The sequence below is a fragment of the Nycticebus coucang genome, chromosome 16, assembly GCF_027406575.1.
Source record: "Nycticebus coucang isolate mNycCou1 chromosome 16, mNycCou1.pri, whole genome shotgun sequence".
Taxonomy (NCBI): domain Eukaryota; kingdom Metazoa; phylum Chordata; class Mammalia; order Primates; family Lorisidae; genus Nycticebus; species Nycticebus coucang.
In genome coordinates, this window is record NC_069795.1 from 57,609,978 (window position 1) to 57,664,190 (window position 54,213).

The 54,213-nt window shown below is 35.9% G+C and overlaps 1 protein-coding gene across 1 annotated transcript; it reads left to right on the forward strand.

Annotated features, from left to right (window-relative positions):
* Positions 1 to 6,451: 6,451 nt before the first annotated feature.
* LOC128568068 (T-cell receptor-associated transmembrane adapter 1) lies at positions 6,452 to 41,256 on the forward strand. The gene is made up of 6 exons (XM_053565746.1): positions 6,452 to 6,618; positions 15,051 to 15,161; positions 24,382 to 24,418; positions 31,257 to 31,318; positions 34,817 to 34,905; positions 40,442 to 41,256. The coding sequence occupies exons 1-6, from the start codon at positions 6,612 to 6,614 to the stop codon at positions 40,694 to 40,696; spliced, it is 561 nt and encodes a 186-aa protein (XP_053421721.1). The 5' UTR covers positions 6,452 to 6,611; the 3' UTR covers positions 40,697 to 41,256.
* Positions 41,257 to 54,213: the final 12,957 nt, after the last annotated feature.

A 54,213-nucleotide genomic window follows, 5' to 3' on the forward strand; every position in this document is an offset into this window, starting at 1 on the left:
AGTGGTGAGAAGTGTGGATCCAGTTTCAATCTTCTACATGTTGCTAACCAGTTTTCCCTATTGATCAGGGAATCTTTTCCCCAGTGTATGTTTTTGTTTGCTTTGCTAAAGATCAGATGGAGTAAGAGGCTGGTTTTATCTCTAGGTTCTCTTTTCTGTCCCATAAGTCTATGTCTTTATTTTTATCCCAATATCATGCTATTTTGATCACTGTAGACTTGTAATATACTCTGAAGTCCAGTGAAGTGATACCAAATGTTCATCTTCTCTAATCATCAGAGAAATGTGAATCAAAACCAACTGAGATATCAGTAAGAATGTCTTATATCATAAAGTAAAAAACAAACAAACAAAAAAACAGATGCTGGCATGGATGCAGAGAGAAAGGAACATTTATACACTGTTAGTGGGACTGCAGACTGGTGCAGTCTCTATGGAAGCCAGTATGGAGATTCCTCAAAGACCTAAAAGTATACCTACCATTCCATTCTGCAATCCATTTCTAGGTGTTTACCCAAAAGGGGTGGGGGGGAGGCTTCTACCATAAAGACACATTGCTCTCATATGTTTAGAGCAGCACAATTCATAATCACAAAGCTGTAGAAACAACCCAAGTGCCCTTCAATACAGGAATGGATCAATAAACTATGATATATGTACACCATGAAATATTATTCAGCCATAAAAAGATGGAGATTATGTAACTTTTGCAGCACCTGGATGGAATTGGAGACCATTCTTCTAAGTGAAGTATCACAAGAATGGATAAATAAACACCACATATATCCACTATTAAACTGGAACTAGCAGATTAACAGCTACATGCTCACATGAGAGAAAAACTCAATGAAATTCAAGCAGAGGGTGTTGGGGATAGGGGAAGAGGTTGGGTAAATTCCCATGCAGTGGATACATTGCAAGGGCATATGGCATACTACCTGAGTAAGGGACACACATGCAAATCAGACTTTAACCTTATAAATACAAACTATGGAATCTGTTTGTACCCCACATTAATCTGAAATTAAAAACAAATTGTAGGGAGACATTTTGAGATGAGGTTAATATCTCTTTTTTCATCAATCATTCACCTACTAGGTTAACATCTACTGACAGTATTTTTCTGAATCATAATTTGATAGTTAAGAATAGTAAATTTTTAAATTCCATCCTTTTTTCTACATTTTTTAGTTGGTATTCTATTCTAAGAATAGTTTTCCCTTTCCATGTATTCAATTGTTTGCATATTATTCAAAATGAACTTACATATTCTTTGTTTTTATTTTAGTGTTTTTAAATGAGATTGATTGAGATATACTTTAGTTATAGTGAAAATTTACCATTTAAAAATTTTCCACAAAATGTTTTCTTGTCAATCTCTAGTCTCAAAACCTGCTGATCTCATTTTTGTTCCAATTTTAATTTCAATTTCTATTTTTTGTTACTAGTATAAAAAATAAAACTGATATTTTTGTATACTAATCACGTATTCTGACACACTGCTATACTTGGTTCTAGAAGATTTTTTTTTCGTACATTCCACAGAATCATGTCATCTACAAACTAGTTTTACTTTTTTATTTATAATACATAGGAATTTAATATTTTTTATCTTATTATTTGAATTAGAGCCTCCAGTACAATGTTGCATTAAAGTAGTGAGAATAGATATTCTTTCCTTGTTCCTATTTTAGGCAGAAAACTTTCAATATTTAATAAATAAGAATGATGTGAGTTTTAGATTTATTGTAAGTACTCAATTATGTTGAGGAAGTCTCTATTTCTAGTTCCCTCAGCATTTAATTTATTATTATTATTTTTTTTGAGATGGCATCTCACTCTATCATCCTGGGTAGAGTGCCCTGACATCACACCTCACAGCAACCTCAAATTCCTGAGCTCAAGTGATCTTCCTGCTTTAGCCTCCTGAGTAGCTGGAAATATAGGTGCCTCTCATAACGCCTGGCTAGCTTTTCTATTTTTAGTAGAGATGGGGTCTTGCTCTTGCTCAGACTGGCCTTGAAATCCTGAGCTCAAGCAATCCACCCTCCTTGGCTTCCCAGAATGCTTGCTGGGATTACAGGCATGAGCCACTGTGCCTAGCCAACATATAATTGCTTAAAAATCAGATATTGGGATTTTCCCAAATATAGTAAAACTGCCATACTTGACAATCTTCCAACCATTGACCACCTCCTTAAGTTGACCTAATTTTCAGACTGAACATGTACCACTTGTGCATACCATTATAGTAGGCCTAGTTTCTTATGTTGACCACCTTCTTCTATTAACAAGATTGTTACAGTCCTTTGGGTGGTCTTAAGAGGTTTTGCTGTAGTTTTTCTACTTCTATTGAGATGATCACATATTTTTCATTTGTTTGATTTTAGTCTGTTAATCTGGTGATTTACACTGATTGATTTTCTAGTGTTGAACCACCTTTGCATTTCTCGGTTGTGATATATTATCCTTTTAATATATTCCTGAATTAAACTTGACAACATTTTGTTAAGAATTTTTTCATTTTTATGAAGAATAATTTGTCTATAGATTTCTTTTCTTAAGCTGCCTTTTCTTATTTTGTTATCAGGGTAATGCTGACAACATCAACATTTAGTATCTGCTGAACATTTCACATCTACCAGATGCTGTGCTAGGAAATTTTCATATATTTTCAAAATTTTATTGTGACATTATTTCAGAAGTTATGAAACAATTACAAGAATAATACAAAACATTATGATATACCTTTTATTTAGATTTGTTAAGTATTAACCATCTACCACATTGGCCTTATTATTTTCTTGTTCTCTTTTTGAGTCTTTTAACTTTTAAGATTTATATCTTTCTGAAACTCTGGTAAATTTTGATAGTTAAAAATGGTAGATAGTTAAAAATGGTAATATGGTGGACGTATAGCTTCCATTATTATATCCACCTTTTTATAATTTTTATATAATCTATGGATAAATTTTATTTTGAGTTTCAGTTTTACTATGCAGAACTAAGTTCATATTATTTAGGACATCTTAGGTATTATTTTAGGACCAATAAAGTTACCTGATAAATCCAGTTGAAAATATCAAAAATATGTTACTCTTAGTTGTTCTTCTGTGCTCTGGAGTATGAGTCTATTTATGAAATTATGAAGTCCATATTTGGTAGGAACTTACCTAAAATTAAGTTCACTCTATATCTCTTACTCATGTGTTTATCAATACAGGCCCATTCTCTGTTCTTCATCACTCCTCTTCAAGCCATGGGAGCCTGACTTCCATGAAATGCATCATCAGGGCATATTGAGTTTGGCCAGTGAGGAAAATGCACAAGATGTTTTCCCCACAGCTCCTTTCCTGCCTGATCCTGGCAGTGGCTGTGATTTTTAATTTTTTTTTCTGAGAGCCCTAGCTCCTGTTAGGCAGCCTTCTCTTTCACTATATATCTCATGGGGTTCCAGTCACCAGTACATGTCTAATACTGTCAAGCCTGGAGGTGGTCATTGATTACCCCTGTTGTTAGCCACAGGATGTTTCCCTTTTCCTCGTGCTTCCTCTTAGCTTTGCCTGCATCTTTGTGTATCGTCCCTTCATTCAACTTATTCAACTCTCAGCATCTATTTCCAGCCAGGACCCTGACTGGTGCTTCATTGTACATTATTGTTGCTGCTTCCACTCAACATTACTGCTCTCTAGGGTCTCCAACTAAAATTTGCCTTCTCCGAGCAATCGTCTAGCATAAAATCTTTTATTTTGATCATAGCTAATATGCTGCTTGTCTTATTTGGCAGAGGATTCACTGAGCTAGACTCACTGTGTATTCTGAGGATGATAATTGCCTTGGTTGTCCTAGGGCATTTTAATATTAAGGGTTCATTCCTTTTTAATCTTAAGAAAACCATCTCTAATGATAACAATTCATGTTCAAGTGACAAAGTTGATATTATCATGGTGTTTCTCAAGTAAGCCAGGCCCTGAATATGGGAGGAGGCCAGTTTAACAGGAAGAAAAAGTTGCTTGATCCAGTGTTTCTTACAATGCATAAACCATAACAGAAGTTCTGCCAAATGCTTTATAAATAAAGAGATGTTACTAGTGTATAATAATATTTTTAAAATACTAAATAATATATCCTCCTCTTGAAAAGAGAAATTGTGTATTAGCTAACTAAAGTTGTAAGAAGTTCTATAGGAAATAAACTGGTTCTATTTTGTTTGAAGCAGTTGTGTTGCAACTAAGAATAAAATTTCTCAGAATGCTTTGGCTTTGCTGATAGTATTGCCTCTAAGACATCACATAGAAACCAGCATAATCATATAAATTGCTGTCTTCCAGAAAACTTGGATAATGAAGTCTCTCACAAGTAGGAAAATAGACTATATCTGCTATCAGAGGTTTTTCTCTACTAGTTCTAAAGTTTTTGTTATCTACTCTTTAATTTTTGTGTTCAATTTTTTCAAGAATTCTGGATCTGTAAGGCATAATTAATGTAATAAAAAAGATCAAAGAATCTTATGCCAAATCTATGCATTGTTCTATTGCTTTTATCTCACTTTTTTCCCTTTCATCTGAATAATTATGCTTTCTGGAGGAGCTTATAGTCTAAACTCAATCAGAATCATTAGTATAGCCTAATCAGATACATTTGTAACCTCATAATTAATTTTGAATAATTTTACATTTTAAAACAGCATAATTGATAGCACAGGTGGTCTTTCCCTTCTTTTTACTCATAAAAATTTGTTTGCTTACTTTGTACTGGCTTTAATATGACTAATGAGTCATTCACTAAAGAAAAATTACACAGCATTGAGGTCTGTTTCTATAAAATGGAGGTATTCTTAATAGCCTTTAAAATAAGGTTGCATCTTGTATTCTGATTATAAAAGTAGTGAATGTTATTGTAAACAGTTTATGCAATAGATAAATACATTTGTAAGTATATTGTAATATCTACTAAACAGTTTGGAACCCCTTGGATTCTACACACATACACACACACACAGCTTTATATACCTGTACACACAAACAGAGATTTAGGTAAATACATTGTAGTGATAAAAATTAATTGTAAAAATTATAGATGATTATAAACAAAGTCTGAAAAACTGGGCCTCTTTCTGCACTCCGTGACCTGTTTTCCTGAAACTCTTGAGTGGCAGCTGCCATTTTGACATGTTTTTCATTTTCTTTTGACAAGAAAAACCTCCATTTTGCTGTCCTTAAAATTCTTATTTCTTGACAGGTGCCTATCAGAACCTCCCCCAAAATTTCCTGCAACATTTGTAACTGCTTCCAGCTTGTCAGAGCATTTCTGCTTAGTCCAGCTATCTCTTAAACTTCATTTTGATAACTCATCTCATTAAAAAGCACTACGGAGGCCTCATGCCTATTTATTATTTGGACATGGCTCATGAAGTCATCATTCAAATCTCTGCACTCACTAATGTATTTCATAACAAACATATATCCGTGGTTTTTTCTTATACTCTGGCCATGTCTTTGTGTGCTCAGCCATCTATATTTAATGAAAAGCTGTCTTATTTTTTTTTTTCTGGCAAATTTTAAACATCTATGGAGCTATCTCATGCATAGACACAGACATTCTATATGACCCTGGACAATCTTTTTATATCTCTTGGTTATATAGATTTAAGGAATGAGGAAAATTGTAATACAGAACACTTTCAAAAATATTACAGCAATGAGGAGTCAGGAAGTTGTTCAAATTTGTTAGCCTAGGTTTTCACTCATGCATTTAGGATGTACACTGCCCCCTTAAACCATCAGGTAATCACTCCGCTGTGCTCCAGGAAAATCTGCTTGTTAAAATGTATATTCCAGTGCTTCACCCTAAATATTTCGATAAAGTAGGGCTCAGGATTTTAAACTAATGCATTTTAAACTATTGCCACATAGCATACTTATGTATACCAGCTTTTAAGAACTTCTGATACTGAGGCTCTTGGGTGGCAGTTGAAACTGGAACTAAAAATTGCCAGGTGACACTTTATAGGGCAGAGGGACTTATTCTGGCTGGGTGAGTGTTGGCAGGAAATAAGGTAGGCATCTAGTCTCCCAGGGGGATGGAATTAATTCCCTGACCGCCAACATGTCTCCAAACACAACAGTTGACTACGCAGAGGTGTTGCTGTTCACTCACTAGTTTTGTATGTTTTATTTTGTTTCCATTTTAATGCACTTACAAGGAGATTCCTGTGTTTGCTCCAGAAATAGGAAAGATCCCTCCTAGTTTAATTCATACTTTCGTTTGTTTATTTTTAAATTAGACTCAGATATTGGTAACAATTCAATTACCAGAAAATGGAGGTTTGTGGGAGTTTTTCTTCCCACTTTACACACCAATTTACATCTACTGCATTCAGATCAAAACTTCAGAAGCCACATTTCCTGTTTGTAACTGAACAAAGTACACACAAAAGGTTTTAAGAAACAGAAGAGAAAAAAAAGTGAGGCACTGATAAAGACAAGTTTTGCTGCCATGCTGCTTCTAACCCAACAGAGTGACATCAATTAGAAGAAAAAAATTGTGAAAGCATTTTTAATCCATAGATTTGCCTTACGGTTACATATGGACTTTCCTGGAAAAAAAGCATGTCAGGTGAGTGGCATTTTTAATTCATTTGTTGCGTCTGTATGCCAAACAATTCACTTAATAATTCCTAAGTCCTAACAAAAAAATCTTTTAATATTTGCAAAGTAATTAGCACAATTTTTTAAAATGTGAGTTAGGCTTTAGTATAACTAGAACATGTTTTGAAATACACCGATGAGTGTAAGTTGATAATTTTTTTTTTGAAAGAACAAAGAAACAGTAATTTCTAATATAAAGTTAGTTGTAACTGTTCAATAAATGTTTGTTGATAATGATGCCATTTGAAGTTCTTATTATTTTTAAAGAAGCTTTTGTTGATCATATTTAGTTGTCTTTAGGTATTAAGGAGGATAGGTTTAATTCTAATTCTACATTCTAATTCTTCAGAGATTAGGCACTATACTATCTGGCAATCAATCCAATTGTCAACTTTCAGAGAGATGACAGTTTGAAAAGGCCAGTGAAAAGTCAATTGCTTGTGCAATGGATCGTGAAGGATGACTCCTTCTTAGGAGATTCACTGTTGTGAATCCATGTGGATGGTTCATTTCTCCTGTGTTCTTTTGTGTACTTTTTATTCCTTAAATAGACATCTTTTTGTGGTAAGAGAAAACATGCATGTTATGTAAAGTGGGAGAACGGTGAAATACATATTTAAAAATCTTAAATATTTTCTATCACCATATAAACCTAAAATGCTGTGTTGTATTTCCTTTCAACTTTCATTTCTATACATCATACATAGTTTGATTTTGACAACTGAAAGAATCATATACATCAAATCATATATACAGCCTTTTTCGCTAACATCACTATAATTTCCTTTGCTATAACTTCTGCTTAATCATTGCAAGTGAATGCACAAAAGTGACATCTATTAATAGTTTAGTCATTTATAGACATTCTGTATCCAGTTTTTTAATATATATATATATATATATAAAGGGCAGAAAGATGAACAACTCTACAGCTTTTTCTATATTGAGGGTTATTTTCTTAGGAAAGATTTCTAGAATTGGAATTACTGAATAATGAACATTTTGTCTCATTAGTGCCAAATTGCTTTTCCAAGAGCGATGCCAATTCACTCTCATCCTAGCAGTGCTTCTCCTTAACAAGCTGGTCTCATTTAAAAAACCTTTACTAATTTCATAAGCATAATATGCTAACCCATTGTTTAACATGCATTACTTTGATTACAATGAAATTGAACATTCTTGCATGAGGGTTTAAACTGTTTATAATTCTATCATTTGTGAATTGTCTGATTACATCTTTTGCTTAATTATTTTGCTTATAATGTTTTAAATATCAATTTATATGGGCCATTTATGGAATGACAATATTATATGCAGTATTATAATTTCTGTGAATTTACTTCCAGTCTTTTGTTTGATGAATCTTAAAATCAATTGATTCCATAAATCACCCAGAGCAGAAACTGACATATGATTGTCATACCTCGTTTTATCTGCGTAAGTTAGCCAAAAACAAAAACAGTTGGTCTGGTTTGCTGGTGCCTTGCAAGAAATGGACATGGCAGTAGTATGTACAATTGTCTTGAGCTGATGATGATGAGGAACCTCAGGAAGGGTGAGGGAGCTGGAGGCAGTGAATCTAACGTTCAACTGTTTTCAAAACTAATTAATTCTAAATTTTGAAAGTATTTGATAAAATATCCTCCATAGAATTTTGTAGTTCATATTTTCCTTTGAGGTGTAACACAGGTGGTCTTCCACGGCCAATTGAGACCTTTTACAGTTTCACAAAAGGGAAATAAAGTATTTGCCCTTAAAGTCTCATAGCCATTAAAAGTTGAAAGGAAGCAAAACAAACTTAATATGAAAGAAGATAATTAGATAATAGTATTTTTTTATATTTAGATAAAATTAAAAAGAAAATACATTTAAATATATAAAAAAGCAAAATTATTTCCAGTATAAATAATTTTAAATTACTTACCCATGCAAAGTAAAACAATGTACAAAAACACAAACCCAAATATTTTCTTTTTTTTTTTTTCCCTACTTAAATGCCTGTAGTCACTCTCTCATAAGTAACTCTGCTGGGATCTTAATTCCTGCCATGTTTTTACGTTTATGTAAAATCAATAATAGCTGAATCAGCTAGTGAAAGCAGTTCCTTGAGGCTATCAATGTAGTTTTAACAATAATTCTCTATTTCTTTACACATTGTTTTGTTTTGTTTTGTTTTATAAAGGATTCTCATTGTCTTTCTCTGCTTTTGTCTTCTCTTGTTCCTCAGTCATCTTTTTTGAGAACAATGAAAGCTAGTTTTTACATATTAGGTAAGACTAACTTATGAATCATGTTTAAAACTCAGGTCAAAAATTAATGTTAACAGTAGGTGAAAGGCAACGTTTCTCCATTTAATTTGGGTAATATTTGGCAGTTATTTGGGCAATAACTTTAAAATAGTCAGTCCAAGAAAGATTGTCCCTTAAAGATCACAGCTTTGAAAAATAAATGCCCACAAATTGTTAAGTCATTAATATATGTCATTATTGAGCACTTTTCTAGGCATTTTTAATTTCATTTGGTTTTCCCAGGATTCCTGAATTAATAGGAAGAAAGAGAAAAAATGAATAGGCATACTATGTTAAAAGAAACATAGTGGTTTATTTTGTTGGGTAGAAGATTGCACACAATCATGCCAGGTTCAAAGTATCATACTAAGGTGCTTCTCTAAGAAGAAACAATAAGTACATACATAAAATGGGGCAGCTAAATACAAACAAAAAGAAGTTCATCTACAGAAGGAATTTTGATAGCACTTTAATCCCAGTAGGACTTCCTGAATCCAATCCAATCTCAATTGAAGTTTAATTATAAAAGCAACAATGTGTCCAGCATTGGAGAGATCATGACATCCTCTCTTAACATCTCCCCGCACCTCAGTCCCGTATGTGTACTTGATACAATTAAGTTGGGTACGTGCTCAGAGGAATCGTGATGTATAGGAGGAGGGTGGCCTTGATGTCCCACAAATGAAGTTCTGAGCTTTCACTTACAACTGGGCTAGTGTGGTTCAGTGATTTGCACAGAACCAACCCCCAACTAGTGAGTGACTACTCCCCCTTTGTCCACATGGTTTGAAACACACATTCCAAGGCCACTATTGCCATTTTCTCTCTCCCAGTTATAGCCCACTCCCCAAACACACACCATTTACTTCCCCCTAAACATCTGTTCATAATAGACACTCATTTAAGATCGGCATACTTCATGTTTTGCATTTCTTAAAGTATGTTATTTACTTGAAAGTGTGGAATGGAGAGCCTTCTCCCATGCTAATATCTATAATTCTAACACCTTTTATTGATGGGGAGGATGGGCCTGGATACTGATGGTGCCCCATCCAAAAAGTCACCAAGGATATGCTTTTTTTTTCCTCATCCTTGAGTTGAAAAAAAAAAACTCACTTTATGAGCAGATCCATGGAAATCATAATATCACTACTTTTCTTTGAAACTTCTGGGTGCCTAAAATAAATATACGTGTTTATGGAATGAAAAGAGATGTTCACTGCTCTGGCAGAGTATACAAGCCAAGGGAAGCCATTAAGAGAAGCTATCTGCTGTGCGCTGTATACACTTACACTCAGTTAAAAAAAGCCCGAAGTGGAAACAATTATGGCATATTTATTACTTTTTCTATTAATTATTTAAATAAAGGATTCTATGTAAATCAACCCTGCTAGTAGAAAGACATTGTATTTGCTTAGCCAGTTTCTGTCCAGAGCACATGAAATTGTGAATTCCAAATACAGTGCCTGCCAATAACTCTTGGCTTTAAGGGAGTTAGAGGTCTTATAATTAAACCCACCACTTTCAGCCCTGGGCAGTTGGAAGCTAGATAGAAACTTAAATCATGATTTTCCTAGCTTTCATCGCCTCACTAATAATTGCTCAAGGCCTTTGGCTTTTTAATAGTGTAAATAGCTAAATCCAAATTACATAGGAATTCTTTATAAATTGATAAAAGCTATATAAATGAAAGTAATTATAGTTAATGAATAATGATGCTAAAGGTTGCAAGAATTTTTAAGCACTCTGCATATCTGGTATTAAAAGAGGCACTGTCTTTGCTAAGTAGATACAGGAATATGGAGATATTTATACTGCACATTTAGATTTACTGTGTAATGGGAGGTGTAAAGTGTGTGTGTGAACATTTATAGAGATCTGTTATTAAAGTCAAAAATTTCCATCATTAGCTGCGTAATACCTACTGTTTTTATATGTGTAATTTCTTTTTCTTTCCCTCCTTCTCTCTCTCTCTCTCTTTTTAAAGAGGCAAGGTCTTGCAATATCACCCAGGAAGGCTTCACACTGCTGGGCTCAAGGGTGCCTCCTACTTCAGTCTCCTGAATAGCTGGAACCACAAGCATGGGCCACTATGCTCAGCTCTCTTTTGGTTTTCAGTATGGGGGTATTTATTGTTGGCAATCAAAAATTACAAAAGATATCAAGAATGTTGTGAAATGTAAATCTTCTAAATAAAAATCTTCCTACTTAAAATGCAGATCACATTACAAAAGGAAAAAAAAAATCTTAAAAAACAGAAGTGTTAGGAATCATAGACTCCTAAAATCAGGGGAAAACTGGAGACCCTGTGAATCTAACCCACTCATATGCCTAAACCATCCCCCTACATTTTAAAATGTAGCTTGTGTTTTAAAAGGCCTCCAGTTGGTTATGTGAGAGGTATTTACTGTTAGAGTCAATGATAAAACACAGCCCTAAGGGAATGTACAGTGTGGCCCAAGTGTTGCGGAGGTTATTTCATGAAATTTATTAGGGCTTTCCCTAAAGCCTTTTGGGTAACATGTAGGCTTGTGATGCTGATTTGGTTGTTTCTTTGTAGCAGATAACAAATTATCTTACAGCAATTAATGGACTAATATAATTATTTCAATTCTCCCTTCATCTAAAAAATGAAATCTCTATTTGAAATATAATTTTATCCAAATGATTTATAGCTAAATTCAGTGTAATTCTTAAATTAAGATAAGGACTTTCTGCTTACTTCTTTGCAGTCCGATAGTGTATCTTGTGCAATGTTTTAAGTATTTGTTGAGTTTCTAATAACCGCTAGATGCTGAAATGGAAAGAAAAAAACACTAAGAGAAAAAGAGGTTGATTTTATTAGTTTTTCCAAGGATTACTTATTATTTTTTAGGTATTTATTTGCCCCTCTCCCAGATAGAAGGATATTAGAAATACATATAAGAATATAAAAGATAATGAAAGAAGTCAAAGTAAAGGAAATAAGGGGAAATAAGGGGATTATCATATAATCCTAGAAATTTATTTAAAGTAGGTTATGTATCAAAGATAGATGATCAATTACATCATTGACATCAAATAATATAGTAAATAATATTTTATAGTCCACAGTATCCCTATAATTAGCAAATTCAATGATAAGCTTTATATGTTTAGGTTTTTTTCTTGAAACATGTTTTATTCTGCCCTGATAAAGGCAGAAAATGTGAAACATGGAATAGAATAAAAAGGGTGAGAGAGAATTTTAGATTTTATTTTCTGAATATTACCTGAAGTTCAACTCTGTTACCTTTTAGGGCAGAGTATATGCTTTCATGATCAGTGACATAGAAGTCTTGACATTCTCTTAAGAAATTTTGGAAACATAACCGGGACATTTCCCAGAATAGAAAGTCATCAAAGCCCATTCTACTTGCATTCAGGGTAGATCCAAGGAGTTTCACACTTGGATCACATTGGCAGGATCACATCCTTTTAGTGCATGAAGATTGAACGATCAAGGCCCCCGAGTCTACTCAATAATTATAGCTTGGACTAATTCAAAAGCATAGTTATAAGTCCAGTTTGGCCAAAGGTAAATTATTAATGCGTTCATTCATGCTTGATTTTAAGCAATGTGACTTTCTGGTCAACTCTATAATAAATTAGATGCACAATGTGTTCTTAGGGAAGTTATACTATAATATGCTATGCTGTGTAATCGTCACTATTCTCTACATAGCCATGTGCCACATAATGATGGTTTGATCAATGACAGACCACATTTATGATGGTGGCTCCATAAGATTATAATGGAACTGAACAATTCCTTTGCCTATTGACTTTGTAGCTCGTGTAATGCCATAGCACAAAAATTACTAAAGTGCCTGTGATGATGCTGGTGTAAACAAATCTACTGACCTGCCAGTTGTATAAAAGTATAGTACATACAATTATGTGCAATACATAACACCAGATAATGATAAATGGCTACATTATTGGTTTATGTATTTACTGTCTATTGTTACTTTTCAGTGTACTCCTTTTACTTATTAAACAAAAATAAGTAACTGCAAAACAGTCTCAGACAGGTCCTTTAGGAGGCATTCTAGAAAAAGTCATTATAACCGCAGGAGATGACATCTCCCTGTGTGTTATTGCCCCTGAAGATCTTCCAGTGGGACAAGATGTGGAGATGAAGGATGATGATACTGATAATCCTGGCCCTGCCTAGGCCCCGGGGAAAGAGAGGCATAATTAACTCTCCATTATACATTCGTGAGGCTCTACATAGTATATGAGAAAAGCTCCCTGTGGCCAGTAATAAACCTGGGTTACTCTGATTCCAGAATGACTGTTTTTTTCCAATATGCATTATCCTATATTTCTGAAATTTGTGGAAGTAAACATGTGGTTTTTGTAAATAACAAAAAAGTATGATTATAGTCTGAGGATTAAAGAAAGAGAAAATGTATAGCAAATTATTCTTGGTAATTTGAATGTTCTTGATTTTGAACAAAAGGCTTTTGGTGTATGGTTATTTTTGTTGTTGTTTTTGAGGCAGAGTCTCACTCTGGTGCCCAGCCTGAGTGTCACGGCATTAGCCTAGCTCAGAGCAACCTCAAACTCTTAGATTTAAGCCATCCTCCTGCATCAGCCTTCTAAGGTGATGAGATTACAGGTATAAACCACCCCACCCGCCTGAACAAAAGTTTTTATAACCAGATACCATTTGTCGTCTTTTAATAGCCAGACTAAAAATGTCTTTAATTTCATAAACATGAGAAATGTTGCTTTCTTTTGCTCATGCTGAATTCAGAGCTTATCACTAATACTCACTTTGAAATCTATAAAGAAGTTGTCAGTGGGGCCGGGCACAGTGGCTCACAACTGTAATCCTAGCACTGTGAGAGGTTGAGGCAGGTAGATAGCCTGAGCTCAGGTGTTTGAGACAAGCCTGAGCAAGAGTGAGACCCCATCTCTACTAAAAATAGAAAAACTATCAGAGAAATGGAAATCAAAACTACTTTGAGATATCATCTAACTCCAGTAAGATTAGCCTATATCACAAAATCCCAAGACCAGAGATGTTGGCGTGGATGTGGAGAAAAGGGAACACTTCTACACTGCTGGTGGGAATGCAAATTAATACATTCCTTTTGGAAAGAAGTTTGGAGAACACTTAGAGATCTAAAAATAGATCTGCCATTCAATCCTGTAATTCCTCTACTAGGTATATACCCAGAAGACCAAAAATCACATTATAACAAAGATATTTGTACCAGAATGTTTATTGCAGCTCAATTCATAATTGCTAAGTCATGGACAAAGCCCAAGTGCCCATCGATCCATGAATGGATTAATAAACTGTGGTATATGTACACCATGGAATATTATGCAGCCTTAAAGAAAGATGGAGACTTTACCTCTTTCATGTTTACATGGATGGAGCTGGGACATACTCTTCTTAGTAAAGTATCTCAAGAATGAAAGAAAAAGTATCCAGTGTACTCAGCCCTACTATGAAACTAATTTATGGCTTTCACATGAAAGCTATAACCCAGTTATAACCTAAGAATAGGGGAAAGGGAGGGGAGGGAGGTGGGCGGAGGGAGGGTGATTGGTGGGATTACACCTGCAGTGCATCTTACAAGGGTACATGTGAAACTTACTAAATGTAGAATATAAATGTCTTAACACAATAACTAAGAAAATTCTAGGAAGGCTGTGTTAACCAGTGTGATGAAAATGTGTCAAACGATCTGTAAAACCAGTGTATGGTGCCCCATGATCGCATTAATGTACATAGCTATGATTTAATTAAAAAAAAATAGAAAAACTAGCCAGGCATTGTGGCAGGGGCCTATAGTCCCAGCTACTTGGGAGGCTGAGGCAAGAGGATCACTTGAGCCTAATAGTTTGAGGTTGCTGTGAGCTGTGATGATGCCATGGCACTCTACCCAGGGCAACAAAGTAAGACTCTGTCTCTAAAAAAGGAGAAGGAGTTACCAATGTTAATTCACATCCTGGCAGGGGATCTGTCCTTCATTATGAATAAATTCATTCACCTTAATTGTGCCAATAAATAGCTAGACCAAAATAAATGGGTAAGCAGCTATTATATTATAGGTATGTTTACTTTTGTTTCCAGGAAATTCCGGATGCCCCTTTTATCTCTGGGGACTTCTAGCCTTGTTGGGTTTGGCTCTGGTCATATCACTGATCTTCAACATTTCTTACTATTTGGAAAAGCAGCGACAAGGTAAGACACTTGGACAAATAGCGACATGGTACCTGCTTGAATAGAGACTGTGGAGTCACTCGGAAAGTCTATGAAAGTAGACAATTTCATGACATGTCATTCATTAGGATATTCTTATCTGTGGTGAATCTGGTAATCATTTTTCACCATGAGGCTTCTCTTAATTTAGGAATGCAATTATATTAGAAATGTGAAAAAACTCCCCAATTTAGCTTTATCGCTCTCTCTGTTTTGGGGTGTGGAGTTGGAAGAGCTTATCTGGTGAACCATTGTTTCCTCCTCCAATTGAACAGCACGTGAAATTGTAGCCTATTTTGAAGCAGCCATTAAGGCTCTCCGTGATGCATAGTGAGAGAAGGGAAGAACAGCTCTGTAAGATTCCACTCAACCTATCAGTGTCCTCAGGATCAGTCAGACCCTCTCAAGTGCTGCAGGCAGGGGTGTGCTCAGAGGGGACAGGAAAAGCAGGAGGCTGAGCCATGGCCTGTTCTCAAACTCTCCCAGGGGTTCGGGGGTCAGTGAAGAGTATGTGCCGCTGTCACTTTTACTATTCAACAGGTTGGGCGGCTGTTTTCACCATGTGCCTTTCACGTGCTTGTGCCGTGCTTGAAAGAGCATAAACCAGCAACTGGAACAACCTTTACATGCTGTAGGCATTAACACATCTGTGTCAAGTACAGAGCGGATGGAAGAATGAGAGTTCAACCGATGCTGGGAGGTGTCTTAATAACAAGAAACTCTTAGGAACAGAACATTTAAATAATGATAAAAGAATGCGACGTGCACTTTCTTTAATAGATAAAAGGAAATAAAATGAAGGTAACAAAATTAAGTTAGACACGTGTCCAAGAAAAATTGCCTGAAGCTAATTTAAAACAATGGCCACATTGCAGGAAATGTCCTTGATCCTTGTAGAAATATCTTCTCCAGTGTTGGTAATTCTAATATAAAATGTGAAGAAGAAGGCCTTTATTGTCCTGCAGGGTTTGGAAAAAAAAAAGAAAGCAGGCACTAGAAAATGCAGTGGCCTAGCTGAGGCCATACATCTATTCAATGGCAAAATCAAAGAGAAGTACCCGGTTTTTCTAATTCTTTGTCCAAAATAGTTTCTACCAGCACGTGCTGTCTTTATAGTGTTGACCAAATGTCCTCAGCTGGAAACCCAACACTCTGGGAGGATCTATACAACATCAGTTCTATACCTGAAGTGAAATTTCAGGCTAACAATTCTTTTTCAATCACAGTGCTTTCAGCAATTAATTTAAAGATAAAACATTTTCAAATTCTTTTTCAATCACAATTCTTTTTCAATCACAGTGCTTTCAGCAATTAATTTAAAGATAAAACATTTTCAAACAAACTTTATAAGTCAAATGTACAAATGTTCCATCACTAGACATCTACTACAAAGTTTCCTTCTTTTATAGAAAAAAATGAGTTAAGAGCAGCACTTCTTTATAGAATAGTTTGACTATATTTTAATTTTTTCATTAAGATGTCTTGTGAATATAGATAAATTAGAAAAAAAGGTGAATTCGGGGCTAGAGAGGTGAAACGATTTAAGGTGGAAGCCAGGAGAAGAACAAGCATCTGAACTAGATGCCAATATCTTTTTTAAATTTTTGTGAGACCAAGTAAAGAGGAGCAGTCTGTTACGTTTAACTTGATTCCCCAGTGTCTAACTTAAATTTCATCTAGCAAATGTACCTATTTATTTTCTACTTAAATTGTCATTTTGTTCAGCCTTATGATTACATTGAACAGTGGATGTTAAGAATCACTTTTTATCAATATGATTAAGATCAGGACTTGTCTTGTTTTACTGACTTACTATTTCTGCCCCCAAAGTAGTTGGCTGTATTAGTCTTTACAACTCAATGTGAACAGGTTTTATAATTTTCATTTTTGACCATTGAAGTTTATTTATCTATGTCCGCGCCGATTTTCCACCATGCAAACTCTTTTGTGGAGTAGCTTATATATGTAATGGTTAAGTTGACTAAAAAGATAGTTGCTAAAAGGCAGTAACCTAACTAAAAGTACTGGGGGAGGAAAGGAAAACATTTTTAAAAATAGGACATAATGGGGTGGTGCCTGTGGCTCAGTGAGTAGGGCGCCAGCCCCATATGCCGAGGGTGGCGGGTTCAAACCCAGCCCCGGCCAAACTGCAACAAAAAAATAGCCGGGCGTTGTGGCGGGCGCCTGTAGTCCCAGCTGCTCGGGAGGCTGAGGCAAGAGAATCACGTAAGCCCAAGAGTTAGAGGTTGCTGTGAGCCGTGTGACGCCACGGCACTCTATCCAAGGGTGGTACAGTGAGACTCTGTCTCTACAAAAAAAAAAAAGAAAAAATAGGACATAATAAGTGATATTTATTAATTAATTTTTTTCAAATCAATTTCAGGCACCTCAATTTTTTTAATAATATACCTTTGAAGTCAATCTAATGTGAGTTCAATATTTAACAAGAGGCAGGATGTGGTGGCTCATGCCTGTAATCCTAGCACTCTGGGAGGCCAAGGAAGATGGATTGCTTGGGCTCAGGAGTTGAAGACTAGTCTGAGCAATAGCAAGACCCTGTCTCTACTAAAAATAGAAAAACTAGCTGAGCATAGTGGCACATGCCTGTAGTCCCAGCTCCTCAGGACGCTGAGGCAGGAGGATTGCTTGAGCTCAGGAGTTTGAGGTTGCTGTGAGCTATGATGTCAGAGCACTCTACCCAGGGTGAAGGAGTAAGACTATGTGTGTGAAAATATATATATTTTGCAAGGTGTTTTGTGCAAGTGACATAACTTACCTGAGTCTGTTTCACTATCTATAGCATGTAGGAAATATGTTCTGATCATGGGGTTCTTGTGAAAATTTTATCTATCTGCCTAAACAAATATGATCAATATCTAACTATCCACCTTTTTACAGTTCTGGAGACTCAGTATGTCAGTCCTAGAGCCCATATCATGATATCTGGTGGCTCTAGTACTTCCTTCCTCTCTTCCACAAATAATTATTAAGGACCTCTGATGGCCAACTGCCATCCCATTTAATTTTACTATCTATTATTTTAGTAAACATTCATTCCTCTGGCTTATTCGCTGCTCCTGCCATCACTATGCCCTCTGGGTCCTCTCCAGCTCTCTCTTCACTTCCTTCCCCCATCTCATTATTTAATGGGTCTGTGCAACACCCTAAGCTTTAGCAGTAATTGTCTTGTTCATGTAAGTCACGTTCAGGTCCATTTCAGAGAATTTTCTGTAGGCTTTCATGGAATTGGTTCTGAACATTAGCCTATCACAAATCCTTTTATTTAAGCAATGACATGCCCTCCTTAGATGGAGCACACAACCCTGGGACTTGCACTTTATTCGTGTGCAAACCCAAGACTAGCCTTGGAGCGGCCATTATCAATGCTGTTAGAATGGCCTTTGTTCTCATCCCACCTCCACACTTCCTCTCTGCAGCTTGTTCCCACGGCCTCAACTTCTCCTGACATCTTTCTACAGGTATTAGTAGTAAATCTAATACTATCTTTCTCTTTCATCCAGAGATTTCAGGTAGTTTTGAGATTAGCTCTGCAAACTGACTCCTTCCCAGTCCTCTCACAAAGACTTGTCCCTGCCTTATTTCTCAGGACTCGAAGACTAGAAGAGATTCTATCATATCAGCCAGCTTTTCGGCTGCTTGGTCTGTGAATGCAATGCTCCAGTATCTGACCTTATGTAACTCTTTCATGTTTGCATTTTTGTGTGACTTTTTGTGGCTAAGAAACTTGCAAGATATGACTCCACCTTGGGGAGCAGTCCGTGAATAAGTTTTGCTGGTGTATTAAATAGCTTGCAAAAGAAAAATCTCCATCCTAGCAACAATACAATATCTACAAATTCAATCAGATAGACCAGATAAGCCTCTCCTTGATGTTTTCCTGTAGCAGTTAGGTAGAAGCTTTGAAATGGAGTTCTCTTATCCCCACAAAATAAATCTTTCATTTTTATGTGATTCTTTGTCCAAATCTGTTCTTTAGGAGGATTATAGTTTTTATTTTTTTTGTGATAGGAATGCATTAGCTTTTTTCTTCCTTTAAATCCAAAGAATATCTTTATGTAACTCTTCCTCTCTGCTCTGAGAAGGATAAACAAGTGTATGGTCAGCTCATACATCAAAGTCCTATCAGTACATCTCCTGTTTACTAGAAAATTATTGCACATTTTTCACACTGAAAATGTATTAGGAAGATTTTATTATGGAGTTTAAATCATGTGCTGTTTTTTTCTTGAATAGTGCATAGGAGAACGAATGCCCTAAAGGGGAAAACATAAAAGCAAATACGTTTGCATCACACCCTCTCAACTACAAACCTGACCACAAGGGTTTGCATCTGAATCACAGGAGAGAACTGTGAAGGCGCACCTGGTTTTTCCCACACACCATCTTGCGTGCCTAATTGCTTTATAGCAAAGGGCATACTTTTTGTTTTGCTGTATACCATGGAAATCACTAGGCAACCTTTAAATCTACCAGCTATTTCTAAATAAACTTAAGAGCCTTCACGACCAGCAGACTCTTTTCAGGAGCCTCAGCTCAGACCTTTATTCTTAGCTGTAACCTCTGAGATTTTCAGTAGTCCTCCCTTTTAAAGAGATCATATTCTATTAACCTTCTAGGAAGGATTGTAAAACAAAAAGCATCGCACTCCTGATCACCCAGCTCCAGATTACACATTTACATCCTGAGAGTAACATGGAGTGAGTGTCCTGGAACGTCTCACGCCCCATTTCAGGTGCTCCTTTACCTATTACATACTGTCATTTTTCACATTGGTTTAGTCCCCTTTCCTTCCATCTAAGCATTGTTATATTGTATCCTGCATAATTGATTTTAATTCTCTTTGCCCATAAAGCTTCCCCCCTCACCCGCCTCCCCCCGTTAATTGAGGCTACAAAGAAATAGGTTACAATGTTTGCATTTGTTAGGTAAAGTCTCTCTTATAATTGTGTCCCGCCCTGAGACATGTGCCATACACCCTAACATTGTGCTTATTAAATGGAGCACACCCATCTTCCTCTCCTCTCCTCTCCCTCATTCCCCCAACTCTTGAATTGAGTTTTTCTCGTATGTGGGCGTGTATTAGATCATCTACTGCCTTCATATTAGAATTGAGTACATTGGATTCTCGCTTTTTCATTCTTATGAAACTTTACTAAGAGGAATGTGTTCCAACTCCATCCAGGTCAATACAAAAGATGTAAAGTCTCCATCTCTTTTAATGGCTGAATAGTATTCCAAGGTTTACATGTACCATAGCTTATTAATCTACTCCTGGGTTGGTGGGCATTTAGGTTGTTTCCACATTTTGAAAATTGTACGTTGAGCTGCGATAAACAATCTAGTGCAAATGTCCTTTTGATAAAATAAATTTTTTTTCTTTTGGGTAGATTCCTCTGGTAGATTGCAAGATTAAATGGGAGGTCTAATTTGAGTTCTTTGAGGATTCTCCATATTTCCTTCCAAAAAGTTTTGATTTTACTTTTTTTGTCCTGTTTTTTTCTGCTGGTAATACATCCAGCTATATTTTCCTTCTGACCTTTACACTTACATTAGTACACTTTCTAGTCACCAACATTTATACTTTAAATATCTCTAATAGAAAAATCCTATGTTATATTTAAAAAATATTAACCTGGGGGAAATAGTTTACTCCATACCTTATTTTTCTCTTATTAAGCACTGAAACTATTTTTAAATTATTTTTTATGTTTTCTTTCCAATTAATACTTAGCTGATGACAGTTCTTTTGACAAAAGTGAGATTTAGTAATTTCATTTCAAATCAAGCTTTACTTATAAATCTTTTAACTTTAAAATACCATATTAATAATGTCAGCCTATTTTCAGTTAACTCATTTAATAAAGAAACTTCCCCAAACAGGCAGGCACAATTATATTCTGGCTTACTATATAATATGTATTTAGAATATATAATGACAAACTTAGCCATTTCATGAGATGTTTTTAATAAAATTATCTTATTTATCTTCCCCATCTATTCCATGACACAGGCATTATCAATTCTACTTCTGGAAAAAACAGAATCTGAATTTTGAAGTAATATACATGTTTCTGCATGGCAAATGCATTGCATAATTGGTGCCAAATCCATGTCTTCTGATTCTTAACCCTGAATTTCTTCCATAATACATCAGGCTACAGTTTTACTAAATGTAAATTCCAGGTAAATCTGAAAAATAGTAACCTGAGTATTAACATTTTCTTCATATAGGAAAAAAACAACACCTCTTATGTCTTATCTTCCAGTTTATAAGTTTCTGATCTATATTAACTTATTTTTCTTCTTATGCTGATTGATATCATTTATATTTCTCAAGTTTGCTGATTTTGGTGAACTTCCCTTAACTTGTGGCTACTGTGCAATAGTTTCTTTTACTTTTTTTAAAAAATTTATTTGTTATTTTTGGGGGGCTAATATGAGGGTACGTATGATTACCTTATGAATGCAAATGATGTAACCTAAAGTCCAAAAAGTCAGAGTTGTCATCTAGCCTTTCACCAAGGAAGTGTGCCATATACCCTTGCATTGTACCTGCTAGATGGGAACTTAATGAGGGCTCTCCCTGCCTTCCTCAATTTAATTGTTTTTCTCTTGTGTGGGCCAGTAGTTGTTGATCTATATTCAGATTAGTATTGAGTACATGGGATGCTTGCTTTTCCATTCTTGAGATACTTGAGAGAATGTTCTCCAACTCCATCCAGGTAAATACAAAAGATGCAAAGTCTCCATACTTTTTAATGGCTGAAAATTATTCCATGGTATACATATACCACAGTTTATTAATCCATTCATGGTTGATGAGCACTTGGGTTGTTTCTACATCTTTGCAGTTGTGAACTGAGCTGCATAAACAGCTCTTTGAGTACAAATAACGACATTAACAAATGAAAGAACATACTATGCTCATGGCTGGGAAGTATCAATATTGTTAAAAGGACTACATTACCCAAAGCAATCTACAGATTTATTTTTAATTTATTTGAGATAAAGTCTCATGCTACTGCCTCAGGCTAGTGTGCTAAGGCACTAGCCTAACTCACAGCAACCTCAGACTCCTGGATTCAAGCAGTCCTCCTGCCTCAGCCTCCCAAGTAGCTAGGACTACAGGTGTATGCCACTATGCCTAGATAGTTTTTCTATTTTTAGTAGAAATAGAGTCTCACTCTTGCTCAGGTTGGTCTTGAACTCCTGAGTTCAGGCAATCCACCTGCCTCAGCATCCCAGAGTGCTTGTATTACAGGTGTGAGCTGCTACACCCAGCCTTGATTTTCTATTTTTAGTAGAGACAAGGTTTGCTCTTGCTCGAGCATGTCTCAAATTTCTGAGCTCAAGCGATCCTCTCACCATGGCCTCCCAGAGTGCTGGAATTAACAGGCCTGAGCCACTGCACCTGGTACATGCAACATCTTTTAGACCTTTCCAGCTCCTCCTCATATTTGGGTGCATTCACATTCAAGACTCATCTGAAAGTGGTTGAAAGTAACCATCTTTTATATGCATTTCATGGAAGAACATTTTCTCTCTGCTAGAAGTGTATTTTTTTCATTAATATTAAATCATAGCTGTGTACATTAATGCGATCATGGGGCACCATACACTGGTTTTATAAACAGCTTGACACATTTTCATCACACTGGTTAACATAGCCTTCCTGGCATTTTCTTAGTTATTGTGTTAAGACAATTATATTCTACACTTACTAAGTTTCACATGTACCCTGCCATATCCCAAATGGATTCCATTCATCACTTTTGGTCTGAAAGCAGCTTAACAATATGCTCTGCAAAATCTTCCCTCATTTGGTCCTTCACAGAATTCTTCCTAACACATTGTCATGTGACATGTCCATTTCATCCATTAATGTGATTGTTTTCACAAATTGTTCTCCTAATGTTTCCTTAACAGTTAATAACCTCTCTAGAGAATAACTCAACTTTGTCACACATAAATCTAACTGAAAATAATCTTTGTAGTTCAATGACTTAATTATTTGAAAATGTTATTGCTAGCTCCTTACTGAAACACAGCATTTGTCATATTTTATAGCTGAAGGATCACCATTCTGATACTATTATAAATGGGTGATTGTCAGAGATGTAGATAGTACTGGTCTTCTTTTTTATATGAATACCTTTTGCAAGGTTTTGGTTTTTATTTAATTCCAAGTTAATAATAAGCAATTCATATATGGTAAACATATTACTATGTACGTCCATCTAGTTCAACAAAGAAAATTTATTAATGAATAACAGATTTTTTCATAATACTGATCTTAATTATCAAAACTGAATTTTTTGACTATCCCTTAATTTTCCTCAGTAATTCATTATTAATGCATTGCCTTCATTTAAAAGTTTCTGAAAACTATATTTTCTAATATCTTTTGAGTTCATGTATTTAACTAGAAGTAAAAATACTTCGTTCTAGTTGTCTTTGAACTACCGCCTTCAAAATTCAACAGTGGATTACTTACTGACATTTGGCACAAAATTTTTTCATAATTGTATTGTCCTACATCACATCTCTGGTAAATCTCATCTCTGCAGAGAAAAAAGAACTTTTTTTTTTTAACACATCGTACTGTTTTAATTTTAGAGACTGTGTTCCAACTTTTTCCAGAGCTCTTCTCCCTAAGACCCTCATTTCTCCTGACAACTGTTTGTATCTTATAGATGAAATGGAATTATGACTGTCTTCTAGGGATTTTTTTCTTTTTTATTTACTTATTTTTTTTCATAAGGAAGAAAAACTTATTCAAACCAGCATAGGCAAAGAGAAAAACTTACCAGAAGGATGCAGAGGTGTTTCATAGAACTTAAAGGTAGGAAGTACAGCTGTGCTCCATAGTAGACCAGAACCACAAGAGAGGGAGGAATGAAGGGTCCTACTTTCTCTGCTTAGTTTTTCCTGAGTAAATGGCCATATATCTGAACTGTACATCACTTCCAAGATGCATTGTTTTCATTCCAAATTAGAAGGATCTGATTGGGCCCATTAGGAGGTTTTTATCTTTATTTCAATCCCTAGTTCAATTAGCAGTGCCCCTAGGGTCTTGATCAAAGATGTTAACATTGAGGCTAAGCTGTAAAAACCCTCTGTACAAGATTTAACAAATGTATGTCAAATTTCTTTTAATCCATCTATTTTGAATCTCTTTCAGATAAAATGTACAGGTACTCCAGTGACTACATTCCCAGGTATGTTGAATCATGTGTTGTGATTCCCAATAAGGAAAAGTAACAAATGCTATAGGGCTCATAGATTTCACTCAGGAATGTTGCATGTGGGTTAAAATAAAATGCAAAGTGATTTTTAATTATTTTTACTCCCATCTGAAGATTAGAAGCTCTAACATTATTATCTGTCCTAGTAATTTATACCTTGGGAGTCAGTAAGAGAGCTGGGTGAAGGATGACATAAGATTCTCTTTTGGTATCTATAGAATTCTTACTAGTTTCAGAAGCAGATATCCTAGATTTTGATTCAGATCAAATTGTAAATGTATAATTTAATTAGAAATATAAAATCATGCTATACTTGAGAATCCAGAATAGAAAAAAATTGGACACACATATGTACAAAGATGCTTAGCAGTATGCTGTTTCTAAAGGTAATGGCAAACAATAGGGAAATGTGATAAACAGATACTCTACAATAATATGCAGTTATAAATGTAACTTATTCTTTTTAAAACTTTTGAGCTAGTTGTAGAGAAATTTGTATACTGTTTAAAAGAAGGTTTGTGGTATAAATCATAGTGAAGAAACTTCATTTTCTTGGACAGTACATTTTGACCCAGATGTGTCATTGTATTGGAGATTTCTGTTTTAGGAGTAAAAAAAAACTCTAAATAAAGAGTATTTCCTAGAGGGCTCTTCAAGACCTTTCTAAAATGGTACACTGAAAGGTCTTTGAAAAACACAAAGCTTTCTCACTGGGTAGGAAAAGATTACAAGCTTTTTCGCCCTCCAAAATGTCTTTTAAAAAAATTTTCCATGTGAAAAATTTCTCAGGAAGATTCAAGATTTGGGCTGCAGGCAGACACATACATGCTTTGTTTTTATGACAACTCTTACCTTGGATTCTGTAAAATGAGACAATTTTTTAAGACATAAGTTCATATCAAAAGTGATACTTTGATACTTTTCTTTCTTTTATAAAAATGTGACAGAAAGTCTTATCTAACCATGTAGTAGAAACTAGTCTCTGATGATTGATTTGATGCTCATCATTTTACAGGGAAATTAAGATGCAATGTGATAGCAAGTCTTTTCATTGATCATTTAGCTAAAGACTAGGTTGGTGGTTTGGGGGTCAGGATGGGACAAGTTAAAAGCAAAATTAGTAAAATACCCATTTCAAAGCAATAAGGCGTTTAGTCCTCAGGGAAAAGGTAGAAAAGAGGCTGCTTCTTTTGTAACATTCGTTCATTCAATAAATATTTCCTCAACAAATAAGCAGTATGCTAGACAATTGCAAAACAAGTTTGCTGACTACCAATCCCTAGGAGGACTCCTATTCCCTGTAGGCTAGCAAGGGTCATCACTACTCTGACCATCAGGGCTAGCAGCGCACACTGCAGCACACTGTGTTTTGGGCTGCACATTTTCTACTTGCCTGAGTCTGGCGAGACAGAACACTCTCACAGTGAGTTATATGAAGTGTATTTGCTACTTACAAATAAATAGCAAGGGATGATGACAAGCCTGTAATTCATTACGATCTGGTTCCCCAAGCTCATCCCAGGGTGGATGGAATCTCATCTGCATGTATCCCCCTCGTGCTGCTGCTGAGGGACCCCAGAAAGTAGCCCACCTTGGGTTTTGTACCCCAGAGGCAATGTGACATGCTTGGCTAAAGCATGGCAAGGCATTTGTTTCTTTGAGGACTGGAACAAAACCTGGGCTGTTCCAGCCAGTTCCTCTTTATCCCAGGGTGTTGCATTTCTGGCATATTTTCATAGAGTTATTCTTAAGAATTATTACAAGCAAGAAAGGGAGAAGAACTGGGTTGGTCCAAGGCTACCCAGAGAACTGTCCTGCAATAATAGAGATACAAAGACGGAAAGACACATGTCAAAGATTTAGTAATCTATTGTAATAGATTGTAATCTTCATCTAGGTAAAATTCGAATATATGGTGTAGCTTTTATCTGTAAGATGGGTTGGCATATTAACCCACAAATTTATACTTCATAACTTACTTATTTCTCTCAATTACATAGTTTGGGAACCCAAATCACTTTCAGAAGGAGGCCTGGGTGCTCTAGCGAACAAACAAAAAACCAAAAATCTACCTCCATCCATTAAAATTTAAAACATTGAAACAAAGCAAGTAGAAATAAGGTCTGTCTTTCTTACGTGGAACTGGAATTACTGACTCTCTTCAGCTACAAAATGGTTTGTGGCTAAATAGAAAAGAAATTAACTCACTAGAGAAGAAATACAACTCTCTGTTGTATTTTCTCCCTGCCCCTACGCAGTAGGAAAACTATGCAGGAAGGAAACAGAATCCCTCCTCTGGTTTTTAATTCCTGCTTCCCCAAATCCCTGCCCTTCCTGCATTAGAAGGTCAGAAACATGATCGCTTTAAGGACAGCATAGCATCTAAAACTGACAAATTACAGACACGTTTTATGGTATTGACCCTTTGGCCACTTTATTTTTCGTTTAAAACATAATTCTACACAACTCCTATCATTTTATTTGTGTTAGGTAGATAATGCAATGGGACTATAATGGATTAGAGATCCAGACAGTGTTCTATTTGAATCAAACTCTTGCAATGAAATTTCGAGTCTTGGAAAATGAGCCTTAATAAACTTTAGTTTTATCATCTGAAAAAAGCCAGATTGTAATACTTTATTTACAGAGTATAGTTAATTAAAAAAATTTTGCTTTATTAAGGTCTAAGAAAATTCCTGCCCAGTCCAGAATGTTCATTCCCTAATTCAGGAAAGTGGTTCAGGTTTACAATTATTTTAAGCTTATTCTGACTCCTTAGTTTTCAGAGTCCCCCTCAAAAAACTTCAGACACATTCGTGGCAGTTTTCATGACCTGCTTCTGGGTGGCACTAGAGGTGCTTTTACCATAAAATGTTATCTCAGTTCAGCCACTCTTCTACCTTCTGAGAGTTTCTTGGGTTTCTGGAGCCCTGCAGGGCAGAGATCCTCTTCATTTTTTTCTTTACTAAGTATACTGAACTAAATGTAGCCAGTGCTGTGGAGCAGGCCTTGATCTTAACTGTTCTCTTACCTGTTCTCAGGGCTGATCGTCCTCGTGACAGTAGAACTCTTGGGTCTCCTTCCCCGATATCTCAGATGTCTGAATGAGGGTGCAGGCGAAGCCCTCACTATGACCATGGCACACTGTCACCAAGTCGTGTCTCTATGTCTTCCAGCTTCATGTTTTTTAATGTGCAAATAACCATGACACAAGCCCCAATCCTTTGTAACTGCAGGAAGTCTGATCCCTTTGCTGAGTATTTCTGGGAACCCTCAGAAGGGGTTATGTGTCCCACAAGCCTTATTCTTGGCTGACTCCCTGTCACCCACAGCTCTGCCATTGCTCTCAGATTCTTCCCTGTCCTCCTTCCTTTCAAACTTTGGCAAAGTGTCCCAAAGCACTGGCAATATAAGCTCCTTGTACTAACCGCACTTTACAAAGAAAGGGGCATATTGGAGAGAAGCTTGTACAGCGATGGAGAGAATGAAAATTTAGTGTTAGATATCATGGCTCCACGCATCCATGAACCATCCCCATCATCGGAAACGTGACTGGATTCACTCATCAGCCTCCAGCCCCATAAAACATTGCTGTGGTTTACACTGTCCCCCCACCCCGAATCTGTGGCTTATCACTGGTGCCCTCCCATCCCAAGTTGAAGACACCTACACCCATATCACAGGTTATGCCAAAGAAAGCAAAAACATAGTAATTGCACACAAATACTCAAAAGTACATTGCTCCAAAAACTTTCCTTTTTCTCTCCTGCATCATTACTTTTCTATCCCTTTTGTGTTTATTCTCATCATCCTAAAAACAGACTGTATTGTCCGTACCTTAAAAAGAAAAAAAGAAAAAACTCCCTTGATCCTAGATTGCCCTGAAGCTACCTCGCCATTGCTCCGCCCCCCTTATAGAAAACCTGAAAAATCCATTTCCATTCTGTCTGTATTTGCTGGCTTCTCTTCCTCTTCTCCTCTTTCTTAAACCCACTCTATTCAGTCTTCTGTCCTCACTAATTCACTGACTTAGTTCTTGTCAAGGTGACCCAGGAACTACACCTGGTCACACCTCAGTCTCATCTCTCTGAGTCCATCTTCAGCATCTGACATTCTCCACCTGAAACTCTTCTCTGGGCTCTGAGCCCCCCACCCCTTTGGTTTCCCACTTCTTACCAGCATTGACTTGTCCTTTGCTGGTTCCTGAACCTTAAACATAAGAATACCCAGGGCTAATCTAGTAAACTTCTCCTCTCTCTAATCTCATTCCATAAGTAATTTCATCCTCTTTCATGGTTTTAAGTAATGGTCATATGCTGAGCCCAAATTTATATTCTGCCTATTCAAAGAAATGCCTATTATAGAAAGCAAGTTAATAATTACCAAAATGAACTTCTGATAGTCTGAAGAAAGAGCAAGCTTAGGGGTCTGTCAACTTTACAGCCCCTTAAAATGGAGACGTTTAATTTTGTAAAAATAGGTGTTGGAACCCTACATTTATTAATACATCATCGAATTTGGGAGCTGAAAAGAACCATAGAGATCAGCTACTTTAATATTCTTAATTTATAAGTGAAAAAAATTGCAAGTTAGAGAACTTAAGTACAAGGTCATCCGGGTAGAACTAATGATTTCTTTTAAAGAATTAAATTTAGTTATATAAATTGATTCAGATCATAAACAATGAGGATAAGTCCTAATAAAATACAAAAAAATTTAAATAAACACTAGAAAAATATAAATAAAAGAACAAAACTTGGACCATAGTAAAAGATATTAGTTCTTTAAAAAAGGTGTTTTGGAGTATTAGTAATTATTGGTTAAAAGATCATTTCATTCAGTGGAGAGTTTGATCTGGCCTAAAACTCAAAAGTGCAATTCTCTCTCAGATATGCTCTCAATTATGAATGTGTTTTTAAAAATGATTAATTTTCCACATAAAACATGGCCAAATATTTGTTCTTAAAGTTTCTTACATATTTGCAGTTGGCTAGAGTTATTGGGCATTGCTGGGTAAAAATATATTTTAAAAATGTGTTTGTTAGGCCGTGCTCCTGAATAATACTTTGTTTGAGATAATTAATCATTTGAGACCTGCCTATAGAGGCAGGGTACTGCATTATAAATCACATCTTATTTTCATTCATAAGGAATGGAAAACATTCATTTTTTGGACATGATTTATCATTTGCAGGTTGTATCTGCTATCTATGTAGGCTAAGAGAATGGATGGATTGTCTTATTAAAAATTCTTCACCTCCTGCTATTATATTCTCTGCATTGCTAGAGAAAAATTATAAGCCGGGCCTACTCTGCATCCCAAGATTAAGCTTTATTGAATTACCAGATGAGAAGAAAGGTTATGGATGATCCCTTTGTTATCAGACAAGCGAAATGCATGCCAGCATCTGGGCTTTTCAAGCCATTTCATACGGGAGTTATTTGAACTATTGTTTTAAGAACACCAACTTGCTATTTACATACTTTCAAAAGCATGGGAAGTAATACAGGTGCTATTTCTTGAGATAAGATCTCTTTTTTCTTTTCATGCAATTCCCTTCAGCTGTCATGACATGCATCTCAAAGTTAAAGCAATTGGCATGACTTTATGAAATGCCACTTTCACTACCTGATACGTTCCTCTGTTCCCAGCCTGCCACTATGAATCTGTTCACTAGGGCCATCATCAATAGTAGGGTGACATTGGTAGGATGACAATCTGGTGACAATGGTAGTATGCCTACCACAGTCTTAATAGCATTACTCACATGCGGCTGGAAGGAAATTTAATCAACTACCAAGAACAAATAGTTGTGTATTCTTGTAAGTTCTCTTGGCTGGGGGATAAGAGGGTGAGAACAGAGACAACACTATGGTCTCTGTATAGTCTTAGACTGTTTTCCTAAAGTCTTTGAAATGTTATCACCCTCAACAAGACTTCCTCACAAGGTGGGCAGAGCATAGGACTTTAGGACCAAACTCGCTTTCGGTGCTAGTACTGCCTGTCCCTGTGTGTCTTTGGACAATTTAATGAGCTACAAATTCCTTACATGAAAAATAGGAATAAAAATATGCATCTCCAGGTATTGACCTGAAGGTGGAATGAACACTGGCTTCATATGTGGTAGTTATTTCTGATATTACACACATGCCAAGCAAAAATAATCTGATTTTTAGGCTTCTGTATAAGCCGGGCAATAATACTATTTTTTGCAGAATTTCCTTACACCTTTGATGTAATGTCTGTAAAACACACAGTCCAGCATTTGGATGTATTAAGTGATGAGTCATTTTTTTGGCATCTGCCAACTTGAGTCTGCCATATTTACTTAGTAAAGAGTTTTAAAGAACTGTACAAAGTGATAGTCTGGGTGAGTAGAGGCAGAGCATTGACACAGCTGAAAGAACAGATAATCTAAATTCTGATCCCAGCTCATGACCTTGAGCAACTTCTCTAACTTCTCTATGCCTCAGATTCCTTTTCTGTAAAATAGGAATTATAAAGTTCATGCCTGTTGGAATGGTGGAAATTAAATGAAACTATGAAATATCCTTGAAGTAGCACTTCACACATGATGTACTATTTGCTACTACTATTATTTGAAAGAAGATCCAAAAATTAGCTTTTTATACACACACACGTGCACACATATATATTCACTCACTTGCACAAGAACGCATCTACCTTGGTTGATTGAGGTTGAACAAGACCATGCAATAGTTAACTCAATATTGAATTTAGCTGAGAATTTAGTTAGGAACTATGTGTAAAGTGGACTCCAATAAAGTAAACTATTTTCTTTCATCACAGAGTTGATGAGTATTATATGGAAGACACACCAATTTATGGTAACTTAGATGATATAACTTCAGGTAAGTTATATTTTTCCATAAATTAAATTTATAAATAAGTTAAGTAAACTTCACTTAATTCCACAAAGCATTTTAAGCGGTACTTTCTCAAAATCATGTTTAAATATCCTAGTGGTCACCATAAATTCAAGTACATTTTGTATATTAATGAGGCCATATTTCCAAAGCTGCATATTGTAAATTGTATTGCAGTAGTTAGTGTAAATCAACATCCTGTTTTTCCTTATTTCCTTCATTTCACTCTACTAGTAATGAGAATACAGGAAGACTCTTACCATGAATTTTGACATGCACAAAATTCTATGAAATAAAGCTATTTCTAGACAAAAAAAGTTCCACAGAAACAATGGTTTGAGTACAAAAGCAAATCTAAGGTGAATAATCTGAGACACTGCACATTTTCTCGATTTTTCATGTTTTAAGCAAAGAACCTAAGGCTAGATGGATCTCAGGTTAGAGGAGAAAGAGCTAAACCGTTGCTGAGTGCTTTATACCTGTTTTGTTCTTATATTACAAGTGCTTTTCAATTCCTGGCATCCTCTCTTTCTTGTACCATCCCAACCCCATAAAAACAAAACACCCAGCATTCTACAAAACAGACAATCTTGGTCTGTTGCCATAGTTCTGGTGAGAGAAGCCCCCTTTCCCACAAAGCACTCATTCAGTTCATCAGAGGAGACTCAGGGGGTGATTATTGTTGATCTTTAAATTTCAAACACAGAGATATCCAGTAATGTATTATACTAGATTTATCTGAATATCTGTATATCAAAAGAGTATGGAATTCTAAAGTTAGGAAAATGTTAATTTTATTTTAAGAATTTAAGAATTTATTTAATTTTGTCTTTCCCTCCATTGTAAAGTATCCTCTGATTTCTGTACTCTAAGGAATCGGGAACTATATTTTAGGAATATACTATTAAAAATGATTAATCCTCAAGCCAGTTGTGGGTGGCTCATGCCTGTAATCATGGCACTCTGGAAGGCTGAAGTAGGTGGATTTCCTGAGCTCAGGAGTTTGAGATCAGCCTGAGCAAGAGAGAGACCCCAGCTGTAAAAAATATCCAGGTGCTGTGAGTCCCAGCTACTTGGAAGGCTGAAGCAAGAGGATCTCTTGAGCCCAAGAGTTTGAGGTTGCTGTGAGCTATGATGACATAGTGAGATTCTATCTCAAAAAAAACAAAACAAAACAAAACAATTTTGTCCTTCCTGTTTCACTTTGCAGAATTGTGGCACACATCTGTAATATTTGAGAACTTGAATTCTGTGTATTATAGTGCCTCAAAGTCCACCATATTTGCAATTTCCACACATAAATGAGCCCAGGTATTACTCCACTGATTCTGATTTAGTAAGTCCAGACAAGGGCTTAGGAATCTGCTACTTAACAGACATCCCACGTGATTCTGATGTACTGATGGATTTCCATGGAGCATCACTTTTACACACCCTTCCTCTGTGTTGCTTTTCAGAAAGGATTGAATGATTATTAGGCTCATGTTATATTTGGTATATATTTTTCTCTCTGGGGTCAAACTTGTATAATCCATATTTCTGTGGATCCTGAGTCACTTCCCCTTTTTTCCTTCTCCCTTTAAAATGGGCATATCTGGGGAAGAAAAGCATGGATGATTTAATAAGCATGTCCCCATAGGATAAAATGAGTGCAGGTCTGCTGGCTGCTGGACACTGTGCAAAAGATTCAGATACTAAGGAACATCACTGTATAGTCCCAGGCTCTGAGGCAGTCGAGCTGAGATATCCTGTCACTGATTGATAATAATAAGATTGAAAATCATAATCTAAACCCTCTTTTTCAAAAGTAGGATATTGGGTTTAAATGCCTTTAAGTACGCTGGAAGTGATAGCTCACATTTGTAATCCTAGCACTTTGGGAAGCAAAGGCAGGAGGATTACTTGAGATCAGGAGTTTGAGACTAATATGTGCAATATCACAAGACCCTGTCTCTACAAAACAGTTAGCCAGACATGGTGCCACATGCCTGTAGATCTACTGGCTAATCAGGAGGCTGAGGCAGGAGGACAGTTTGAGCCCAAGAGTTTGAGGCTGTAGTGAGCCTCAGATAATTGAACCACTGCACTTTAGCTTGGGCGACAGAAAGAGATCCTGTCTCAAAAATAAATAAATGGGTTTTAAGTAAAATTTGTTACTCACTGGACAAATTATAATAATTAGTGGATGTGTACTGTGTTTATACCACATGCACCATTTGCAAAATACTTAAGTAGCAGAGAATAGAGGCAATTCTTTAACTCATGGGCTCTCTATAACATCTCAATGGCAGCTACTGTTGACACTGTTATGTCCTGAGATAGCATTAAAAATTAATGATCTAGTCCTTAGGCCAAGGACTTCTTTTCACATCTTATCATTCATGTTATGAGACAAAAGACTTCACCTTCTGATCTGTAGGTAATGGTTTGTGTTTCCTCACCTCTCCGTGTCTCCACCAAAAAAGAGTATTTAAGTAATTCTTGGAAGTTTCATATTTACAGCTAAATCCTATTTGGATTAGATATTGCATTCATGTTGGAAGTTTTTCCCTTTCCATTACAAAATCACAATCTCCTTTATTTTTTTTTTTAAATTAGGTGACTTTTAATTTAAGGAGTTCCAACATTGTCTAACCCACAACATAAAGTGAAATTGCTCTTAGAAAAATATTGGTTTGGTGAAAGGGTAAATTTTAGTCCATTTCAGACCTGTTTGGTTAGTTTCTAACTATACTTTGTTTCATTAGAATCACGACTCAGAAGGTAATCACTTTTTTTGAAAAAGGGCAGACTAAATTTTAAATTAGTATCAGATTTCTATCCATAATTACCCAATCAATATTGACATAGATACCACCAAGTATGCAAAGACTAAAAGAATTTCAATTACAAACCTTGTGGGGGGGGACCTTAATGACATAAAAATATTGATAATTTTATCATATTTTTATATTAAAAGAATGAAGGACTAGACACCAGCAGAAAAGGTGTTAAAGCTACCGTTTGTTAACAATTGTTTATATTAATGAAACAAAACAACGATAATCTCTAACTTAAATTTCACAAAATGAAATCCAGTATCCTGATTTAACTTTTAGGGGTAAGAAAGGGCAAATCCCAAGTATCATTCTTTCTGTCCATAAACACATATAAAAGCCAACATCCATATAAATCATAAGAAAATAAACACATGGTTACGTTTCAGATTCTGCCACGTAAGATACTATGACATCATAATTCTCCTAGAGTAAAATCCCATTTTTTCTGAAATAGCAGATTAACAGAAATGTGAATTTCCAAAAATTCGAGTAATTTAGGAACTAATTTTGATTTTGACACCAGATACCCCAGTGTGAAAAGCTGTAAAACCAAAATGTTCTGTGTCATTTAGCAAAGAATAGATGAGGGAGAATATTCTACTGAATTGCACCTGCAACTTCATTCTAAAATCACAATCAAAATCGCAATCTTCTTAACTCCCAGAACCGATGGATGAAAATTGCTATGAACAAATGAAAGCCCGACCAGAGAGATCTGTAAATGAGATGCAAGAAGCTACCCGACCTGCACCGGTGAGTTTTGTTTCTTGTCTTACAGAGTTGAGTTCAGCCTAGGGTAAAGCACATGTGCATATTTCAAGAACAGAAGAGCAGTACATTTTGATACACATATGAAGAAGCCTGTTAGAAATCTTACAGTCTAAACCAGGTGTCAAGTTCTGGGACCTGAGCTCTAACGGTAAACTCAGTGGCAATTAAAGAGAACTCTAACAAACTCAGAGTCAAAATTCTGTACAATCACAAAGGCAATAGATTTGAAGGAAAAAGTGGGATTATTCCTAAATAATCAATTAAGCTTTTACTTTCAGGGTAAGAAATAAATGTGTCTTAGATAAATATAAAATTTGGCACACATATAAGCTCACAAGACCTAGAGGCCAGGAATTCATGGGGGAGGTAGTTAGAAGATAAATTTGCTAGGTATAAAACTTCATACCACTATTTTAAAAGACAAATGACTACAAATTTTAATACAAATCCTGTGGCTATAGTCTTATGCCAAGAGATCGTGAAATAGACACACAGCTTATGTGGGGATAAGGACAAAAATCTAAGCAGGAACATAAAAGCCCAAGAAAAAATATGTCCTTTCTACTTTTTCTACCACAATCAGTTCAATATCCTCAGATACAGCACTAACTTCATTAAAAGCCATTCAAAAGTCTTAGTGTACATGCTCCTGAAGTGTACAAATTTTAGTTAAAACAGTCTTCTTTCTTCTCCCCACCTCCAGACCATTTCCCTTAAATTATATTCTTTCTTTCTCTTGCCTAGAAATCATAATAGGGCTAGCATTTCCTAAGCAATTATATGTGTTAGGCCTTGTATTACCTGCTTTATATGCAATATCTCCTTAGATTCCTATCAGGGAGGCATCATTATCATTCCCATTCTACAAATGCTCTCAAAGGTTGAAAACTTGCCCTAGAGCACTCCAGTATTAAGTACATAGAACCCAAACTTAGAATGTTTTCTTTTTTTTTTTTTTTTTTGTAGAGACAGAGTCTCACTTTATGATCCTCGGTAGAGTGCCGTGGCCTCACACAGCTCACAGCAACCTCCAACTCCTGGGCTTAAGCAATTCTCTTGCCTCAGCCTCCCGAGTAGCTGGGACTACAGTCGCCCGCCGCAACGCCCGGCTAAGAATGTTTTCTAAGTAAACATTCTTTTCCCTAAAATGGGTCACATCCTGGAAACTTTACAATAAGGGAGAATTTTTTTTTTTATATGACTGCCTTTGAAATTTGTATTAAGAAACCAAGATGTGGGAAGGTTTAGAAAAGACATAGTCAGGCTTGGTGCCTGTAGCACAGTGGTTACAGTGCTGGCCACATGCACCAAAGGTGGTGGGTTTGAACCCGCCTGGGCCAGCTAAACAACAAGGACAACTGCAACAAAAAAATAGCTGGGTGTTCTGGTGGGCACCTGTAGTCCCAGCTACTTGGGAGACTGAAACAAGAGAATCGCTTAAGCCCAAGAGTTGGAGGTTGCTTTGAGCTGTCCACTCTACCGAGGGCAACACAATGAGACTCTGTCTCAAAAAAAAAGAAAGAAAAGACATAATCATCAAATCGTTCTTCTGATTTTTCCATTAATTATAAAATATATTTTTAGATAAAGGTAGGAAAACCATGATATAATCTGCTAAATCTAGAAAAGAAAAGGTCCCAAAAGAGGTTAAAATATAACCATACCATTTGAAATGCAGAGATTCACAGAACTTTAGTTATAAAAGTACTTCAGATTTTGAGCAGAAGTTACTATTTAATATATAGAATTGTACAGGCCAGCTTTATTTGAGCTGCATCTGGCTTCCACTCACACAGAAATTATGCAAAGACTTTAAAAGTCTGCTCTTTTATAAATGCTATCTTTAGAGCACTTTAAAGAAAATGAGTCTGTATTCTATTATACTCTTCTCATAAATTTAATTTCACACATTAGAAGTAATCTCTTTATATTTGCTTAATTTCATTTTATTAGAACAATCATTATCATGAAAAAACATTATCCAGTTTTCTGCTATAATACTTTACTTTGGTTGGTCACGGAAGTGCAATATGTGTAAAGCTTGATAAAGTATTTGTGGGAAAAAATGTAAATAAGCTCCTTGTCCTTCTATAATGATGTGTACCTTTCACAAACTATAATTTTAGTATCCTAGTCTACTAGTCCTATATTAGTCTATACTAGTCTACTAGTCCTAAACTATAATTTTAGTATTCTAGTCTACTATTAATTATGAAGAATTAATCAGGAAACCTAAAAGTGAAGTCACAATAGTTCCAATATCCTATAAAATTTGAGGGCGACAAGTATGAGTTACCTCTCTTCATATCCAAACCTTTAATTAATCTCTCCCTTCCCTCCATCAGATGCTTCCTCTTTCCTTTCCAAAGCCAACATTCTTCCTCAGGCTCTTGACTATTTTTCCTAATTCTTTCATGATCTTGCAACTTTGTATTTCTCCATTTTCCTTTTTTGGCAGTTTTTATGGTTTTAGTTAAACACAACTAAAATGTGCACATAGAGCTGTCTCTTCATTTTCTTCCCTGTGCATTCTGGCATTGGGATGGGTGCCTCTGGTGGCCAGCTGGGCTGCTCTTTCTACCATGGCTTTGCAGTTCTTGAAGAGCAATAATTTGAGAAATCTCTGCACAGTACAATTTGTTGCATATCAGTAGCACTTCCAGCTCCTTGACATGAGGCCCAAGAACTTTTGGAAGCCACTGGGTGGCATGTGTGTCATGCTCCTGTTGTGCCCATAACTGCTGTTGGGCATCAAGATCTAGATCTTGAATCTCATATGAGCTCTGTCGTCAATACCTCAGGGTTCCCCCAGTGATACTTAATTTTGACATATTAGCCTGACTGGTGCCGGATAAACTTCTTTATCTTCCTTTTAACAATCTTAGCCTTCACAAGGGGGTGTGAGGACAGGCATGATGGTGAGTAGAGGGTGGCTGTCACCTCTGTAGGCAGCAGAAAGAGAACCATCTTTAATAGATCATTACTATTTGCCTAGCAATAAGCATAAATCTCCCCAATATTTAAAAACAAAACCTAAACCTTATTTCGTCCTGTTTCCCCTCTAATTTCTAAACTGGTTCTCACCTTCCTCTGTTGTCTCCATTTCTTTCTATACGTCCACATTTCTTTAGCCCTGGCTATGTGTCTTCCTCCTATGCACTCACTCAACTGAAACAGCACTGTGGAAGCCTCACGTGACTATTACAATTTACAGTGTGCAATTCCTTCTCAGGGCTCATACTCTTTGAACTCCGCAGCACTTAATAACACTGACCAAGTGTTGACCAGACATGCATTGTTTAGATGCTTTTGGTTGCAAGTGCAAAAATCAAATTCAAACAACTTTAGCACAAATGGGAAAATATTGCTTCATATAACTGGGAAATCCAAGAGTGTATTTTGTTTTGAGATGACTGAAGACAGAGGCACCCTCCACTTACCCTCATGAAGTTACTAACTTCATTTTCTTCTATCATCAACAGACTCTTCCACGGAGGCTGGGCAAGACACTGGACTCCCCCAATTTTTTCCCTTTCAACTTTAGGGAAAGGCCCCTTTTCTATCTTTATGAACAATATACACCTCTCATGGTCTTTGCTGAAATCACATGTCCATTCCTGTACCACCCTCTGTTAGAAGAGGGATAGGTGGCAACCAATGAACTGTCAAATTTACGTTACCTGCTTAGTCTTGTGGTGTGTTTGGGGTACAGAAAATTGGCAACCTCTCTGGAACCAGATAGAATTTCCCAGAGGGAAAGGGGAGAATTTATCAAAGGAAGAGAGATGGAACAAAGTTCTGGTCAGACAAAAAGATATCTACGTTTCTGTGTTACTGAGTACCTTTCAAACGTCATCCACATCTTTCCTATCTGGGCAAAAGCAAAGCAGATAAAAGTACCAGGTCTATACAGGAAGCAATGAATTTTCCAACTGGCCTGGGACCCTTATGTGCGGCAGTAGAGGGGGTCACAGTTGGAAACAGTAGTGTCAAATATGGAAAACCTTGAAGGGCAGAATAGGAAATTCAGACTGTAGACTAAGATTTGGGATAATAGGATGATGAAACATGAAAGTTATGCCTTGGGAAGATAATTTGAAGACAACACATGGGATATATGACCGAGGGAAGAGACTGAGCAATGATACCAGTTAGGCGGTTATTGCAATTTTGCAGAAATGATGATTTTAAGAATAAAAAGTCATACAAAGAAACTCTAAAGACTGCAAATAGAACCATCTTTTCTGCCTGATAGAGAATAGATAACATTCCACTCTTAGCATGAAAATGAGTACCAATAGGAGGATGCTCTTACCCATGCAGTCTGGGTTTTGTTAAACCAAACATTATATCCTCACCTCTGCACCCACAAATTGATATAATTTTGGCCAGTTTTACATGTAAACTCTTAACACAGAAATATTTAATTAATTTAATTGCTGCCCTAATATTTTAGCTAGATCGGGCAGCGCCTGTGGCTCAAAGGGGTAGGGCACCGGCCCCATGTGCCGGAGGTGGCGGGTTCAAGCCCAGCCCTGGCCTAAAACTGAAAAAAACCTAATATTTTAGCTACAACTTCTAATAATTATAATACCCCCTAACTTTTGGATGGTAGTTATAGCTTCTATATAATTACCTCTGTTTACTACTTATATCAAAAGTGTGAGGTAGATATTACCACTTTCATTTTCTAGGCAAGAAAAGTAAGGCTCAAAATAGTTTTAAAAACTGCCCAGGTCTTTCGATCAGTATATGGCAGAGGTGAGATTCAGTCCTAGGCTTTCTAACACAAAATTCAAGGCATGCCTTTAGCCTATGTCTTCTTCATGTTACCCTAGTCTCCTATCCTTCTCATCCTAGTATTGACCCAGCTTTAGTCCAGAGAAGACTACTAGATCCTCTGGGGCATGAATAGGCATCTCCAAGGCCAACCTAAATTGAGCTCAAAAGGGGATCTAGGAACAGGCAGACAAAAAGGAAATAATAGCAGGCAAAAAATGGAAAATTGGCAGATACCAGTCATCTAAATGTACACTGCTATTTTATACTTCTAAATCTTAAACATACAGAAAAATTAGGGACTTCTGTGGGTTTCATTAAATGAGTTGTTAAGCTTATCCAAAGTAGGTCTTGAGATTTGTTAAATTCCTTCCTATCATACCTATTCCACTTTAACAAAGTGAAGTATTGTTATTTGGTGAGAGCAACTTGGACAAGAGCTACCTGAGATAGATGTAGTAGTAAGCAAGAGTCAATCCAAAACATTCAAGTACTTTCTGAGTACAAGAAAGAAAGAAAACTCCAGGAAAAGTTTCATGGAAGCATTTTTTTTTCCAACTCAACAGTCATGAGTTGACTATGATTTTTTGTTCTGTCATCCTAATTGAGAAATTTCACAAAACGTTGTAACTGAAAGCCCAGAAAAAAAGTTTCTTATTTCTCATAGTCCATAGACATTTCCAGAAACCAAAGTTCTAAAACAGGCAAATAATGAAAAATTAACATGTCTTTCTTTCAGGCAACTGCTGAAACACAGATGTTCTACGCCTCTCTTGATCACAGCTTTAAGGGGAAGCGCAGAAAGCCTAGGAAACAGAATACTCCCTTGCCAGACAAGAGTGAAGATACACAGCCGTATGCAATGGATGCCAGCATGTCTAAGGCCACTTCAGTAGACGATTTCTCTCCAGGAAACCAGGAGGTAGAGGAGAATATTCATGACGATCCCATCAGACTGTTTGGATTGATTCACGCTAACAGAGAACCTGTATAACCTGTATGCCAGCTGGACTATGCCCTAGCACAACAATTTGGCTCTTACTGAAGATGGTTGTTAGAAAACAGGATCCCCATGTGACACAGAACGACTGGCAGGGTGGTGATCTGACCATTTGTTGACAGGATGGTGGCTCACCTCTGATTCAGAACTTAAACTCACATATGCCAAAAGTAATGCCATGAGGATTAGTTATTTCGATGTACTGAAAACCACTTAAATAGGAAAATGTAAAATAAAATCCAGTTTGCAAATTAGTCTGATAATAAAGTTATAACTTCAGAACAATACCTAATTCTCTGAGAAATAAAAATACATTAAGCATAAATGAGTTCTGGAATATGATGAAAGAAAAATAAAAGCCAATGATTTAAAAAAAAAATTTCCTTTCTCATCAATATGAAACAGTCCATAATTGGAAGAAATTTCTGATGGAAAAATACAGGAGACATTAAAATACATTATTAGTGATACAAGCTTCTTAGGTATTTTTCACAAAGAGAGATAGTTTTGCTAGTTCAAAACTTATTGTAAAATTAATGCATGCTCCTTCAACAATAAACAAATATCAGAAAGAATCTAGAAATTCTACTAGCCAAAGTATCACCATGAAAACCTTGAAAACCTTTCTATACATCCTTCTAGATATTTTTCAGGGCCTGCCCATATATATGTACATCAGTTTTATTTAATTTTGTTTTTTACCAAAATTAGGAGAAAATTTTTTATACATAGTATTTAAACTTTTTCTTTACCTAGCAATATAGTGTGAATTTTTTCTACTATTGTATTTAACTATATCTAAATATAGTTATATATCTTAATTGTAATGTTTGTGTGAAATCCCCATTGATGACTATATCAGAATTTATTTTAATAATTTTGAATGTCAATTAACTTGTTTCCAAATTCCGTTTTGCTTTTACAAATACTATTGTAATGGGAATTCTTCTCCACATGTCTGGATACTTGTTTAATTTCTTCTTTAGGTTAGATGCCTGGAAAAAGAATCACTGTATTAAAAGGTATTCATATCATGAGTCTCTTAGGATTTCTGAAAGTTCAAAATGTGGGTCAAAATATACATCTGGTTTAAATTCTGATAAATGTTCTTAAAGTTTCCTGAAGAATTCAGTTTAAATTTTGACAAATATCCTGACTTTTCATCAAGAAAGTTATTTAAAAAAAAAAAACCTTTATTATATTTCCCCAGTGAGAAAGGGTGATTAATAAGGGTTTATAATAAATATCATATCTTTCATTTATTATAGTCTACATCCAAATTATATATCACTTTGATATAGTATAGTACCTTAAAACAGTCTATTTCTATTTCTTCCTTTCTGGCCTTGGGCTATGAATTTTATATATATTGTATACATTGTTATTATTTTTCCTTTTTAATGGGCAATTATTTTTTAAAAGATCAAAATAACAAAAGTTATCTTCATGTTTATCCATGTAGTTAAAATGTGTAGAACTCTCTGATCTTTTGTGTAGATTCGAGATTCTGTACTACTATCATTATTCTTTATTCTTCAGCTTAAATTTACATGCTTTAAATGTAAATCCTTTAGCATTTATTGTACTTCAGGGCAGTGCTTGTGGCTCAAGGAGTAGGGCGCCAGCCCCATATACTGGGGGTGGTGGGTTCAAGCCCGGCCCTGGCCAAAACTGCAACAACAACAACAAAATAACATTTATTGTACTTCAGATCAACTGGTAATGAATTCCCTTAAGTTTTGTGTATTTGAAAAAGTCTATTTTCACTTTTGAAAGATATTTTTGCTAGGTAAAAAGATTTCAAGAATAAGTTGATAGCCAGGCACGGTGGCTCAGGCCTGTAATCCCAGCACTTTGGGAGGTTGAGGCGGTTGGATTGCTTGAGCTCAGGAGTTTGAGACCATTCTGAGCAAGAATGAGACCCCCATCTCTACAAAAAAAAAAAAAAAGAAAGAAAGAAAAAGAAAAATTGAGGCAAGAGGATGTCTTGAGCCCAAGAGTTGGAGGTTGCTGTGAGCTATGATGATACCATTGTACTCTACCCAGGGTGAAAGCATGAGATTCTGTCTCAAAAAGAAAAAAAAAATGAGTTGATAATACTTCTTTCAGTATTCTAAAGATATGTCTCCTAACTTGCATTGTTGCTGATGATAAATGTACTGTAATAATTGCCTTTATCCCTCTGTATGGTATATATTTTTCTCTAAGATTTTCCTTATCACTGTTTTTAATTTGATTATAGTATGTATTAGTATGTTTTTTCATATGTACTGTGTTTGAAATTTGTGGGACATTTTGATTCTGTGTGTTCATCAAATTTGCAAAAAAAGTCAATATTTCTCTAAATATTTTTTCTGCACCCTTCCCTCTTTTCAACTTTATTTGCTTGCAAATTGTCCCATATTTTATTTATCTATTTTATTTTAGTTTTTTTTTAAATTTCATTTTAGATAGTTTTCCTTGCTATATTTTCAAGTTGATAAAACTTTTCTTGAATGTCTAATCTGCCATAAACCTTGACAAGCGATTTTTCAGCTTGGAAAAGTTAGTTTTTATTTCTATGAATTGAGTTTGCATCTTTTGTTCCCCATCTTTCATGTCTGCATCAAACATGCTTAATCTTTCTTCTTTCTTAAACATACAGAATACAGTTATAACAACTGATTTAATATTTTTATATACTAATTCTATATCTTTGTCATTCTGAGTTTCAACTTACTGATTTTTATCATTATAGGTTGCATTTTTCTGGTTCTTTAAATGCCTGAGCATTTTTTTTTTTTTTTGCTGCAATTTGATTCTTTAATTTTTCTGACAGTAACAAAGGTCTTTTTTATTTTTTATTTATTTTTTTTGTTTGTTTTGTTTTTATTGTTGGGGATTCATTGAGGGTACAATAAGCCAGGTTACACTGATTGCAATTGTTGGGTAAAGTCCCTCTTGCAATCATGTCTTGCCCCCATAAAGTGTGACACAACCAAGGACCCAACCCCCTCCTTCCGTCGCTCTTTCTGCTTTTCCTCCCCCGCCATAACCTTAATTGTAATTAATTGTCCTCATATCAAAATTGAGTACATAGGATTCATGCTTCTCCATTCTTGTGATGCTTTACTAAGAATAATGTCTTCCACGTCCATCCAGGATAATACGAAGGATGTAAAGTCTCCATTTTTTTTAATAGCTGAATAGTATTCCATGGTATACATATACCACAGCTTGTTAATCCATTCCTGGGTTGGTGGGCATTTAGGCTGTTTCCACATTTTGGCGATTGTAAATTGAGCTGCAATAAACAGTCTAGTACAAGTGTCCTTATGATAAAAGGATTTTTTTCCTTCTGGGTAGATGCCCAGTAATGGGAATGCAGGATCAAATGGGAGGTCTAGCTTGAGTGCTTTGAGGTTTCTCCATACTTCCTTCCAGAAAGGTTGAACTAGTTTGCAGTCCCGCCTGCCTGAGCATTTTTGATTGGGCAGAAGATACTGTGAATTTTCCTTTGGTGATAAATACATTTGTATTCCTATGAATATTTTTGAGCTTTGTCCTTAAAAGTATTATCAGTTGGGCACAATTTGGTGATCTTTTTAAAACTTGCTAAGTGTAAGACACTGAGATAAGTGATTATCTGCATCCCTTATTTAATCACAAAGACCCTAAATTATAGATGCTATTATAAGTCTAATCTTATAGATGAAGATATCAAAATTGGTGATTGCAGGAGTGTCAAAAATAAACAAATGGGACGTGACCAAGCTTAAAAACTTGTGCATGGCTAAGGACATAATAAACAAAGCAAATAGACAACTTCAGAATGGAAGAAGATACTCCAAGTTATGAACCTGACAAAGAGCTAATAACTAGAATCTACAGAGAATTCAAATCAATAAGAAAAGAGCAAACAACCCAACTAATACCTGGGCAAGAGAAATGAACAGAACCTTCGCCCAAGAAGACAGAAGAATGGCCAAAAAACAACCCTAAGAATCAGAGAAATATAAATCAAAACTACCCTAAAATATCACCAATGAGAATAGCCCACATTGCAAAGTCCCCAAGCTGCAGATGTTGGAGAGGTTGCAGAGAGAAAGGAATACTTATACACTTTTGGTGGAATTGCAAACTAATATACTTCAGAAAGAAGTATGGAGAATCCTCAAAGAGTAGACATTCCATTTGACCCCATAATTCCATTACTAGGTATCTACTCAGAAGAAAAAAATCATTTACCATAAGAACATTTGAACTTGAATGTTTATAGCAGCTAAATTCACAATTGCCCAGATGTTGAAATTAACCCAAGTGCCCATCAACTCATGAATGGGTTTATAAACTGTAGTATATGTATACCATGGAATACTATTCAGCCATAAAAAATATGGAGACTTTACATCTTCTGTATTTACCTGGATGGAGTTGAAGAACATTCTCCCCTTAGTAAAGTATCTCAAGAATAAAAAACCTGTACTTAATACTAATTTGAAACTAGTAGATGGACAACTACAGGCGCATATGAGAGGAAAAACACAACTAAATTGAAGAATGGGGTGTGGGCTCAGTAAGCCCCCACCTAAAAGATACAATGAAGGACTCAAATTCAAGCCAGACTTTCCCTAACAAAGTAACTTAATTGCATGGATCATTATATTAATCCAAAATTTTAAAAAAGATTAACTTGTCTACTATTACACCAATAAAACACAGATTCAGGATTTAAACACAGGCTGTGTAAATACAGAGTGGCTCTTTAGAGTAGCTGATCTCTAGAGTTGGTTCTAAGTGCTCTGGGGCCCTATTTTTGGATTGTTCCTACAACCTACCTATTTAATTACAATCTCTGTATTTTAAGTGCCTGGAGTCTAATATTTAAAATCAAAAGAAGCTAACTAAAGTAAATTGAGACAATTCTTAAAAATAATAACAATTTATGGCAGCTTTTACATAGTAAGAACTGCTCTAGTTTGGGAAGAATTCAACTATAAGTCCACTTAAATGACAATCTAATGCTTTCAATAAACACTAAAACATCTGCCACAATATTTTCATATTAAAGTGTTTTTACAGGTAAGTATTTTATTGGTGCTACTTACTTTAAAGTGACTTAATTTTTCTTTATCAGTCTTGGGAAAAAATAAAGGTCACACTGCATTGACTGGATGCTCAAGTCATGGTCACTATCCATAAAAGACAAAGCCTGAAACTAATTTACAATGGAGAAATTCCAATGAGAAAGTTAAAATCTAGTTTTGCACCCAATTTTGTCTAATTCTGGCTGTCAGGGACAAAAGTTATCCCATTTAGTATTAGGGGAACTTTTATTACTTAGACTAAAATGGAAAGAGAATGAAGTAAGTCTCAATCAATGTGCTCTCAGCCGCCTCTGATGCAACGGAGAAATCCCTTAAGATGTCATTATCCATCATAATAACACAGAAAAATCAAGCAGGTTTTTTTCCCCATTTACACTGAGAATACATAATTGGTACATTAATTGAAAAAGTTGGGCCACGTGAGGAATAATGAAAAAAAGCACCATAAACATTTAAACTTAAAATGTATAAACATTTATTCATTAACCCTTTGGTATAAGGCCACAATCTTTACTTGAATAGGTCTATGACTAAAGGTCCATGCCATTTTTCATGTATAAATATCACTTTCCATAAAATACAGTTTTAGGGTTTTTTTTAGTGGATAAAAAGTTTGTGATGAAATCTAACTGCATCAGACCTCTAGATTTTTTGGCTTTTCTTCCAAGCCTTTCACAAGTTATCTTACCCCCAGCTAAATTTGCAGCAATTTTTCTTTTCTTAGAAAGTCATATTTATTGATTCTTCAAAAATCTTTGGCATTAACTATCACAGAAGAAGTATAATTCATATTTATATTTATTGGAATACATAATTAATTTTTTATGTAATTGAAACAACAAATAGAACTAGAATAATCAAGTTTAGAGACAAATACCACATTCTGTTGGGAAACATACAATTCTGGTGGTGAGAGAAATTCAGCAGGTTATAAGAGAGTAGGCTATTGGCCACAGTATTTTTCATGCTGTGGTCAAATTCATTGTGTTTGTAGATGGAAGAGGGGCTCACATAAGTGAAGGTCAGTTAACAAAGCTTTTACTTTACAAATCCAAGTCAACTTTTCAGAATGTATTTTAGAGCCCGGAAGGATCTCCCACACTCACAAGGTTTTTGCAACATAAGCAATAGTAGTACCTGAAATTCTACCATTAGAAAAATGAACTTTTGAATTAAACATCACTGAACTTTGTAGCTTTTTACTGTAAATGTCAAAATACTCAGAGGTATTTTGAGGTATTCAAATATTTTTGTTACATGAATACCTTATATAAGGCTTAAGTCTGGGCTTTTAATGTGTCCATCACCAGAATAGTGTTCATTGTCCTTGATAGGTAAGTTTTTATCCCTCACTCTCTCCCACCTTGACCCCACTTCCTGGTTTCCAATGTTCTTTACCTACCTTTGTGCCAGTGTCTGCCCATCATTTTGCTCCCAATTATCAGAGCACATGCAGTGTTTGTTTTGCCCATTCCCATGATACTTTGCTTAGGATAACGGTGTCTTGTTCTATATATACAAAAGACATTTCATTCCTTTTTATAGAGGAGTATACTCTATGGTATATATATACCACATTTACCTTATCTACTTGCGAAGTTATAGGCACTTAAGTTAATTCTACATCTTTGCAACTGTAAACTGTGCTATAATAAACATTCAAGTGTAAGTGTCTTTTTGATAAAATGATTACCTTTGGATAGCTACTGAACAGTGAGATTGCTTGATCAAATGCTAAGTTTGTACCTATTTCTTTGCAGAATCTCCATACTGTTTTCCATAGAGATTTTACTAATTTGTAAGCCCACCAATAGCCTATAAGCATGCATCCACGCATCTCTTATTTTTTGAATTTTTTAATAATGGCTATTTTGACTGGAGTAAGGTGAGAGCTCATTGTGGTTTTAATTTGCATTTCCCCGATGATTAGTGATCTTGAGCGTTTTTATAAATAGTAGAACCTCTGTAAGTTGACTACCCAAGGGACTATACCAAACTGGTCAACATACAAAGCTGGTCAACATAAGGAACAAGAACTACCATTCCTCAACTAGTTAGTTAAGGGAAAAGATTTTATAAAGGTCATTAAAATTTTTTTAGTTGGTAGCCAGTTGCAGTATCACAGGGATATTCATAAATGGGATCTCTTAATAATATTATTAAGGGAAGTATTTTTTTCAAACACTGAACATCTATGTCATATTTAATGAACAACTCAGAGTTCAAGTAGTTAAGTGAGAAGACTACATAGGGGCCATTGAAAGTTGTTCAATGGTGGATCAGTTACATAATCTTTCTAGAAAGCACCCAGGGATCCTCAGACTTTTTAAACAGGGGGCCAGTTCACTGTCCCTCAGACTGTTGAAGGGCCAGACTATAGTTTAAAAAAAAAAAATTATGAAAAAATTCCTATGCACACTGCACTTATCTTATTTAGAAGTAAAAAAACAAAACGGGAACAAATTACAATCACACCACCTCATGTGGCCCGCAGGCTGCAGTTTGAGGACCCCTGCGACAGGTTTCTGCCTGACTATGTGTCCCTGACCTTTCTTTTCTTTTTTTTTCTCACTTAAGTATTTATTATTATTATTATTAAATCATAGCTGTGTACATTAATGTGATCATGGGGCACCATAAACTGACTTTATAGACCGTTTGACACAATTTCATCACAATGGTTAACATAGCCTTCCTGGCATTTTCTTAGTTATTGTGTTAAGACATTTACATTCTATATTTACTAAGTTTCACATATACCCTTGTAAAATGCACTGCAAGTGTAATCCCACCAATCACCCTCCCTTTGCCCACCTCCCTCCTCCCTACCTTCCCTTTCCCCCTTCCCCCTATTCTTAGGTTATAACTGGGTTATAGCTTTCATATGAAAGCCATAAATTAGTTTCATAGTAGGGATAAGTACATTGGATACCTTTTCTTCCATTCTTAAGATACTTAAGAAGAATATGTTCCAGCTCTATCCATGTAAACATGAAAGAGGTAAAGTCTCCATCTTTCTTTAAGGCTGCATAATATTCCATGGTATACATATACCACAGTTTATTAATCCATTCATGGATCGATGGGCACTTGGGCTTTTTCCACGACTTAGCAATTATGAATTGGGCTGCAATAAACATTCTGGTACAAATATGTTTGTTATAATGTGATTTTTGGTCTTCTGGGTATATACCTAGTAGAGGAATTACAGGATTGAATGGCAGATCTATTTTTAGATCTCTAAGTGTTCTCCAAACTTCTTTCCAAAAGGAATGTATTAATTTGCATTCCCACCAGCAGTGTAGAAGTGTTCCCTTTTCTCCACATCCACGCCAACATCTCTGGTCTTGGGATTTTGTGATATGGGCTAATCTTACTGGAATTAGATGGTATCTCAAAGTAGTTTTGATTTGCATTTCTCTGATGATTAAAGATGATGAGCATTTTTTCATATGTCTGTAGGCCATTTGCCTGTCTTCTTTAGAGAAGTTTCCCTTCAAGTCCCTTGCCCAGCCTGAGATGTGATCACTTGTTCTTTTCTTGCTTATATGTTTGAGTTCTCTATGGATTCTGGTTGTTAAACCTTTGTTGGAGACATAACCTGCAAATATCTTCTCCCATTCTGAGGGCTGTCTGCTTGCTTTACTTACTGTGTTCTTGGCTGTGCAGAAGCTTTTTAGTTTGATCAGGTCCCAGTAGTATATTTTTGAAGCTGCTTCAATTGCCCGGGGGGGTGCTCCTCATAAAATACTCGCCCAGACCAATTTCTTCAAGGTTTTCCCTGCACTCTCTTCTAGTATTTTTATAGTTTCATGTCTTAAGTTTAAATCTTTAATCCAGTGAGAGTCTATCTTAGTTAATGGTGAAAGGTGTGGGTCCAGTTTCAGTCTTCTACAGGTTGCCAGCCAGTTCACCCAGCACCATTTGTTAAGTAGGGAATCTTTTCCCCACTGAATGTTTTTAATTGGCTTGTCAAAGATCAAATAACAGTAAATACCTGTATTCATCTCTTGGTTTTCTAATCTGTTCCAGACATCTAATTCTCTGTTTTTGTGCCAGTACCATGATGTTTCGATCAATATCAATTTACAGTATAGTCTGAGGTCTGGTACCATGATCCCTCCTGCTTTGTTTTTATTTCTGAGTAATGTCTTGGCTATTTGAGGTTTTTTCTGATTCCATATTAAAACGAAGTATTATTTTTTCAAGATCTTTAAAGTATGACAGTGGAGCTTTAATAGGGATGGCATTAAAACTGTATATTGCTTTGGGTAGAATGGACATTTTAACAATGTGATTCTTCCCAGCCATGAGCATGGTATGTTTTTCCATTTGTTAACATCTTCAGCTATTTCTTTTCTTAGAGTTTCATAGTTCTCTTTATAGAGATCTTTCACATCCTTTGTTCGATAAACTCCCAAATATTTCATCTTCTTTGGCACTACTGTGAATGGAATAGAGTCCTTCACTGTTTTTCAGCTTGATTATTGTTGGTATATATAAAGGCTACCGATTAATGAGTGTTGATTTTGTAACATGAAATGCTGCTGTATTCCTTGATAACTTCTAAGAGTTTTGTAGTAGAATCCCTGGTGTTTTCCAGATATACAATCATCATCTGCGAAGAGCAAAAGTTTGATCTCTTCTTACTCTATATGGATATCCTTGATCACCTTTTCTTCATTAATTGTGCTGGCTAAAACTTCCATTACAATGTTAAAGAGCAGTGGAGACCATGGGTAGCCTTGTCTGGTTCCTGATCTGAATGGAAATGATTTCAATTTAACTCCATTCAATACGATATTGACTGTGGGTTTGTTATAGATGGCCTCTATCAGTTTAAGAAATGTCCCTTCCTTACCAATTTTCTTTGTCATCGTTTTTTTTTTTTTTTTTTTTTTTGGTTTTTTTTGGCCGGGGCTAGGTTTGAACCTGCCACCTCCGGCATGTGGGACCGACGCCCTACTCCTTGAGCCACAGGCGCCACCCTTTACCAATTTTCTTAAGTGTTCTGATCATAAAGGGATGCTGTATATTATCAAAAGCTTTTTCTGCATCATTTGAGAGAATCATACGGTCTTTGTTTTTTAATTTGTTTATGTACTGAACTATACTTATAGATTTATGTATATTGAACCAGCCTTGAGACCCTGGGATAAAACCGACTTGGTCATGATGTATAATTTGTTTGATGTATTGCTGGATTCTGTTTGTCAGGATATTGTTGAATTTTTTTTCATCTATATTCATTAGTGATATTGGTCTATAATTTTCTTTTCTTTTAGGGCCCTTTCCTGGTTTGGGGATCAGGGAGATGTTTGTTTCATAGAACGTGTTGGGTAGTCTTCCTTCTTTTTCTACATTTTGGAACAGGTTGAGTAATATAGGTACTAATTCCTCTTTAAAGATTTGGTAGAATTCTGACGTGAAGCCATCTGGTCCCGGGCTTTTCTTTTTAGGGAGATTTTGTATGGTTGATGCTATTTCTGAACTTGATATGGGCCTGTTCAAATTTTCCACTTGATTCTGGCTAGGTCTTGGAAGGTGACGTGCTTCCAAGTATCAGTCAATTTCCTTCAGATTTTCGTATTTCTGAGAATAAAGTTTCTTATAATATTCATGAAGGATTTTTTGAGTTTCTGAGGAGTGTGTTGTTAATTCGTCTTTGACGTTTCTTATTGTTGAGATTAGAGATTTTACTCTTTTTTTCCTGGTTAGGTTAACCAAAGATTTATCTATTTTATTGACCTTTTCAAAAAACCAACTTTTTGATTTATTGTATAATTCTTTTGTTTTCAATTACATTTCATTCCACTCTAATTTTAGTTATTTCTTTTCTTCTACTGGGTTTGGGGTTGGAATGTTCTTCCTTTTTCCAGTTGCTTGAGATGTTCCATTAAGTTGTTAACTTCCTCTCTTTTCGTTCTCTTGCGGAAGGCTTGCAGTGCTATAAATTTCCCTCTTAGGACTGCCTTTGCAGTATCCCAGAGGTTCTGATAATTCATGTCTTTATTATCATTTTGTCCAAAAATTTGGTATTTTCCATCTTAATCTTGTCTATGACCCTGCTATCATTCAACATAAGGTTATTGAACTTACATGTTTTTGTATAAGTATGCAGATTCCTGTTGTTACTGAGTTCAACTTTTATTCCATGGTGGTCCGAGAAGATGCTAGGAATAATTTCTATTTCTTTAAATTTACTGAGGTTAGACTTGTGACCTAAGATTTGATTGATTTTGGAGTATGTTCCATGGGCTGATGAGAAGTATGTGCATTCAGTTTCGTTGGGATGAAATGTTCTGTAGATGTCTCCTAAATCCAAATGTTGGATGGTTAGTTTTAAATCTAAAATTTCTTTGCTCAGCTTCTTATTGGAGGAGCTATCCCACACAACCAAAGAAGTGTTGAAATATCCGACTATTATGGAGCTGGAGGAAGTCAAGTTGCTCATGTCTGTTAGAGTTTCTCTTATAAATTGAGGTGCATTCTGGTTGGGTGCATAGATATTAATAATTGAAATCTCATCATATTGAGTATTACCCTTAACAAATATGAAGTGACCATTCTTATCTTTCCTTACTTTTGTTGGTTTAAAGCCTATTGTGACTGCAAATAGAATTGCAACACCTGCTTCTTTCTGATTACCGTTTGCCTGAAATATGGACAACCATCCTTTCACCCTGAGTCTATATTTATCTTTTAAGGTAAGATATGATTCTTGTATGCAGCAAATATCTGGCTGGAGTTTTTTGTATTCAGTCAGCTAACCTGTGCCTCTTTAGAGGACAGTTTAAGCCATTCACATTAATGGAAAATATTGATAAGTCTGGTAAAATTTTGGGTATCAAGTTTTTCCAAAGTCCAGTGGACATTTTTAATCCTTTTGCCACTGTGGAAGTTGGAGTTTGATCAAAAGTTTCTGAGTGAATTTACTTTTGTGGTAGAGGATTGGGCTGGTCATTATGGAGGATAGGTCTGAGAATATCCTGAAGAGCTGGTTTGGTTATGGCAAATTTCTTCAACATATGAATGTCATTAAAGTATTTAATTTCTCCATCATAAATGAAACTCAGTTTGGCTGGATACAGGATCCAGGGTTGAAAGTTGAAAGTTATTTTGTTTTAGGAGATGAAAAGTCAATGACCACCTTCTTCTGGCTTGAAAAGTTTCATCAGAGAGATTTGCAGTCATTCTAGTATTCTTCCCTCGGTAGGTAATGGATTTCTTGCATCTGGCTGCTTTCAGAATTTTCTCCTTCATATCAACTCTAGTGAATTTAATTATGATATGCCTGGGGGATGTCTTATTCAGATTGAGTCGTGCTGGGGTTCTGAAACTGTCTGCTATCTGAATTTCAGAATCTCTTGGCATGTCTGGAAAATTCTCTTTCATAATTTCATGGAGAAGGGCCTCTGTGCCTTGCAAGGCCACTTCATCACTTTCAGGGATTCCAATGAGGTGGATATTAGCCTTCTTCGAATTATCTCAGAGCTCTCTGAGAGAATGATCCATTTTTGCTCTCCATTTCTCTTCCTCTTTGAGAGAGTGGGAGTGTTCAAAGGCTATATGTTCAATGTCAGAAGCCCTTTCTTCTGCTTGCTCCACTCTTTTACTGAGAGATTCTACTGTATTTTTCAGATCTTTGAGGGCTGCAAATTCTTGCTTCAGCGTGTCAACATCTTTGGTGGTTTTGTCTTTAAATTCATTAAATTCTTGAGACAAGTTTTAAATTTCTCCTCAAATTTCTAATTCCGACTTTGGAATTGCTCCTCGAATTTCTAATTCCAAATTTTCCTCCATTCTATTAATCTTGTTTGCAATCCAAATTCTGAATTTGATTTCTGACATCTCGGCCAGCTGTTTATGAACGGGATCTTCAGTTACATCTGCCATATCTTTCCTATTCAGTGTTGATCCATTCTGGTTATTCATGTTACCAGAGTTTTTCTGCTGATTATGCCCCATGATTGTTTTACACCATTTGATTTCCCCCCTGCAGCTTTGTTGAGGACCCATACAGTTCTATGGCCTGAGAAACTGGGGACCTGTTTGATGTGGTGGGGCTAAGTGTTTCTGTCTTGTTTTCAGCTGGTCTCTGTTTGACCCTAGTGAAACAGTTACTCTGGGTTGAAGTCTCAGCTGTGGAGAAATACCAGCAATTAAGTCACCTCGCCCTCCACAGGCAACAATTGGAAAAGGAAAATCAAAACTTCCTACAACCACAAACCCAGGGCACCACCTGAATAGTCCTCAGGCGATTGCCTCAGTTCAAAAGGTCCAAATCAATTGTCTTAGTCAGCACCTGTCTGAGGTGGGCGAATTTAAAAGGTCTCTGGCAACTGGATCGCAGTGGTCTGGTGACAACTCAGATATGACTTGCTCCAGTGCTCCGTGAAATCAAGAGGACCTACCCAGCAAATA

Excerpts from the sequence above, each read along its gene's own strand:
- LOC128568068 (XM_053565746.1), top strand. Across the intron at positions 24,419-31,256 it reads TCCAGTGACTACATTCCCAG|AGTTGATGAGTATTATATGG; the intron begins GTATGTTGAATC and ends CTTTCATCACAG. Across the intron at positions 31,319-34,816 it reads CTTAGATGATATAACTTCAG|AACCGATGGATGAAAATTGC; the intron begins GTAAGTTATATT and ends CTTAACTCCCAG.